The sequence below is a fragment of the Terrapene carolina genome, unplaced genomic scaffold (genome assembly GCF_002925995.2).
Source record: "Terrapene carolina triunguis isolate 2854851 unplaced genomic scaffold, T_m_triunguis-2.0 Scaffold89, whole genome shotgun sequence".
NCBI lineage: Eukaryota > Metazoa > Chordata > Testudines > Emydidae > Terrapene > Terrapene triunguis.
In genome coordinates, this window is record NW_020664440.1 from 32347907 (window position 1) to 32416113 (window position 68207).

Sequence of the window (68207 nt, forward strand, 5' to 3'; positions counted from 1 at the left end):
GAAGGGACCGAGGTGGAGCTGAGTCTGGGTCAAACCAGGTAATTGTTCCCAGCCCTGGGTTTCTTGATTGCCCTCCCAGGCATGGATCCCATGGGTAGGGTTACCATACATCCGGATTTTCCCGGACATGTCCGGCTTTTAGGGCCTCAAAAAAGGGGAGGGGGAGGAGCAGGGGGACGGAGCGTTCAGGGGAGGGGGCAGAGTTGGGACGGGGACTTTGGGGAAGGGGCGGGGAAGGGGCGGAATTGGGGCGGGTCTGGGGGGCGGGGAAGGGGCAGAATTGGGGCGGGGCCGGGGCCCTGTGGAGTGTCCTCCTTTTTTTAAATTAAAATATGGTAACCCTACCCATGGGGCTCCACAGTCCAGCTGCCCTCGACCCCAGAACTGATGCCCCAGGCCTCCTGAACCCCTAGTTGCTTACACACACATCCCACTGGCTGTGGGTGCTCTGGGCTTCTAGTTTAACCTCTTGAGGGACAATACGGCAGGAACGCAGGGAACACAGAGTTAACAAAGGCAGCTCTGAACCACAGTCACTTTACTCTTCAAAAGCGCTCAAGAGTAACGGATCTCTGGAAATAACAAAAGTCCAAAACCCCCACGCTGCTGGATCTCCCCCATCCTGTGCATCCAAGGCCTCTGCTGGTGTTTCAGGCTGTTCAGCTTCCTCCTGTTCTTGCTCTTCTGCTTCCATGTGGCAATGGCTGCCGCCCACTCAGTGTAGCACCCCACTCTCTTCCTTCTTTGGCTGGGTGGTTAGCTGGATAGCTCCCATACCCTCCCCCCAGCCAGGCACCTGTGCAGAAGAGGTCCAGGTGGGTAGCTCACCGCTCAAGAGTCATTTGACCGCGACAGCTGCAGATTATGAGTCCTGGTGGATTCTCCGTGCTGGGCCTTTAGCAAGCTGCCACGCCCCTGGGCTGGGTAGGGAAGCTGGCTGGAGGCATATAAATAGGTTCACCTTCATCAGGGTTACATCATACAAAATGGACTTCACAGTTTGATATAGACATATCCCACTGTGTCACATAGATATCCTAGTAGAGAGCCCCCCCTCAATGGGGCTGGGATTCCCAGTTACCCCAGTACAGACTCCCTTGGGTGGAGCTGGGATTACCAGTTACCCCAGTTAAAACCATTTAATAACACCTTACTAATGCACAAAAAGCTTCAGTCCGAGAACTGAGGAAGAAGACTGCTGGTTAAAAAACTGACCTGGTTTAGAGGGGAAGAGAGGGCAGAGATTAAATATATATATATAGAGAGAGAAACACATGGAAAAAAGGGGATGTTGATTGTAATGAATATATATGAGAAGTTAGGCATTGCAGAAAATTGATAAGGGAAGCAAACAGAAACAAGGAGAAATCTATGACCAGCACAGTTAAGGACAATAAGGAGGAGTTTTTAAAATATATTAGGCACAAATAGAATCCTGACAATGGTATTGGTCCATTACTAGATGGAAATGGTAGAACAATCAATAATAACGCAGAAAAGGCAGAAGCATTAAATCAATATTTCTGTTTTGTATTTGGGGGAAAAACATGATATAGTCTCATCATATGGTAATAATAACCATTCCACTCATATCTTTCCATTCAGCTAGTATCTCTGGAGGATGTTAAACGGCAACTACTGAAGTGGGACATTTTAAAATCAGCAGGTCCAGATGTCTTGCATCCACAAGTTTGAAAAGAGCTGGCTGACAAGCTTTCTGGACTGTTACTGTTGGTTTTCAATAAGTCTTGGAGCATTAGGGAAGTTCTGGAAGACTGGAAAAAGCTAACATTGGGCCGTTTTTTTAAAGGGTAAACGGGATGACCTGGGTAATTATAGTCCTGTCAGCCTGACATTGATCCCAGGCAAGATAACAGAGCAGTTGATTCAGGGCTCATTTAAGAATTAAACGAGGGTAATGTAATGCAAATCAGCAGGGTTTTATGGAAAATAGATCTTGGCAAACTAACTTGATATCTTTTTTGATGAAATTACAAGTTTGGTTGATAAAGGTAATAGTGTTGACGTAATATACTCAGACTTCTGTAAAGTGTTCGACTTGGTACTGCCCAACATTTTGATTAAAAAACTAGACTGATATAAAATTAACATGTCCCACATTAAATGGATTTAAAAACTGGCTTAACTGATAGGTCTCAAAATGTAACTGTAAACAGGGAATCATCATCAAGCATGTGTGTTGTAGTAAGTGAAGGCCCTAATAAAGGCCCAGTATGATGCCTGAGGCCTGAACTAAAGAAATGGTCAAGACTTTGCTAACATAAAGCAAAGTTAAGCTGTGAGCCAGAGGCAGGCCCTGCTCACAGAAGCTGGCAAGGAAAGGGCTGATGTTGCATAAATATATATTCTCCTAGCAAAGTTAAAGTACAAACATGGTACCAAGACACACTCTACTGGAACATTCCACAGATAACATGGAACAGGCCGACCCATCCCAATGACAGGGGCAAAAGGATAAAACGATGGATAGAGTTGTTTTGATCGAACCAATCTGTACAAGGTGAGAGGCGGCACCTTGCTACGTAGAGGGGTTGCACCTCAATACGTCAGGAGTGATGTGTAACTTGTTTGTACCTGTGTATAAGAATGTATCCCTGAGTGGGTGTCTTTGTCCGGCCACGGGGGCAGTGGAAAGTCCTGCCACTGAGCCGGGTCCATTGCCAAGAGGAATCTATTAGTAGTATGCCCGGTAGACTAAGTAATCTATGGGGAACTGCAATTGTGTCCAAGGTCGCAATAAACCTAGTCGACCTGACTTTGCATCTTACTAGACTCTGTGATTATTGGGGGTTTTCTTCGGGTCTGCTGTGTCAGCTATCTGCGCAGAGCTGGGGCAGCACACAGAGGGAACACACGCACGCAGCCGAGTGATATCAACATAGGAGAAAGCTGAGCACCACACCGGTAGCATCTGACAACATGTGTTTCCAGTGGGTCCCCCAAGGATCAGTTCTGGACCCTATATGCTATTGAACTTCCTCATTAATTATACCTCTACCCCAATATAACGCTGTCCTCGGGAGCCAAAAAATCTTACCACGTTATAGGTGAAACCGTGTTATATTGAACTTGCTTTGATCCGCCAGAGTGCGCAGCCCCACCCCCCCGGAGCGCTGCTTTACTGCTTTATATCCGAATTCGTGTTATATCGGGTCGCGTTGTATCGGGATAGAGGTGTACATGGAAGAAATATAAAATCGCCAATGATAAAATTTGCAGATGACACAAAAATTGGGGGAGTGGTAAGTAGTGAAGAGGACAGGTCTCTGATTCAGAGCAAATCTAGATCTCTTGGTAAGCTGGGTGCAAGCAAAGAATATATCTTTTCATATAACTAAATGTAAAGGTATACAGCTAGGAATAAAGAAAGTAGGCCATACAAACAATGGGGGACTATCCTGGGAAGTAGTGACTCTGAAAAAAGATTTGTGGGTTGTGATGGATAATCAGCTGAACATGAGTCCACAGTGCACCTCTGTGGCCCAAAAGGCTAATCCAATCCTGGAATGCATAAACAGGAATCTCAACTAGGGGTACAGAAGATTTCTGTATTTAGCACTGGTGTGACTGCTGCTGGAATACTGTCCCCCGTTCTGGTGCCCACAATTCAAGAATGATGTTGATAAATTGGAGGATTCAGATATGAGCAATGAGAATGATTAAAGAATTAGAAAACATGCCTTATAGTGGTAGAATCAAAGAGCACAATCTATTTAGTTTAACAAAGAGAAGGTTAAGGTGTGACTTGATAATAGTTTGTAAGTACCTACATGGGGAACAAATATTTAATAATGGGCTCTTTGATCTACAAGAGAAAGGTAGAACGCAATCCAATGGCTGGAAATTGAAGCTAGACACATTCAGACTGAAAATAAGGCATAAAGTTTTGACAGTGAGGGTAATTAACCATTGGAACAATGTACCAAGGGTCGTGGTGGATTCTCCATCACTGACAATTTTTAATTCTAGATAGGATATTTTTCTAACACATCTCCTCTAGTTCAATCAGGAATTAATGCAGGGAGGCCTGCATTATACAGGAAGTCAGACTAGATGATCATAGTGATTGATCCCTTCTGGCCTTGAAATCTATGAAGCCTCTGCTGGTGCTGGGAGTCCCAGTTTTCTGCAGTGCTGACTCCCTGGGTAGAGCTGGGATTCCCAGTTTCCCCAGTACATCGGCCCTTGGGGTTCCCATGTCTGAGCTGCCCCATGCGGACCCCAGGAATGGGGGTACCTGCTCACTCCCACCCCAGCTTGCAGAGAGAAGAGGAAACGTCTTCCTGCTGAGTCGAGGGCTGTGAGACTGGGAGCAGCCCATGTGCTGTGCTTGCCAGCTGGTGGTGGGCTGGGCAGGCAGCCACAGGGGGAGGGAGCGAGTGCTGTCCCTTTAAGGAACCCCCAGGGACAACGAGACTGTGTGCACCGGTCACTCCGAGTGCAAACTCCTGGCGACAAGTGCAGAGCAGTGGGGGCAGGGACTAGAGCCCAGAGCCCAGATAGGGAGAAGGCTGCTGGGGCAGGGACAAGGCTGCCAGGAGAGTGGGTTGGGGTAGGGACAGGAGTCCAGAGGCTAGACGAGGACAAGAGCCCATATGGGGGCAGGCACTGCTGGGGTAGGGATGGGGCTGCCCAGGCTGCCGATGCGGACAGGGCACCAGGGCTGGCTGGCAGGGCGAGGGCTGCGGGGGCACCAGGGCTGGCTAACTGCCCAGCTCTGTCTTGCCATCGGCCTGTTCCTGGCAGAGGTGGTGGCCAGCCGGGTCACAGGCTCCCTGCTGGCTCTCTCCTGCTCACTCCAGACGCTGGGGATGGTGCTAGCGCTGGGGGTGGCTCTGCTGGATGGCCAGCTGGCCTGCGGAGCACACCCCGATTGCAGGAACACCTTCGGATGGGTGCGGGCCCGGGTGGCAGGGACCCTGGTGTGTGGCGTGTTCCTGACAGCACTGTGCCTGGCCCTGCTGCCCAGGGCACTGCACAGGGCAGGGCACCCCCAAGTGACAGAGCGGCCCCTGGCACTGGTGGGAGTCGGGGCTGCTGGGCTCCTCATTCATCTTGCCAGGGTGAGGCTGGATGGGCAGCACCATCCCGCTCGAGCAAAGAGTCCCCACAGCGGCCATGCCAGCACCAGCAGAGAGGGCGCAGCCACAGGCAGATCTGCCCAGGAGACACAAGGTGAGTCCTGCTGGGGGGGAGGGGGCGTACCGGGCCAGGCCTGTCTCTCAGCTAGAGGGGAGGGCTGAGCTGGGGAGTGGTACCAGGCCAGGCCTGCTGTGTCAGCGTGGATTGAGATGTTTGGGGAGCGGTGTGGGGGGAAGGGGTACTGGGCCACTCCTTCAGCTTTGGGTGTCGGAGTTTGCTTAAGTAAGAATTGAGCCTGCCCTATGACTCCCATAGTCTTTGCTCCTTTGCCCCCCCCCACCTTGCCCTGTGACTCTTGCCCCCAAGCTGTAGCATGACATGCTGCCCCCATACCATTTTCACACCTCTTCCTTCCCCCCTGCACAGACCTGCTGGGGAACAGGCAGCCTTGGCTAGAGGACGGGTGCTTGCCTGCAGAGGAGTCTGGTGCCTGGCTGGCTCTCTGCCTTCGCCTCCTGGCTGCCTCCCTGGGCCCTGCCACCGTGCTACTATATTCACTTGCCTTCCACCTGCTGTGGCCCCCACGTGTGGAGCAAGTGGCCTGCCTGCCCCCCTGCACTGGGATGCCATGCTGGCCCCTGGGCGGCCCTGCGCCAGCCCTGGCAGAGCTGGGGCCCTGCTGGCTGCTGTACCTGGACCCTGGGCTCTGTGTGGTTGTGGTGCTGGCTTTGATCCTTTTGGGTGCCCCTTCCCTGCGGGGCTCTGCCCTGGTGCTGCTGCAGGCTGTGCCCGACCATCTGGACCTAGGGCGACTTGAGTCGCATCTGAGGAGCACGGAGGGGGTGGCAGCCCTGCATGAGCTCCATGTCTGGCAGCTGGACAGTGCCTACAGCCTGGTGGCCACAGCCCATGTCTGGTGCCTCGACACTGCCTCCTACAAGGCTGTGGCCAGGAGGATCCAGCAGGTGTTCTGGGAGCATGGGATCCACGCAGCCACGGTGCAGCCCGAGTTCGGTGCACTTCAGGGACCGTGCTGCATGGCAGCAGGTGGGGGTGATGGCTGCATGGAGGGGGGTGAGGCCCCCAGGAAGAGGCACCCGTCACTCCCATTCTCCAGCCCCACGGTGATCCTGGAGTACGAGACCACAGTGTGAGCCATGGGAGCTACCTCTGAACCAGCACTTAAAAGGGACATGTCCTGGAGTGAGCGGGGGCCATGGCAGCCACTCCCCATGAGCAGCATCTGCTCCCCACACTCCTCAGGCAGCTCGGGGAGTAGAGAACTGTGCCAGCTCCCCCACCCCTCCGCCATGCGGCTGCTCTTTGCCTGCCCCAGGCCATGTGAGATTCCTGGAGGGAGGAGCCGGGGCGTGTAGGGGAGCAGTGGGGTGTTGGCAGCCCTGAAGACTGAGAATGAAGTGAGGAGCAGAAATCGGCCTCCACGGATCAGCGGCACTGTGGAGATCTGCCCCTGGACTCAGCACAGGCCATGGCACAGGATGGGGCTCCCCACAGGGCTCAGGACAGGGCTGTTGTGGGACCTCTCCTTTTAGAGCGCTGCATTCCCTGTAAATAAAGGGCATGGAGCTGCCTGCCAGGATGTTGCTCTTTATTGCTTGGCAACAGCCACAGGGGTTGGAGCATCAGGGGGAGGTCAGGGACTGGCCTGGGCTGTGACTCCCTTTCAGCTGATCCCGTCATGTGCTGCCCTGGAAACCACAGCACCCTGTGCAGAGAAAGGGGAGATGGGGCAGTGTCAGTTCCTGGCATGTTCCTCCCCCAACCCCACACAGCCAAGGGCGTGTCCTAGAGATATCCTATCTCTTAGAGCTGGAAGGGACCTTGAAAGGTCATCAAGTCCAGCCCCCTGCCTTCATTAGCAGGACCAAGTACTGATTTTGCCCCAGATCCCTAAGTGGCCCCCTCAAGGATTGAACTCACAACCCTGGGTTTAGCAGGCCAATGCTCAAACCACTGAGCTATCCCAATCTCCTGTGACCCCACATGGGCTGGACCATATCCCTCAACCTCCCACAGAGCGCTGACCCCACCCGCGCTGGGACGTGACCCCCTAACCCACTGGGCTCCTAACCCCTCCAACAACCCCTCAGCCAGGGTTCTCTTACCCAATCCCTGCTTGCTACTGTTTCAGGACCTTGCTGATGCCTTCACAGATGCGCTGCACCTTGGCGTTACTGTCCACGTAGCCATCACCGTTCTATGGGACCAGGGGACGGGTCAGTCTGTGCTGCCCATGATACCCTGCCCTTCTGCCCAGGCCCCCCTAAAGCTGGGGATGTGTACCCCTACTCTGCCTCCCAAAGCCAAGGATGTGCCCCCAGCACAGTGCCCCCAAGCACCCCCAAGTCATGGATGTGCCCCCATCACAGTGGTCCCCAGCACTCCCAGAGCTGGGGATGTGCCTCCAGCACAGTGCCCCTGACCAGCCCCTCCAAAACTGAGGATGTGCCCCCCTGCACAGTGCCCCTGTCCAGCCCCCCAGCTGAGGATGTGGCCCCCAGAACTCTCAAAGCCAAGGATGTGTCCCCCGCAGAGTGCCCCCCAGAGCCCTCAAAGCCAATGATGTCCCCCTTGCAGAGTGCCCCCCAGAGCCGGGGATGTGCCCCCAGCACAGTGCCCCTCAGCAGCCCCAGCCAGGAGGTACCAACACACAGTGCCTGCTGGGTACTCACGATCTTGGAGTGCAGGACCTGGCCACTGTCAGGGAGAAGAATCTCGAAGGCCCCAGAGCCGGGGGCCATTTCCCCTGTCTGGAAAGAGAGCGAGTGTGGGGTGAGCAGGTTGGGGGAAGCGTGGGGACTGAACACCAGAGCGGTGGGCCCTATGGAGAGCTGTCCCAGAGTGGGGGTGAAACCTTGAGGAGCCATGGGGCATGTGATCCCCACACAAATCTGGGGGACGCCCTTGGGGGCTCAGGTGAGCGGAGTGGGGCTCCCTGCTCTAACCCTGCCCTGCTGGTGCTGGAACAGCTCCCAACCCTGATTCCCTGTCCCACCAAACCCAGGCCCCCCGCCCCTCCTGCACCTGGTCCCCAAGCCTCAGCCTGACCCCAGTCACTCACAATCTCCAACTGCTTTGGGAAGCGTTTCTCTAGGAACTCCTGCAGCTGCAGGAACTAGGGGGAGCAGAAGGAGAGATGGGGGGGAAGGTCAATGACTTGGAGTGGGGGAGGGCCCCACCACTGCTCCCCTTTCTCCAGCCCCAGGGAGCCTGTTAGGCCCACAAATCCCCCCTGCGTCGTACCCTTTGGCATCACCCAGGGCACCCCACTCCTCAGAGAGGGAGACACCACCAGCCATCGGGCCCAGCTCCTTCTGCAGGAGGGACCCTGGGGGCGGGTCCCTAGGGGGAAGGGCTGGGAACCCCAAGGAACCATCCCCCACATATGAAGGCGTGAAGGCACAGTGAAAGCCAGGGGCACATGGGGGCACTGGGAGGGCACACAGGTGGAATGGGGGGCACACAAGCTGTGTCTCTCACAGTGGGGGTGGGGGACATGTGGGGGGAGGCTCTTTACTCACCCGGCTTCTGTATCCTCAGCTGCCACTACAAGGGAAGCAGAGCCCAGCATCAGTGTGGAGCGGCCCATGCTGAAAGGGAACCAGTGTGGGCAGGAAGGTTGGAGTTTGGGCAGAGGCCCAGTGCCAGGTGTGTCAGAATTGTGGGGGTGAGAAGGGAGGTTGAGGTAGGGACCCAGTGCCTAGGGTGGGCTGTACCCTTAGGGGGACAGTTGTGGGTAGGAGGTGCCCAGGGAAGGGGCAGTCCTAGGTAAGGGGTGCCCATGGGGGTGCAGAGCTGTATGGAGTGTGCCCATGGGGGCAGTGCTGGGTGAGGAGTACCCATGGGGGGGTGGAGCTATATGGGGTGTGCCCATGGGGGGTGGCGCTGTATGGGGGTGTGCCCATGGGGGCATTGCTGGGTGAGGAGTACCCATGGGGCGTGTAGCTGGGTGAGGGGTGCTCATGGGGGTGGAGCTGGGTGAGGGGTGCCCATGGGGGGCAGAGCTGGGTGAGGGGTGCCCTCGGGCGGCAGTGCTGGGTGAGAAATGCCCATGGGGCGGTGCTGGTTGGGGGGTGCCCTGGGTAGGGGGTACCAGTGGGGTATCTCTGCCACTCACCAAAAGATGATCCGCACTGGGAGGCATGGGGCAGCCATGGTGATGCCGGACCCAGCAGGAGAAGAGGGGATAACAGCTCGGAACCAGCCTGGACCAGAGCAGCCCATTCATCCTGCCACGGGGGAAATGTGACCCCAAGGGCAGCTTCCCCACCAGGAACCGACTCCTCCCCCCAGCCTCCCAGCAGCCTTCGCCAGGGCTTGGGGCCAGGGGAATTGGGAGGGGGGGGTCTCAGGTGAAAGCCCCTACCCACCCCGTCTGGATTGGTCTGGGCCAGGTCTGTGGGGTGTCCCAGTTGCTAGGCAACCTCCTGAAAATTCTGTGTGGGGGCAATGCCCATAGGCCCTGTCCCCTGTACCTCTCACAACCCTGCCCTTTACCCCTGCTCTCCATGCCAGATTGCACCCCTCCCCTCAGGTCCCACCCCCAGCATCCCTCCCCACAACCTGCCCCCCTCCCATGCTCCCTCTTCCCCTTCTGCTCCCCCTTTGCCAGCTATTTCCCCTGGATCCTGCTCCCACTGCCCCGCCCAGACCCTCTCCATTTCCCTGGTTCTAGCATCTGCGCGGGGCTAACCCTGCAACTCTTGCAGAATATCTTGTGGGGCTCCTGAGTGACCCCATGTGCAGGGGAGTGGAGGGAGAGGGTAGGGGTTGTCACAGCCTGTTCTTCCCTCTGCCCCTCCTCTGAATGGACACCTGGCCATTGTGAGGGGACCCAGCTGCCAAGCCCCCTGGGTCTGGGTTGAGCCAGGTCACTGTTCCCAGCCCTGGATCTCTAAGTGCCCTCCCAGGTGCAGCCCCCAGGTCTGAGCTCTTCCTAGGGCTATGAAGACCCCACAGTCTGGCTGCCTTACACCTTGGAGCCAGCACCCCAGCCTGCCAAACCCTTGTGCTTGGACAGTCTCCCAGGCCACATGTTCTCCAGACACATCTCCCCAGAGGTCCCTGGGCCGCAGGTGCTCCAGACACATCTCCCCACTTTTGACCTGAGTGGTTGGTCAAAGCCCAGGGCCCTGGGGGTGATTCTAGCTGGGAGGAGCCTGGACGACGGAGTCTGGGCCCTTTGGTACAATCCTGTGTATTTACATGGAATGTACAAAGTCCTGTTCCCCCCAACACAGGCGGCACCAAACAACAGGAGGCAGTGTCCTTGCTCACAGCCCCAGACAGAGCCTCCCCCCCCCCCCCCCGCCCCCCAAAGCACTCTAGGTTTGCTCCTGGCTTGTGCTGCCAGCTGCTTCTTCAGACTGTGTCTGACTCTTGTTTTGACCTGCTTCGCTCTTACCCAAATACCCTGGAGAGCCCTCTGCCCATAGGCCAAATTCCCAGGCGGGCTGGCATACCCCTTGGCTAAGGTGGGGCTGCCTAGCTGTCTCTTACAGCACTCATCAATGAGGAGTGGCAGTCACAACAGTTTAAGGAGATTTAACCCAGCCCGCAACAGAACAGGGGCTTGGCCAAGGCATTTCTGAACCACAGGCACATTGCTCTTAATCAAACTACCTAGAGATCCACACTGAGTCAATGACACAACACAGAGCCCTGACTGCAGCTCCCCGCCGCAGGCTGATCTCACCCATCCTGGGAGGCCTAAGTATGTCCAGCATCCGTAAGCCATACCACCCTGCCTCCTTCTAGCCTTACCGCCAGGCACGGAACAATGGACTGGCCTCACTTAGGGAAGCCCCCCCTTTTAAAATCATCTTGGACCCTCCTTTTCCCATGTGCTTCTGTTGGGGGAGATGCAGGCTCCAGCTGCTTCTGTGGAGAGGGTCAGTCCAAGGTAATGGCCCTAGGGTAGCAAAGGCACTCCCAGCAGGGGAAAGCCAGTCTGTCTTGTTGCCATCAAGTGATCAAGACACATGCCATAGTCTTTCCATTAGGTGTCCAGCCCTCACTGCACAATGGATGCGCCAATTAACTATGGACATGAAACATAACATGAAAGTCACACTCCTCCGGGAAGGTCCCGATACGCAATGGTGCATTCACAGACCCAGGAGGAGGTCACACCGGGATATAGACATTTCTCCCAATCTGCCACAGGAAGTATCATGAATTTACACCTAGGGCTGAGATGGGAGCCAGGACTCCTGGGTTGTATCCCCAGCTCTGAGAGAGGAGTTGGGTCTAGCGAGTGTGATCAGGGCAGGCTGGGAGCCTGGACTCCAGGTTCTTTTCCCAGCTGTGCCCCTGTTTTGTGTCTGTCTTTCATGACTGTAATATTCTCTGAGCTCTCCAGGCAAAGGGAAGTAAGTGTGTGTGTGTGTGTGTGTGTGTAGTGTCAAGTTCTCTCCCCACACCCATAGTCACTGCCCTGGAGAGTGGGCCAGGCTGGGGGTCCCACGGCCAAGGAATGGGGTACCTGAGGCTCAGTGTCTGGGGCCTCGGGACGGGCAGCCCCTTTAACCAGGCTTCAGGGCCAAGCGGTTGGGGGTTCCCATCTCAGCATGGGACACAGCTACCCAGGGGTGGGGGAACTGATCTGTATTGTGGGGGCAGGGTGGATTGTTGCCCTGAATGCCATGAAGCACCTTCCCCAGGGCAGGCCCGTCATGGGAACGGGCTGGGGCTCATGCTTCCCCCTCCCTCCCCATCATGGCTTTTCCTGTCCCATCCTCTGCTCTGCTTCAGCTGGACCCTTTCTTTCCCTTCCCTTCCCACGGCCCCTCCTGACACTACTCCCCCCACTACCTCATGGCTCAGCTAAACTGCCCCCTCCCATGCCTGCTGGGACAGAGCCGGTGGCCTTGGCCCAGGGCCAAGGGCAGCGTGGGGAGGTATGTAGGTCAGACAGGAAACTCTCCAAGCAGGGAATGAAAGAGGCTTTGTCCCGTCCTCCCCTCTCCAGCCCCAATCACTGGTGCCACCCTTAACCCTCTGTGCACTGGGCTGCAGCCAGCATTGCACGGCACCAAGAAGCACACAGCATGTGTCCAGACAGGCCAGGGGCAAATGCACATGCATGGAGGGGGAAGTGGTTACAAAGAGTGTGTCTTTGTGTTTGACGTGGTGTTTGTGTGGAGGGGCGGGGTGTGTGTTACAGTGAATATATGTGTCTGTGTGAGTGTCTGACAGTGAGTGTGGGTGACATGTGTGTAACATGGTGTGTGTGTTTTTCTGTGACCATGTGGATCGGTGTGTGATATGTCAGTGTGAGTGTGTGGTACAGTGAGCGTGTTCCAGTGAATGTGTTGTGTGTGTTTGGTATGTGTGTTACATGGAGTGTGTGTGTGGTACAGTAAGTGTGTGTAAATGTGTGTGTTATAGTGATTGTGTGTTACAGCGAGTGTCAATGAGTGTGAGAGTGTTCCAGTGAGTGAGTGTGTGTGTGTCAATGAGCATGTTTCAGTGTATGTGTGGGGGTGTTATAGTGAGCATATGTTGGTGTGTGGTGTGCATTTATGTTACAGTGAGTGTCAACAAGTGTGTGTTACAGTGAGTGCGTCAGTGAGTGTATTATGTGCTGCAGTGTATGTGTGTTGGTGCATGTGTGAGCATCAGACCCAAGGTGTTCACAGCTTTCAAGGCAGACGATTGTCCCAAAACTCTAAGCTCTTTGTAATCAGGCGCCGCCTGGGAAATCACTGCACCCTCAAAGCGTCTGAGTGCCCAGCAGCGAGAGCCCCAGACACACACACTCCTACCTGACCCATCCCCCAGAGTGCCCTAATGCAGAGAGGCAGGTCCTGGGCTCACGCCCCAGCCTGAGCATTCACACCCCCATGGCAGGGAAGTGCTGGGCTCAGTGTCTGTGGGTGAGTGTCAGGGCGGTGCTGGGAAGCCATGCCAGCTCGGGGGATGCTCAGCGTCTGGCATGCGAGTGACTCAGGACCAGCTTCTGAAAGTGCCCACCATTGACACCCGGCTTCCACAGCACTGCAGCCAGCGTGGTGAGAGCACGGAAAACCTGGCCTGGCAGCGAGCGTGTGAGAGAGTGTGTGTGTGTGTGACACTGTCTGTCGGCGAGGGGCTGGAGGGGAAGGGGCTGGGCTTTGGCTCCCTTAGCACATGCTATGTGTGCATGTCTGTGCGTGTGGCATTCGCAGTGCCTGCGTCTGGATGTCATTACAAGTATCTGCATGTTTCTCTGTGCGTGCGATTCTCTGTGCACACATGTTACTCCACGTGCCTGCATGTCTGTGTGAGCAAGTGCCAGGAAGGGAAGTGGCTGCAATTTGGCCCGTTATTACACTGCGTCCCATACCAGTGGGTTCCTGTGCCAGGGGACGGTGATGTCTCCCCAGATTACACAACTTGCAGCATGAATGGCTGCGTCACAACAATACAGGAGCAACGCCTTCCCCTACTGCCCCATCTCAGTGTCAATCCACTCTCAGGGGTCCCTCTGGCTTCAGCACAGCTGGGGTCAGGACACACACATAGGAGGGCTGGACTAGACAGAGGCATCTCCCCACCTCCATGCCCAGCCAGGCCCCTTGGCACTGGGTGCCCAGCCCTGAATGCGGACGGTATCAAATCCATGCATTCAGCCCTGCTGGCCGGCGCAGTGAGGGTGAGCTCTGCCCCAACACCTCCTTCCCGCCTGTGCCTGGGACTAGGGTGACCAGTTGTCCTGATTTTATAGGGACAGTCCCAATTTTTGGATCTTTTTCTTATATAGGCTCCTATTACCCCCCACCTCCTGTCCCAATTTTTCACATTTGCTGTATGGTCACCCTACCTGGGACCTGCAGAACATCCCCCAACACGCACCATCTGTCCTGGGCTGCCCCTCACATACCTGGGCACCACAGCTTCCCCAGCAGTCAGGGTACAGAGCTGGGCCGTTCCTCAAGAACCCCCAGAGCGAGGAGGGCGGGGGCTGCTCCTCATTCCCACTGCCTTCTGCGCTGGGGCCCTCTCACACACATCTGGGATGGATCATGTTTTCCAGGCAGTGGTTCAAGGGTGACACTGCTGGGTGCGGCTGTGAGCGGAAACCCCAGCAGAGCTGGGTCCAGACAGACTGTCCAGGAAGTGGGGGGAAGAGCCCCGCTGGGGGGTACCGTGATGATTCACTGTTCCATGCAACCGAGAGGAGCTGAAGGAGACGAGGGACAAACCTGCGGCCAGGACATTGCTTCTGGGCTTTATTCAACACAAACAAGTTCACATTGCAGCAGCTCAGAACACCCCCAGCCTCCCCACCTCGGCGACCAGCCCTCTGCCATGGCTCCTCCCCACACCGCGCCATCCCAGCTATGCGGGGGGAAGGTGGTCCCAGGGTGCAGCCCTGAGGCCAGACATGCAACAGCAACTGGGGTGACCTCCCCCCACAACAAGCAGGGGGAGCCCCAGGCAACTCCCCCACCCACTGGAGCCAGCACAGGTGGTCTGGTGCGGGATGGACTCGTTACTCAGAATGATTCATACTGGTTGTCAAGGGCCTCTGCCTATAGGTCCCTCTGCCCCTCCCCCCCCCATGGGGCCTCCCCACAGCCCTTGATGCTTCAGGACCCCCCACCTTTCACTATATACATAAATAAATAAATAAATAAATAAATAAATGGGGGGGGGGGCATCAGGACCTGAGTGGCCTCACCCCATGTGGAGTGGGGGAGGGCATCATGCTCTGGCTGGGTCAGGTGGTGTCCCCCGCTAACTCCACTTCTCCGCCAGCCCTGGTCCCCACTGCACTGGACAGTCCATGGGGGCTGACTCCGATCCAGGCCAGCAGTGTATGTGTCTGGGGGCTGGAGGGTTCAGGTGCCCCTACAGCTGCTCCTCGCCCCTGTATAAGCCATTGGCCACCCCACTTGGCCCCACCTCCCCATCCAGGATGTTGTCCTGGGAGCCGTGGAACTGCCGTCTCCTCGAGCGCAGGGCAAAGTGCCAGGTCAGCGCGGACACCACCACCAGACCGAACATGGCCGCCAGTCCTGCCGCCACATATGCGTAGGGAAGCTGGGGGGCCAGGGTGCGGATGGTGCGGCACGGTCCATGGGCCCGACTCCCATCATCAGTGGGGCTGGCACCAGCCTGGTTGGCTGCCATGACACACACCAGGTAGGAGGTGCTGGGGTGCAGCCCCCCAAGCACTGCCATCCGGAAAGTGCTGTTGAAGATGGGGCCAGCAATGGTGTGGCCCCCATCAGCCTGGTACATCAGTCGGTACTCCCACACTGTGGAGGAGGGGGCACACCAATGCAGGCTGGCCCCCGACTCAGTGACGTGCACTGCCCCCAGCTGGGGTGGCTCCGGGGGCACATCTGGGCCAGTCACCCCAGGGCACAGGCAACCAGTATCCTTGCTCAACTCTGCACAGGCTGTCTGCAGGTGGCGGCAATGGTGATAGACACAAGGCTGATGGGATGGGTTCTGGAAGCCAGGCATCTCTGGGGTATCCGGGGTGGAGAAGTCCTCATAGCTGTAATAGTCTGTCCCCAAGTCGTGCTGGGGGGTGGAGGAGGCAAGGGGGCTGCTCTCCTGTGCATGGAGCCAGGGCCAGTGGCTCTGGCCCTTCGGGGGAAGGGGTAGGGAGCCACCCATGCTCGTTGGAGCCCCCTCTGGGCACAGGATCAGGAGGCAAGCAGCCGTGAGGACTGGAGCCGAGAGTTCCAGGAGGATGGTCATGGTTCCTGGAAGAGAGAGGACAGTGTGAGTGTCTGAGCTGAGATGATGCTACAGGATACTGGGGTAGGTATGATTCCTCCATCAGAGCACTCTGCCCCAGTCCTGCCTCCTTACAAGATCCCAGGGAGCTATACAGCCCTTGGGAGCCAGGGCAAGGTCATTGCCCCCACTTCACAAAAGAGGAAACTGAGGCACAGATGGGAAGGAACTCACACAAACTGCCAGTCAGTGGCAGAGCTGGGGACAGAACTCAGGGGTCCTGATTCCCAACCTGTGCCCCCGCGCACTAGACCCCACTCCCCTCCCAGAGCTGGGGACAGAACCCAGGGGTCCTGATTCCCAACCCGCACTCCCACGCACTAGACCCCACTCCCCTCCCAGAGCTGGGGACAGAACCCAGGGGTCCTGATTCCCAACCCGCACTCCCACACACTAGACCCCACTCCCTCCCAGAGCTGGGGACAGAACCCAGGGGTCCTGACTCCCAGGAGTCCGTTTGTCCCTATTGGGGTCTGGAACTGAAACCACAACTATCAATAGGATAATACTGTCCATGTGCTCCTTGGGGGCTCCATCCCACAGGTTCTTCCGCAGGGGAAGGGGGGGCTGGCTGTCCCCACGCAGCAACCCTCACAAGGAGACACCCCTGGGGCTTTGGGTGGGCCAATTGCCTGCAGGCAGCAGGCAGGTGTCCCAGGACTCTGAGGATGGGGGTTCCCTGCAGCCCCGGTCTCACTCACCCGCCGCTGCCTGTAGCTGGATGGGGACCGGCGTCAGGTCACTGGGGCCACAGGACTCTGGTCTCCAGCGAGACAGGGCTCAGCGCTGGGGATCGGGGTTCTCCTCTCCGGGGCGCTGGGGGATCGGGGCTGGCACCGCTCGACTCTGCTCTCGCGTTGCGTCTGCTTCGCTCCAGCAGCTGCAGCAAGTTTTATCCCGTCGGGGAGCTGAGCTCATCCCCCGCCCCCAGCCTAGCTGGGGCTGCCAGGGGCGGAGCAGCCCGGGGGCTCCTGAATGGGGAGGGGGGGGAGCCGCAGGTGGCCATAAGGAACATAAAACTCTGCCTTATAAGGACATTTCGGTCCCTCCCGGATGATCCCCCCCGCCCGGAGGCCGCAGAGATGGGGCAGGGAGCTCAGCCCTCCTGCCTCCCCCGTCCCAGCCCAGCCCTCGGAGTCACGGGCACTGTCAGGGCCGGCCCCGGGCGGGATGGACAATGGGAAGCTGCCCGGCCACAGGTATCTGTTCCAGACAGACTCTTCCTGCCCTGGCCCAGCCCTGACAGTCAGGAACCAGACAGACCCCAGGGACGAAGCCTGCAGCCAGGGCAAAGCATGGGGAGGGCTGGGAGCCAGGACCTCGGCACTCTAGCCTTAGTTCTAGTAGGGGAGTGGGGGCTAATGCTTAGGGCAGACAACCTGGCAGTCGTGACCTGGGTGCTGTCCGCAGTAGTGGCAGTCTAGGAGGGAAGAGGCCTAGACGCTTGGAGCCAGGACTCCTGGGTTCTATCCCTGACGCTGGTAGGGACTAATGGGTTAGAGCAGGGAGAAGGGGCTGGGCAGTAGGATAGGTTTTATTCTCTGCCACTGACTTACTCTGTGATCTTGTCTCAGAGACTGACATTCACCCTCTTTACAATGGGGACAAGCATTCGGAGAGGCTCCATTCATCCCTGTTTCTAAAACAGACACCAGCCAAGGTATATGACAAGAGGCTGGTGGAGCCAGCCACCCCTTACAGACAATGCTGACCCCATCAGCATGTGTGAGCTCAGGGGAAGGGCAGGAAGTGACAGTCTGTTCCCTGGATCTCAGCCCCTAATTGCACTGTGCACAGTAGCCCTGGTGGGAGCCAGCCCCGCACTGGAGGCATGGGTGACTCATGTGGAGTAAAGGGAGCAGGAGCAGCTGGGGTGGATGGGGGGCTCTGCTCAGACAGACACACATGGCTCATCACTGCTAGGACAGAGCTGCCAAGGGCAGCTTCTCAGCTCCTGGGGAAAGCCTGGATCCTGCTCAGAGCCATGGCTGCTCCAGGAGAGGCCTGGCTTGTAGCAGAGCTGGGGGCTTCCCCACTGGTTCTCAGGGGAACACAGACTAAGAGGGGGGTTATTAGTATCTGAAATGCCATGGATGGGAAGGGAGCAGTGATGCCAATGTCAGAGTCCTGGCTCCTCCCAGCCAGGGGCCTCATCTATACCTGCAACTTGCACTGGCTTAAAAGTGACACACTGCCCTGCATGGATGCTCCAAATCTAATTAAACCCAGGTTACTACAGCTTGGCTTGGGTCTAGGACTCTGCCAAGTCAGCCGGCACCAGCCAACTGTTGTTTAACACAGATTGAGTGAGATGCTGGAAACTCCAAACTGTGACAGACTCATGAGTCAGGCTTCCCAAATCACAAGATTTAAAAAGCACACTAAGTGGTGCAATGTAGGACCCCTGCACGCCTCAGCCCAGAGGCAGCTAGCTGCATCTCAGCACCAGGCAAAGCAGCCTTGCATAAACAATCCCCTTGGGCCATGCTAGAGACAGTTGTGTCTCCATGCTGGGCAAGGGATCTGGATCCCTCTATAAACACCCCCCTCACTCCACTCCAGAGACAGCTGCATCTCAGTGCTGAGAGAAGCAAATTTTGCACCTAACAGAGTTCATTAACGGAGGTCTCTCCAGAGCTTTGTATTCACCTGCTGTGGGCTGGGAGAAGCATCATTAGCACTGTCTGGTGAGTTTTAATGTAAAACCAGGCTGCTTTGGTCTTTACATTGTTTAGGGTAATTAGTTTCTTGGTTTAAGCTGACGCAGCAGGTCCCGATCCTGGACCAGGACCCCACTGTGCTGGTCAGGGATCACTCACTGCTGAAGATGTTTGTAAAAGATCTGTGTCCAGCCCCAACTGCCAGTGCAAAACAAGGAGAGCTTCCCAGCGGCCCGCCCACACAGTTTGGGAAGCTCTTAAAAGGCACAGGCCCTAATACCACAACCACTGTGATAGGTGCTGGATGAACCCAGCAAGGGTGGAGGGGCAGACAAGACAAAAAGGCACTTGTTTAAAACACATGCTGGTGCTGTTAGTGGTGGCTTGCTGCTGCACGGTCCACTGGTGTTTCTGAGTAAGGAGGCTTAGCCCCTGGGTGGTATCCTGGTATAAGGGGGGGGGGGGGGGGGGGGGGAGGAGGTTTTACACTACTATCATTATACCGCTACAAGTGCTCCTATGGCTGTGACTAGCCCAATCCAACCATCTCTAGCTCTAATCCAGCACAGCTCAGAGTGCTTTATGGGAAACTGAGGCACAGAGAGGGCCACCAACTTGCCCAAGGGGACTGTAGCCAAGGTGGGAGCAGAACCCAGGTCTCCCGAGTGCCAGTGCAGTGCTCAGCCCTAACCTTGCCTGGACAGGGATGAGCACCTGCCCCATGGTAGGGAGCAGCACCACTTAAGGACACTAGCAGAGTCAAAGCTGAACTTCATTGGTGCAGAGATAAGGCCTATGTTTCCAACCAACCTGAAGCAGAGGGACTGCAAGTGCTGAGATACAAAAACCTCTGTGGTGGGGCAGGAGAGCAGTTCACTCCCACTGCACCCCCAGGACATCCTTGGATTCCTCCCTTCCCCCTACAAGCTGCCTGGTTGTCACCTTCCCATCCCCCTCCATTACAGGACTCTGCAACCCCCCAACATCCATGCCAGGAGCTGTGTGCCTACACACTGCCCCCTGCCATTCCCCCCGCCCCATGCCAGGAGCTGTATGTGCCCACCCAAGGATAAGCCAGAGTTGGGTACTTAATCCTAGCAAAGATTTGGGAATGGAGGGAAACGCTCCTGTGTCAGGGCTCAAGCTGATCTCAGAGGATGTGACCTAACCTGTGGGGAGGTTACTCTACCTCTGCTACTGGGGGGTTCTTGCACCTTCCTCAGCACCAGCTGGGGCTGTCAGCCAGTGGCTAGGTGGGCACTGGGGATAGAGCCAGCCTGCTCCTTCCCCTAGGTCCCTGCTGTTAACGGGCTGAGCTGGCTGTACCAAAGCGCGTTATTCTGCACAGACTCACCAAGAGCAGCCAGTGGGGCCAGTGGTGACTGCCCAGTCCCATCGATGACTCAACTGGACGGGGGAATATTCCCAGAAGTGCCTCACAGGCTTTGCAGCCCACGTTGCATTTACAAAGAGGCCTTACACTCCCACCAACTCATTGAAAGGGAAAGGGCTTCAGGCTCTTACGTCAGGCAAGAGCTAGAGGGGTGAACGCCCCACAGCAGGACAGGGACTGTGCCTCCCACTCCCTCCACAACTGGCCAACCAGCAGCACCCATGCCTGGGCCACCCACAGGCTGGGCCAGCCCAGAGACAGCAAGGAGGGCTGGGCCATGCACTGGCTGGCAGTCTAGGGACTTTGGCTGGGCAGGGAAGTTCTTGCCATCAAAGTGACAGACTGGAGCAGCAAGGACAAGGATGAGGGAGAGCACAGGGTGCAAGGGGAAGCCATGGCCACAGCAGCCTTCAGCCCCCTTCTGCTAGGCTTGAACTGGGCTGGGCTGATGGCACCAGGCCATGTTCAACTTGACTGCAGGGCAGTGGGGGCTCCTCTACAGTCTTTGTGGAGAGGATGGGCTACCTCCAGGGCAGGGACCCAGAGCTCTTCTTGCCCCCCTGTCCCCTGCCACTCCATCCCCCTCCACTTCTGCCACCTGCAACCCAACTCTCTGCAGGGACAGAAACTTCCCCATGAAGCCCCCAGGCCCACAGGGGGTAGGGGAGGGGCACAGGGAGAGCAGATACCTGCCCTGGTGCGTGGGGCTACTTACCTAGGCTGGCAGGCAGAGCAGTCTCAGGTGGGGCCTACAGGAGGTCAGCCAGAAGTTCATAGCTGGTCCAGAGATAGGAAGTGGGGTAGGAACCGGCTCCCTGCATTGCCCCCAACGTAGAGCTTGGTGGAAGGGGGGGGGTGCAGCTTGAGCTGCCTTGAGGAGCTGCAGGTGGATGTGCCCCCATGGGTGGCAAGCCCACCCCCCAAGCCCTGCAAACAGGGCACAAACAAGTGCAGCTCCCATGCTGGGAAAGCACCATTGCACTCCCCCCTCCCCACCTACTTAGCTCCCAGCCCAAGCCCTGGGAAGCTGGAGTCCAATAAAGGGGAGTTCCTGTACAGCCAGCACCCCTGAACCACTCCCTACAGCGCCCTCTGCTGGAAGAGGCAATCTGGCAGCTACAATGTTCTTCTTCCACCACCCCAGCACGAGGGCAAAGGCTGCAGGGAGTTTGTGGGTGGGTGGGGTGGCAGGATGCATGGGCTGGGCTCAGAAGCCTGGCCCTGAACCATGTATCACAGGGTGGGTGCCCACAGGGCAAGTGCCCACAGGGTGGGTGACAAGTGAAGGCAGCTGCCTGCCAGGAGCAGAGACACCTCCCCTGCCAGGCTTACAGCCCTCTGTGGAATCCAGCCCCCCCCCCCCCCGCCCATTACTGAGCCCTCTGGAATGTAGACATCACACAAGCCAGGCGGGAGAGCTCACGCTGGCTTCCTGGCTGCAGTGAGCTCAGTTCAGGAGGGTGGGGAGATACCCTTCCCATCCAGTTCCGGCCCAGGCTCCAGCCCAGCAGACAGGAAGGGGTGCATCTGTGGCGATAGAATGGGGGAGCTGGGGGACCCCCATTATGCTGCCATGGATGCCCTTCTTGGGAGCAGGGATGCCTGGGGGACCCCAGCCCAGCTCATCCTGAAGGGAGGGATCCCTCTTCTGTTGAGGGGGTAGGAGACTGAGCACAACTCATCTCAGCCCTTCACCACAGGGACTTAGTCCCTCACCTCCATGGAGAGCCCCCCAGTCTTGCTGTGATCTAGAGCCCCACTATCTGCACCTGCCCACACCCCACCCCCAGGCCAGCAGCCTGGCTCCGTTAGCAGGTGGTTTATTAAAATTACTGCAGTTCCAAGTGAGGGGCCGGGAGGCTGGAATGTAAACATGAGCTGGGAGCCTGGGGAACAAGGCCAGTGTTTTGAGTTTTTTTTTTTGGGGGGGGGGGGGGGAAGATGCCATGGTGCACTCAGGAGCTGGAGCAGACGTGTCTCTGACGGATCTCAGCCCCTGGGATGGGCTCAGCCCCCTCTCCCAGCTGTGGTAGTGTTAGGAGTGTCCCTGCAGGGGGTGGGTAGTTGGCATCTGTGAACAGGGAGGACTCCACCGACTCGAACTCAGTCTCTGCAGGAGGAGGGGGGAGAGACAGTTAGTGACTACAGAAGAGCAACAAGATGTGGGTGGGGGGGAAGCAGAGTGATAGGTAGAGACCCTGGGGGAGGGGCTCTCATAGGCTCCAGCAGGAGGAAGCTGCAGGGGTCCTGCAGACACATCCCTTCCTTCAGGGGCTGGACCATCTGTCTACCCCCAAGGGGCACATGGACAGCCCACAGGAGACAAAGCCCATCCCCCATAAAGGCAAGGGGCAGGGGACAGCCCACTCCCCCCTACAAAGCTGTTCCCAGCTGCACACCTCACCCTCAGCCCTACTGCACAGTGCAGTTCTAGGTTCCTGCTTGGGTACAGAGGGGCTCCAGGTGCCCTGACGGATGCTGGAGCCTTGGATCACAGCTTGGTGGGTAAGGAGTGGAAGCTAATGGGTTGGGGGAGGAGGGGGGGCTGCGAGTCAGGACACCTGGGTTCTATCCCCTGCTCTGGTGCACAGGGGTTGGGTTATGAGGAGCCTGGAGCCCCTAGGGGGAGGAGCTGGGGAACTGCGTTACCCACCTTCACTCAGATCCAGCTCCTTAGCCTGGGCTGTGTCCCCTATTGGGCCAATTGTCTCCAGAACCTCACCTGGTAGCTGTGGGGGGGAAGCTGCGGGGGAAGGGGAGAAGCACAGGTCAGAGGCAGGGCCAGGTCCTGCCCCCTTGCATAGCAACTGGGATGAAGCATCAAGATAGGCCAGGTCACAGGGCCTTGTCCCCTCCTCCACTCCTAGTGTAGCCAACAGGCCACACTGCTCAAGGCTCGATTCCCTCCCTGATGGGCTCATGGGGTCCCGCAGTAATGACTGGGCCTTCAAACATACACTCATTGGAAAAGTAAATAGAAACTGTCCCCCTAATCAGTAGCAGTAACCAGGCATGGGAAAGGGGCACCAGCAATAAGACTCAACGAGTCTCAGAGACCTACTGATGTGACTCAAGATCAGCATGAAAATCATGCCTGAAACCAAAGTGTGGAAACAAGAATTAACCAATCCAAATTGGTGTGGCAGAAATTAGGGCTAATGGGTAAACAAAACGTAAGGGGATGGGATGTGCCACCCCCCACTGCCTTTCAGGGTCCTCAGGAAGAGACTCTAGGGGGAAAACGGGTGGAGAGGGACGCTGGCTGACTAAGACAGAAGAGCCATGGTGAAGCTCCCTCCTTCCTGCTGCCACCCCCACTGTTTGCTGGGACCCCCAGATCCATTGCTGGGCCTTTGACCTCCTGATCCTGAGACACCCTTATCAGCCTGGGCCAGACAGAGGGATCTAGACAACGTCACCACCTCAGCTGGCTTTGACTGAATCCGAACCCCTACCCCTTCACAGGTCCTTTTCCTCCCTTCTCTCTCTCCTATCCCTCTCCTTTTGCCTTAGTTGGCCAAGACTGCATATTTTGCAACACTGCTGTAAGCATGTGACTAGCGAGGCAGCAACAAGCACTGCCCCGAACAGCCCAACCCTGGTACGAGTTTGCCAGGTGTGGGTGGCTGTGGCTGTTTACCAGCAGTAGATGCAGGTGAGGAGCAGCACCAGAGGCAGAAGCTGCATTTGCTGTCCCTTTCTTTCCCCATTGGTTTTTCTTCTAGGAAACAGGATTGGACTTTAAACAGCAACAGCAGCTCCAGCCCATCTCAACTAATGTTCTCTCTGTTCCTGGAGGACAGTTACTGCCATTTATCGCTGGTGCAAAGATTGAGAAGTGTGTGTGGGGGGTGGGAGGGGGGGAAAAGAAGAGAACAAGGGATGTTGTTACAACGCAAGCCTGACTTAACCCTTCACAGTCCAAATCCTTTCCCTTGCTCTGTATGGTTAACGAAGGGTTCCCAGGGGACTGTAATGGTGTTTGGGGCTAAGCAGGCTGAGGGCTCTCTACTCCAGCCCCCAAGTCTTGGTTAACACTATTCAGTGGCAAGCAGCAATAGGGCCACGTTAACACCTTCGCCTCTAGGGTCCATCAAAATTAATACAACAGCCCTGCCTCCCTGTCCCAGCCCCACCTCAGTGGGAAGGGAACAGTCCAGCCTCAGGTTCCTGCATCGCCCCAGCTGGAAGGGAATCATCAGTACCTGTGCCCTGGGGAACCCTCTCCTGGTCATTCTTGCCCAGCCCCATGGCCTCAGGCTGCAGTGTTGTCAGCTCCTCTTGGTCTTCTGCTTCAGGACAGAGAGCATCAGGGCAGGGGTGGGGCAAAGACTGGACCTGGTCAGCGCCACCCCTCCCAGGTGAGAGTAATAGGACCCCCCCCCACCCAGCCACAGATAAATGGGAACCCCCCCCCAACCCCACACATTAAAGGGAGAGCCCCCACCCCCCAAACCTGCTTTACCTGGCCTGGGGGTAGCCAGGCGCCGTCGTGCCTCCTCTCGCCGTTGCTGCAGGCTGGCCCCGTCCCGCGTGTTCACCTAGTGGGGAAGACCGGACAGTGGGGGGAACCAGGCAACACCAGTCCCCCTTAATGCTGCCCCCGCCCCACCAGGGCCCCATACCCCCTACGGTATAGTTGGGCATAGCCTCCTGCCCCAACTCCCCCAGGCACTATTCCCTCACCCTGCTGCACAGACCCCCACTACTTGCCCTCTTATTCGCATGGGGTACATCCCCTGGTCCACACTGCACCTTCCCTTTCCCCCCTCCCCCCAATTTCCTCACCCCTCTGCCCCACACTCAATGCCCCACCCCATACTTCTGCTCCTCTAGCCACGGAGCCCCATAGAGCCACCCTCTCACCTGTACCGAGAGGGGCTCCCGGGGCCACACGCTGCCCCAGATCCACTGCAGGTAGCTGAAGAGGACGATGACGCTGAGGAAGGTGAAGTTACTGGCCACGCCCAGGATGGCCGAGGTCACTGGGAAATTATAGAGCAGGTACCTGGGGCAAGAGGGGGTGGAGCCTGAGCATTAGGGTGCTGCAGCCTGGATCCAGTCTTCCCCCTCCCAGACACAGGCCCCTCCCCCAGGCCATGGGCCCTCCCCCTAACCCACAGGCCCCCCAGCATCATCCATGGGGGGGGGGCAGATTACAGGGATCAGCTTTGTGGGGCTGCTGAATTGAGTGCACTGCAGTCTCCTAGCACTAGGAACTGCCCCCAGTGCTGCACAGTCCCATCCCTCCCGCCCTCTCTCCCCACCAGTGGTACCCCCCAATCCTCACCGCAGGCCCGTGAAGTGGGCATGGATCCGCAGCTGTGCCCCATAGATCTGGATCCGCTTGGTCTGGATTTCTATCACGGCTCCAACAGTCGGGACATACTGGGACACACATACACACACACACACCAGGCAGGCTCAGAGCTGCAGGTGGGGCCATCGCAAGATCCCCAACCCTGATAGCAGGGCATGCACCTGCCTCAAGCCCCGCTGCCCAACTCAGACAGCCAGGGTACGTGACCCTCCCCACCAACCCAGACAGAGCTGTAATCACCCACACCCCCAGCTACCAAACTCAGATAGTCGAGCATATGCCTGCCCCCTGCTCTCCCTCAGCCCAACCCAGGCAGTGGGGCACATATGCCCCCTCCATGCTCCCAACCCATTACTTGCGGGGGAAAAGGGAGGGTCTCTGCGCCAGGCACCCAGGGCACTCCTGGCAATCAGCTCCCGTGCTGGGGGTGGGGAGCAGAGGCTCTGGCCAGCTCAGGCCCGGCCAGCCAGCCCAGGCACAGCAATCCAGACAGCTAATGCAGAAGAGCCCCCCACCCCCCTCACCGAGTCCTCCCTGTAGTCCGAGTACAGCTCCACCTCGACCATCTGCTTCTGCTCAGCAAAGCCCAAGAAGAAGAGCCCAGCAAAGACCAGGGTATCCAGGGTCTGGAGCAGGCCTGAGCGGTAATGTAGCATGGTCTGGGGGGAGAAGAGCCAATGTTAGCATTGAACCCAGCCCAGCCCCTCCCTCCCAACATCTCCCACCAGCTCCCCGGGGCCATTAGGGGCACTGCCAGCAGGGAGCTGCTTCTTGCCCAAGGATCTCCCAGGGTTTCCGAGAGGAGTCCAGGGCTTCAGTCGCACTGCAGAGAGAGGAAGGGAATTACCAAGAGAGTGCAGGGGCAGAGCACAGAATAGAACCCCAGTGTCCTGGCTCCCAGCCCTCCCTGCCTAATCCACGAGACCCCCACTCCCTCCTAGAGCCGGGGATAGAACCCAGGAGTCCTGACTGCCAGCTCTCTTTGCTCTACTACCCCAAGAGTCACTGTAGCCCCTGGCTAAGGGTGGAATAGCTGCCATGGGCAGGGCCGGCTCTGGCTTTTTTGCCGCCCAAGGCAAAAAAGCCTCCGGCCGCCCCCCCCCGCGGGCGCCGGGGAGGAGGGCAGCTGGAGCCCTGGGAGGAGGGCGGTGAGCCCCGGCGGGGGCTCAGCTCACCCCCCGGCGGCCAGAGCGCAGGGGGCAGGGCGGCGAGAGGGCGGCGAGCCCCGGCTGGGGCTCGGCTCTCCCCCCGGCGGCCAGAGCGCAGGGGCTCGCCGCTCTCCCCCGGCGGCCGGGGGGAGGGCGCGGGGGGGAGGGCGGCCAGAGCGCCGGGGGGAGGGCGGCGAGCCCGGCTGTGGCCCCGCTCTCCCCGGCGGCCGGAGCGCCGCGCCGCCCCCCTCCAGGTGCCGCCCCAAGCACCAGCTTGGGTGCTTGGTGCCTGGAGCCGGCCCTGGCCATGGGGAGCCCTGCCTCAGCCTCCCTGGAGCCTCTACCTGAGGCAGCAAGGCCAGAAATGTAGGTGTGTGTGGTGCTGAAATGGTGGAGTGGATGGCTCAGAGAGGGGGCTGAGATGGGCCCCAGACTCACCGATCTGGCTGTGGAGGAGACGATGCGCCCACCCTTGGTGTAGCAGGACATCACCACCATGAACATGCCCAGCTCCTGGTTCACAGGCGACTCAGGCAGCTCCAGTTCCAGGGAGATGCGGTAAGGCTGCCCATACATCAGCACCTACAGGACAGCAGGGGGCATCAGAGAGAGGGGGTGCTGCTTGCCCCTCCTGAACCACCCTAGAGGCCCCACAGCCTCCCAAGACCCTACAGCTGGGGGGAAAGTGCATCAGAGATGGAGCGGGGAGCCTGCCCCCCCAACTCTCATAGAGTCTCTTGCTGTGGGAAGAGTACATCAGATAGAGTAGGGAACCTGCCCCCAAACCCTTCCAGAGCCCCCTGCTGCAGGGAGAGAGCATCAGAGATGGAGTGGGCAGCCTCTCCCCACAGCCTCCCAGAGCCCCCTGCTATGGGGAAAGTGCATCAGAGATGGAGCGGAGAGACTACTAACTGTAATCTGTAACCTATCATTTAAATCAGCTTCTGTACCAAATGACTGGAGGATATCTAATGTGATACCAATTTTTAAAAAGGGCTCCAGAGGTGATCCTGGCAATTACAGGTCACCTGACTTCAGTACCAGGCAAACTGGTTGAAACGATAGTAAAGAACAAAATTGACAGACACATAGATGAACATAATTTGTTGGGGAAGAGTCAACATGGTTTTTGTGAAGGGAAATCATGCCTCACCAATCTACTAGAATTCTTTGAGGGGGGGGTCAACAAGTATGTGGACAAGGGGGATCCAGTGGATATAGTTACTTAGTGTGACATCCTATACCTTGGGGGAGAATCCTGGTAATCCCCATATTCCTCATTTATATATAATTTTGATATTGCATATAGAGCATGCCACGTAAGGTATCAGGGTAAAGGTTATGATCTGCTGAACGTCACTGTTCTATCTAAATATGTATATCATTAGTGCATATGAAGTTATGAGATGGTGTTTTATGGTTGTCAGTAAAACATGCTGTAAATTGGGGAATCGGCCAGATATTAGATCCCCAGAGACAACAGCAAGGAAAATAACCAACACCCAGGCAGGTGTCAAACAACAATGAACAGCCATTGTCCAGCAAGGGAGCTACAATGCAATGACTCACCCGCATAAGGTCACACCAGGGGAATTGATCAACCTTGCCTGGGGATTCAACAATACCCACCAGATGTGCCTGGACTTGTGTTCTCCAAGCACATCATGGACTAAGGGTATAGAACAGAACACAGTGGCCACATGCTGGGCCTTTCTCCTGCCCCCACCTATGCTGCAAGCAACAAGGGCACTCGAAGGCTTCAGTCTAACATGAGACTGGCCCAAAGTTTAAGGGACAAACCTGTATATTATGAACTGCAGTATCCAGTGGGGTGAGAAAAATTGCTTGGTCTAGATGTTACCCAATCTAATAGGGTTGAGAGTTTACACTGCGTGCTTACATTTTATTTCGGTAACTAACTCTGACTTTTTGTCTATCACTTAAAAATCTATCTTTTGTAGTCAATAAACTTGTTTTACTGTTTATCTTTATCAGTGAGTTTGCCTGAAATGTTTGGTAGATCTGCTCAGGTTTGCAAAGGCTGGTGTGTATCCACTTTCCATTGATGAAGTGGTGAACCAAGTAATAAACCTGCACTGCTTATCTTGAACAGTGGAAGACGGTATATTCCTGAGACGCCAGGCTGGGAGCTGGGGGGATTGGGCTGGTGCCTTTTTCTGTGATTTATGAGTGGCTCTGGGAGCATTCATGCAATCTGGCTGGGTGTGGGGCTCCACATCCAGTTGGGCTGAGTGAGAACAGCTCCTGGAGGGGTTTGCTGCTTGTTGTCTCTCACAATGCTTTGCTAGTGACAGACAACCCAGGCTGGAGAGTTAAGGGGGTACAGCAGTCCCAGGCTGTACCCCGGGGATCCCGCCGCACTTTTCAGAAAGCCTGTGACAAGGTCCCTCAACAAAGGCTCTTAAGCAAAGTGAGCTGTCATGGGATAAGGGGGAAGGTCCTCTCATGGATCGGTAACTGGTTAAAAGATAGGAAACAAAGGGTAGGAATAAATGGTCAGTTTTCAGAATGGAGAGAGGTAAATAGTGCTATCCACCAGGGGTCTGTACTGGGCCCAGTCTTATTCAACACATTCATAAATGATCTGGAAAAAGGGGTAAACAGGGAGGTGGCAAAATTTTGAGTAGTTTTGTATCATCTGCAGACAGTTAAATCCCAGGAAGACTGTGAAGAGCTACAAAAGGATCCCTCAAAACTGGGTGACTGGGCCACAGAATGGCAGATGAAATTCAGTGTTGATAAATGCAAAGTAATGCACATTGGAAAACACAATCCCAACTATACATACAAAGTGATGGGGTCTAAATTAGCTGTTACCACTCAAGAAAAAGACCTTGGAGTCAGTGTGGATAGTTCTCTGAAAACAGCCGCTCAATGTGCAGTGGCAGTCAAAAAAGTGAACAGAATGTTGGGAATCATTAGGAAAGGGATAGATAATAAGACAGAAAATAGCATATTGCCCAAGTCTATATAAATCCATGGTACGCCCATAGCTTGAATACTGCGTGCAGATATGGTCAATCACCCCATCTCAAGAGAGATATATTGGAATTGGAAAAGGTTCAGAAAAGGGCAACAAAAATTATTAGGGGTATGGAATGGCTGTTGTATGAGGAGAGATTAATAATGATGGGACTTTTCAGCTTGGAAAAGAGACGGCTAAGGGGGGGGGATAGGATTGAGGTCTATAAAATCATGACTGGTGTGGAGAAAGTAAATAAAGAAGTGTTATTTACTTCTCATAACACAAGAACTAGGGGGCACCAAATGAAATTAATAGGCAGCAAGTTTAAAACAAACAAAAGGGAATATTTTTTCACACGACGCAATGTCAGTCTCTGGAACTCTTTGCCAGAGGATGTTGTGAAGGCCGAGACTATAACAGGGTTAAAAAAAGAACTAGATAAGTTCATGGAGGATAGGTCCATCAACGGCTATTAGCCAGGATGGCCAGAGATGGTGTCCCTAGCATCTGTTTGCCAGAAGCTGGGAATGTGCGACAGGGGATGGATCACTTGATGATTACCTGTTCTGTTCATTCCCTCTGGGGCACCTGGCATTGGCCACTGTCGGAAGACAGGATACTGGGCTAGATGGACCTTTGGTCTGACCCAGTATGGCCATTCTCATGTAACCCTCCCAGAGCCCCCCGCTGCAGGGAGAGTGCATCAGAAATAGAGCAGGGAGCCTGCTCCCTAACCTCACCACTGCAGGGAAAGCTGTCACCCCCCCAGTGCTGCTGCCAGCTGGCCCCAGATAAAAGCATCACACCCATTGGGTGCCCGGGGGGCAGAACCCCAATGAGCTGACAGCCAGTGGTCTGCTTCACGCCCACTGGCACTTACCCTGTCCCGGTTGTTTTTGACCAGCGAGATGTTGGCAATGGGGAAGGAGCAGAGATCAGGGCCTGGCAAGCCACAGTCTGTCCTGTGAGACACAAGGCAGTGGGTCATGTTCAGGGGCCACCAGCTCCCCCAGACCTCTTCAACCTCCCCCCTCCCGCTTCCACTGCTACTGCAGGAGTTCAGACCCTTACACTTGGGAACAAGTCTCAGCTCAGAGGCACCCACAACCCCAAAAAGTGTGTGTGGGCTGGGGAGGTGCCCAGGAGAGCCCTGTCTCAGGAGATATGGCCCAGAGCAGTGGTCAGGTGGTGCACAGAATCCTAGAACCACAGGTTAGAAGGGACTGCAAGGGTCATCTTGTCTAACTCCCTGCCAAGATACAGCATTTGTTGGTTCTAATCCATCCAAGACAGATGGTTTTCCAGCCTCTTTTTGAAAACCGCCAGCGAAGGAGCTTCTACAGCCTTCCTAAGTAGTCTGTCCCATCCCAGGAAGCAGGGGGGGTCTGGGCCATCCCAGGGGTGCCCCACTCACCTGAAGCCGTAGTGCACAGGGCTGACATAGCTGACGGTGGGCATGTAGGAGTAGTAGAAGCTGCCATAGAGGAAGACAGCGATCCAGAGCAGCAGCAACAGCACGCAGAGCAGGATAGCTGTCTGCAGCACCGTGCGCCGCACCCGCAGCAGCAGCAGTGCGGCCACCTCCTGGGCCCATTGCAGAAAAGGCCCCGTACTACTCATCATGGCACAGGGGCCTTGAGAGGCCACACACTGGTGTCTGGGGAGAGCCAAGCCCCCAGCTTCTGTATTGAGGAAGGGGGAAATGGAGCGGCAGTGCCTACTCGAGTGCTTGCGAAACGGCTCAGGCTGCTGGAGAGTTCTCTTGGCCAAACTGGAAAGGGCCCAGGCTCAGTGGTTCCTTTATAGGGAAAGGGCTCTGGCTTAGGGCACGCTGGCTGGCCCGTCTGCGCCGCTTAGCCTTCCAGTAATTGTCTCTAGCCATGGAAGAAGGTACCACGGGAGTCACTGGCACCAGGACATGGTGAGCAGGGCCATGCCAACAGGCTTGGCATAGGCCTGCCCTGGGATTAGTCACACGCTGGAGTCTTGCCTCAGGGGCCAAAGACTGGAGCCAATCTGAGGAAGAAAGGACACAAAAAACAGGATCAGCATGGAAACCACATGGGTGAGTCTAGACTAGGATTGCATGACTAGAAGCCCGGACTCCTGGGTTCTGTGCCAGCCTAGGGGGAAAGGGATGTGTTAGGAGTCTGGATGCTTGGGCCTATTAGTAGCTTGGAAAGGGGGAGGGGAGCAGGACTAGATGTCTGGGTACTAGTCTCAGCTAGACAGGAGGGCTTGGGAGTGGAGCTGGGAGTTTAGACTCCCGGTTCTACCTGTGAGAAATGCTATCCAAGAACTCGGGGGAGGTCTAGTGGTTAGAGCAGGGGGCACTTACAGCCTGGACTCACCAGCTCCGGGAGGGCGCTAGGAGCCAGGACTCCTGGGTTCTATCCCAGCCCTGGGTGGGGGAGGGGTCTAATGGTTAGAGGGGGCGGGGGGGAGCTAGGACTCCAAGGTTCTGTCCTAGACCGGTGCGGGGTGGGGCCCGGAGGTCAGGGCAGGAACCACGGAGCCCCGAGTTCTAGGCCTGGGCAGGGTACACCAGGAGCCGGTCCCAGGGTCCCAGCACGTCTCTTACTGACCCGTGCAGCTCCGTCCTGGATCAGCTGCTCCTGCTCCGCCCCTTCCGGGAGCGAGCGGGAGCCGGCAAAGACGGCGGGGCGGGGCGGGGCCGGGAAAAGCTCCTCCCACTGCAGGCACCGTCGGTCACATCATTCAAGACGCGCCTCTCCCTGTTTCCATGGTGACACGATCCCCGAGCGAGCCCGAACAGACCCCCCCAAAGCTCCCTTCCCCCGTGACACCCTGCCGCTCCAGTCCCCTCCACCTCCCACCGAGAGACCCCTCCCACTCCAGGGACAGCCCCTCTCAGAGGGATCCCCCAGTCCAGTGTCCCTGTCCCCGTCCTCCCAGAGCAGCCCCCCTGAGAGACAGCAAGACCAGACCCATCCCAGACAGACCCACCCCCCAGGGCTGATGGGCTCCCAGCCAACTCTGCCCCCAGCCCGGAGAGAGACCCCCCTCTCACGTCCATGCCATGTCCTCCACAGCAAGATCCGCCCCGGGAGCCTGCCCCCCTTCTTCACCGAGTATATTTGCTCTTCCCCCCAGGGACCCCTCCAACTCTGGGGACCTCCCTCAGAGAGACCCCCTCCTCAAGGCCTCCCCCCAGACAATGCTCTAAAGTAAGGGGGAGCAGGGGAGAGGGCAGCAGGACTTGTATTGGGGCCCAGCCACACAGAGCTGGGCCAGTCCTAGGTGCCTGCTTGACACCCCAGGTAGCTGGGAGTCAGGACTCCTGGGTTCTGTTCCCAGCTCTGGGGGAATGGATTGGTGTCTGGCGGTGAGAACTGGGGGGCTGGGAGCCAGGACTCCTGGGTTCTATCCCTGGCCCTGGCCGAGACATGCTGGGTTGCTCCAGATGTGTCTGTTCCCCTCTCCGTTCCTCAGTTTCCCTCTCTCTGGACTGGGGCTAACCTTGGGCTCTTAGGTGTGAAACCAGCCAGTCCCCAGCAGGGCTGAACGCCGCTGCCTGTTCCCCACCCCCTCACACTCCAGGCACTCGCCCAGCCCCAGGCCCCCTGGGGAGGGGCTCAGAACCAGGCAGGGTAGCAGCCCCCATGCCCGGCGTAGCTCCTGATGTCAGATTTCCAAATGAGTATGGTGGGGAGACAGCATCCTCACTGCAGCTACTGCGGGCCTGTACCACCAGCAGCTGTGCAGGGGTGCCCGGAGCCCAGCCACTGCCTTGGCCCCCTCCTGGGGCGCTCTGCCTCCCCAGCGCCCGCTCCCTTTCTCCTGCCCTGCCAGGGGCTGTGCACCAGGGGGCCCTGGGGCCTGGGCAAGGAGCCAGAGCTCAGCCGGGCTCCGCTGGGCGTGCGCTCCTCCCCCCGGAGCGGGCATGGTCCGCTCCCAGCATCAAGCGGCTCGGAGCATCCTCAAGGTACCACGGGCGCATTGAATTAGCTGCATCCCGGAGGAGGCACAGGGAGCGGAGCCGTCTGCAGGACGCCCGGGGCACCTGGGCACACAGGGGAGCCCATCCCAGAGTCTCTCCAGCTCTGGCAGCGACCGTCGAAGGTCAGTGCCCAGGGGTGCCCTGACTGGCCACTGGGGCGTGCCTGGGTACCCAGAGGGGCAGCCAGCCTTGATGGGGGGGAGGGGGGAGGGGGCAGCTGGTATCATCTCTGTACCGTCATGGCCAATGTGGGGCTGGATGGTGGATGAGGCCCCAGCCATGCCACTGCTTCGGGAAAGGGGGGATGGAGGCAGGGTTCTCCCCCATCTGCACCCAAAGCATATTGCAGAGAGAGAGGACAGGATCGAAAAGACGCTGCATTTAGGGGCTCGGGCAGATGGACTGGGGGGTGCAGCTGGGGAGTGGGCTGCTGAAGCTGTTAGAAGCAGAGCACAGCAAGCAGCAGCCCCTTTGTCTGCACACAGGGCTGGGCTAGTCATCCTGTATCCGCGCCCAGCACTGTACCGGGGGACACGGGTGCTGCTCCAGAGACAGCAGTGAGGGGCTGGAGGCTGTGACTCAGCTGGGTAAAAAGGGGCTCAAAGACGGGCTAGAGCTGGGAGGGGGCACTCAGCTCCTGCCTCCCAGCCTGGTGCTCAGGCCAGTCTGGGATTTTGGGGTCCAGGGGTCTTAGTCCCACCAAGAGACAATCCTGCTGGGCAGCACAGGGCCCACTGTGCCAGAGGCTGGGGATAGAAGGGGGATGGGGGGCTCAGGGATGGTCCCCTCAGCTCCCCTCTCCCTGGGACTGAGCCCTGGGCAGGCACAATCCCCCCTTCAGCCTGGGTAGGCGGCCGTCAGCGTTGAGTGACCATAGGGGCATGACAGTCCATTCTGCATCTACTGCCTCCCACAATCTCAAGAGGAGCAGTTAATGTACGTAGAACGATGCTCCTAGCCATAAAGCACTCCTGGCCATCGGATGGTACCTTGCTACCCATGGGCAATGACCCCCCCCCACACACACACATGGGCAATGACTCTCCCCCGAATCTCTCCAGGGCAGGAGTAGCCATACTGGAGCAAATTGGGGCTATCATTCTGGAGCAAACCCCTGCCATGCCCTCCCCCACAATCCCCTCCCCAAGGGGATTGGGCTCCGACTAGGGGTCCAGGGACTGTCAGGACACCATCTAACCATGGGCCAGGTGGTCCTGGGCAGCCAAGATTGGGGATACAGGTGCCCCAGCAGCTGGGAGGTCTGGGTTATAGGGGAAACACTGGACGGTCAGGGATATAAAGCCCAGGCCAGGAGAGAGTGGGGCAGACGGGGAAGCTGGTGGGGAGGAGCTGAGCCCAGTCAGGATTGGAGCCCTCTCTAACCCACAGACAGCTGGGGACAGTGCTGAGGGGCTAGGAGTGACACAAAGCTGAGGGCAGGGGCAGTTGTCCAGGGCTCTGTGCCCACCCCATTGGTCAGGAGGCTCCAGGATACAGGCCCCCAGGTGCCCCATGACCCTTGTCCATGCTGAGCCCAACCTATGCTCTCCTTCTACAGGGTCCCCATGAAGGGCGAAACCCCCGTCAACAGTACCATGAGCATCGGGCAGGCCCGCAAGATGGTGGAGCAGCTCAAGATTGAGGCCAGCATGTGCCGGATAAAGGTGGGGACTGGGGTGGCATCTTGACTGTGGCAGAAAAGGGCCCCACTCACTCACCCACCTCCAGAACTGGATTAGCGAGGAGTTCCCCCCACAGCCAATGCTCCTGCCCCACTCCCTGCAGCATCCTCTGTGGGGAGGCCAGAGCTGGAGTAGCCAGGAACTCCACCACACCCCCACAGCCAGTGCTCCTCCCCCACTCCCTGCAGTGTTCGGTTAGGAGAGGCCAAGGCTGGAGTAGCTGGGAGCTCCCCCTGCTCCTTACAGCGCCTCCTGCTGGGCCCACCCTGCAGAGTTCTCACCCCTCCCCTCCCTGCAGGTATCCAAGGCAGCAGCTGATCTGATGACATACTGTGATGCCCACGCCTGCGAAGACCCACTCATCACCCCGGTGCCCACCTCCGAGAACCCGTTTCGTGAGAAGAAGTTCTTCTGTGCCCTGCTCTGAGCCTTGCCTGCCCCACCCCTCAGCTACAGCCACCGTGTAATGCCCACTCTTAGCCTCTCCTCCCACTCTGCCCGGGTGATTGGGCAGGACTTCCCAGGTAGGGCCTGACCCACCGCCAAAGTCTCAGGCCTCTCCACCACCCAAACTTCCACAGACAGGGCACCTGCCCGGAGCACAAGCCCCCAAAGCCCCTCCCCTTCAGGGGGAACCCATCCCACCCCTACCCCACACACATCAAAGCAGGAGGGGGTATCACACCTCACCCAGGCAGGAGTCACAACAAGTCCTGCTCCCCTCTCCAGGCCTGGGGCAGCTGAAGCTGCAGGCCCATCCCCAGCAGCATCACACTGACCCCGAATCATCCCATTTCCATTAGGGGGGAGGGTGTTAGCTCCCAGCCTGCTGCTCCTGGGTGCCAAAGGGGGAAAGAGGCTCATCCCCTTCCCCCAGGGCTGGAGGGGCAGCGCCCAGATTGCAGGGCTCAGCCGCTCCACACAATATAAACGGAGACCTTGAGAATAAAGTAACAGGAGGCACAGTGCCTGGGGTGGCATCAGTGTTATTGCGGCACCAGGAGCAGTGCTGGAGGTGATGCTGGCACTAGAGGGCCTGGGTTGGGGGGATGGGGTGGGCATGGGCAGTGCCATTAGAAGAGGCTGGCTGGGGGTGGATAGGAACACTGGCTGGGGCTTGTTTGTGGGGTGGGCAGGGGGCACTTTTGGGACTAGGGGCCTAGCTTGAGCAGTGAGTGGGGGCCAGGGGCAATGCCAGGAGCTTTGCTGACATGTATGGGGAGTGGGCAGCCTCCAGCAATGGGGCCCGATGGTGGGAGCGATGCCCAGGATATAGTCCCCAGAGCCAGTCACCATCCCAGTGGAGATTGGCTCAGGGACCCCAGGAGGGAAGGGAGCAGCCCAGACACCCCCTACTCCCCTCCTGCCCAATTCCCAGCCCTTGGGGAAGCTCAGTGGCTTCCTACACACACAATAATCCACCCACCCCCAAAAACAGCACCTGGCACCCCTCCCCTCCCGCCCCAGTGCTGGGGCACACATGGCCCCTCTCAACTGACAGGGCCAGACAGCACCCACCCCAGTCCTATCGCACCCCCCACTGACACATCACTGGGTTCATGGGGAAAATAAATCATGGCTCTTTATAGCTATTTCTATACAGTGAAAAAGCAGCTGTGAGACTGCCCACAGTGGGGGGCACAGCAGGGAGATCCAGGCATGGGGGGAGAGGAGACAGGGGTGCCCAGTGGGGAAGGGCAGGGTGATCTTTGCCCCCATGGGGGGCAGGAGTGACAGGTAGAACAGGAGCCAGGTTTGGGCTGGGGCCCCCCCACGTGGAGCGAGCACAGCCCGCCTGGCACAGTCCTGGAGTGAGGGGGAGGGGAGCCGCACAGTCCAGCCTCCAGCATGGGGGAGCAGAATGTGGCAGGCAGCCTGTAAACCGCAGGCCAGGACTCCCCAGCATGGGCAGCACTGGGGGAGGGGGGCAAAGGGGGGGGCGGAGTGAAATTACAATTCACTCTCTCCCAGGAGGGGTGGAGCCCCCCACAGCGCAGGGGGTGCAGGGCAGAGTGAGAGGCACGTGGTCCCTGTGATCCTTTGCTGAGGGTCTGTGTGTCAGGGGTTGTCCTGGGGCAGAGCCCCTGCGACTGACAGACGGCCAGGGAGGCTCAGAAAATCTTGATGATGGATTCGCGGAACTTCCCGACACCGACCCACTTCACTGTGAGAGGAGAAAGGGGGGTGAGAACTGGGAACTCCCAGCCCTGTGGGGCAGATCCCTCCCCCACACAGAGCAGATTCCCCCTCCTCTCTTCCCGCCACACATGCAAGGCCGATCTCCTCCACCCCCCAGACAGAACCCAAGTGACAGCCTGGGTGGAGGGGGAGGCTCCAAAAACCTTGATGAAGGATTTGTGGAACTTTCTGACACACAGACCCACTTCACCGTGGGAGGAGCGAGGCAGATCCCATGCCCCATGGCATTCCCAATCCAGGGAACTACGCAGCACCCCAAAGAGGGCGCCCAGCATGCCCATCCCCAGGCCCTGATGCTGGGGCTGTGAGCCAGGCCAGCAGGCAGCTCAGTAGGGCTGTGGACGTACCTGGCACCCCGAGGTAGCGCTCGATGAAGTGGACATAGCTCTGGGCCTGCGGAGGCAAGTCAGCAAAGCTGCGGGCCTGCTCTGTGCTGCACTGCCAGCCTGGCAGCGTCTCATAGCCCACCGACACCTTGTTCAGCAGCTCCTGGTTCGCTGCGGGGAGCAGAGGCGCTTACTGGCTGCTGCAGGCCCAAGAGGGCCCCTATCCCCCCACCCCCAAGGTGGTTCAGCCCCTACTACCCACGGAACCCCTATCCCCCCTCCCAGGAAGCTCCCCCCCCACACACACACTCCTCGGACAGCTCTGCCCCCTGCACTTCCTGAGGGATGCCTGTCCCGACCCAGGGATAGCTCAGTCCCTCCCCTCTCTCTCCTGGAGCCCTGCACCACTCCCCGCACAGAAGCCTCTCCCGCCCCCAAGCTCAGGGGATACAAGGCCTGAGGCCCAGAGGCCACTGCCCTCTCATTGTGGGAAAGGCAGAAGAAAGGGCAATACCTCCCCTTCACAGGGTAACCCAGCCACTGGCTCACCTGGGAAGTAGGCGATGGGTTTCCCCTCCAGCTGGTATTCCACGCCCACCTTAATCTCCGGGAAGGTGTCCAGGATATCCAGCTTGGTGAGCGCCAGGCTGCAGGGAGAGCAGGGGAAGAGGGTTGAGACCAGAGTGTGTGGGAGCCAGTGACTGACAGTAGGGGAGTGCATGAGGTGAGAAAGGTTAGTGAGACTGTAGGAAGGGAGGGACAATGGGGGGGCGAAGATTGGAGGGGGGGGTTAGTGAGGCTGTGGGTAATGGGGGAGGAGATGGCAGGGTGGGTGTAGAGGGGGTTACTGAGGCTGTGAGGTGGGGGCAATGGGGGAGGGGATGTAGTCCTTACGCGCTGAATCCGTTGATCATATGGGCGTATCTCACCAGCATCAGGTCCAGCCACCCACAGCGGCGTTTGCGGCCTGTGGTGACACCGAATTCTTGGCCCTGTGACTGCAGCAGTTCCCCAATCTCCTGTGGGGCCAGAGGGGAAGGGATAGGCCGTTACTCCTGGGATCCCAGAGGGCCAGGATCTTCCCTGCTCCCTGGGGCGGGGGGACCAGGGTGCTCCCTGTCCCTTCAGAGGGAAAGCCTATGAATCCCACTTCCCTCTCTCTGGGACTGCCCATAAGCATCAGGGGACGTCCCCCCACTCCGCAACTGGCCATTCAGACCCACCCCCCACACTCACGTTGTCCTGCTCGGTGGGGAAGGTTCCAACACCCACCCGGGTGGCGTAAGCCTTCACCACCCCATACACCTTCCCAATGTGGCAAGGTGGGACGCCCAGGCCTGTGCAGACGCCCCCCACTGTGCAGTTCGAGGATGTCACAAACGGGTATGTCCCTGGGGAGAGATGAGAGACCAGAGTGAGCTAAGCAGGGGGTGGCAGCAAATGGGGCCTTCAGAAATGGGACTCAGGTCCCCCCATTCCCAGCCCATACACCACTATCCCAGCCCCAGACTCCAGTTGTGATGAGGACTCTCTCTTCCCAGCCTGCACTGCGGTAATCAGAACGTGTTCTCTTTGGCTCCCACTGCTTTTGCTGTGCGGAGCCCCGTGGAGCAGGGAGTGGTGCAAAATGTGGGAATTTTGGTGCTATTTTGATTAACAATGTGTGTGACTCAGTTTCCCTACTCACTTTGTGTTGCTCCCTGCTGGGGGTGAGGGTTAATTTCTCCTCTGAGAAGGGTGAGAAGGGATGGCTGGGTGCCACACAACCGTATTGGTTCCAGCCCAGATAGCTTATCCAGAGCTGAGCGCAGTCAGCCCAGATGAACGGAGGGCCCTGCAGAGACAATGGAAACCCAAAGCAAAGCACGACAGCGAAAGCAGCAGGGCTGGAGTTAGGAACAAAGGAGCAGGAGTAGTGAGGAGAGAGGGCAATCTTGGCAGCCCCAGGCAGAGCACACACAGGGTCAGACAGACACAGGCTCCAGGAGGCCATGGAGAAAGTGGGGCAGTTGCTTCTGCCAATACTGGCTCAGATTTAAGTCCTGCTTTCACGGCTAACCCAAGTCTTGAAGCCTTGCAGCTGCCCTGGGAAAAGCTAAGCCCAGGGCCTGGTGCTCCCTAGAGACTGCACAGAGGCAGGGGGGCCTCAGCTGCCATACACTGGGCACGAGGGCAGTGCGCCGCACTTACCGAAGTCGATATCCAGCAGTGCAGCATTGGCTCCTTCCACCAGGATCTTCTTGGGGGGCCCGTGCAGGGCCTGGTGCATGAAATAGACACCATCCTTCACCAGGGGCCGGATCCTTTCAGCATAGACCTGGGGAGAGATGCTGGGATCAGATGGGGGAGGTGCAACCACTCAGTCTCTGGGGCTACTCAGGGACACTGGGTGTTCTCAGCCAGCTGGGGGATCAGGGTGTATTTCCAGGGGAAGGGGAGGGCAGTTCCTGGGAGGCTGGTTCATACCCAGGTGGGGGACCCTGGAGGCAAGGAGAAATTGTGGGTGGTTCTCAGGGAGGTAGGGATCCCCAGAGGGGAAGGTGGTGTTTCTGGGGGGCAGGTTGGGGACTCCTGGGGGGAAGGGTTATTCCTGGGGCAGAGGGGAGGGTGGTTCACAGCTGGGGGGCATCACTGGGGCCCCACCCACCTTCAGCTGTTGCAGCTCGACCTCTGTGTTGATGGTGAGAGCCGGGTACGTGGCCTTGTACTGCTGGGCTAGCACCCTGAACCTGTGAGAGAGAGATAGGGACCAGTGATCCCACAAGGGCACCCCTAAACACCGCTGCACTGCCCGGGGTCACAGACGCCCAAGCTCTGCACTGCCACGTGGGGTGTGATGTGTGAACAGATTCCATGGGCAGGGCATCCTGAGAAGGCCCCAGGGCTGGGGGGCATGAATGGATCCCCGGGGGCCCCTGGACATCTTTGTGAAAGGATTCCTTCCCTCCTTTCCCTCCCCCTCAACTCACTTCTTGGAGAACTCATGGAAGTCGGCCAGCAGGTCACAGATGCGCAGGCCGGTGCGGGAAGCCTTGCAGGCATAGACGGGGCCGATGCCCTTCTTGGTGGTGCCCAGACTGCCAGGGAAGCAGAGTCAAAGCTGGGTGGTGGTGGGAGCTCCTCCTACCCGCCAGGCTGCAGCCAGACTGGATGCTCCCCACACTGGCCCAGGCTGCAGGGAGATGAGCTGCCCTGTCACCAGAGGATGGGAATCCCACAGAAACAACCTCCTCTCCCCTCAACCCCAGCCCAGCCATTGGTGACCAAGGGGAACCCCTAAGAAAATGCCCCGCTCCAGGGGACCCAGCTATAATCCTCCCCAGGCCCAGGCCCAGGCCCAGCTCCATCCCTCCTGCCCCTCCCAAATGGGGACCCAGCTGTTAAGCCCCTCACTTCTTGCCATCTTGCTGCTGCCGCTGCTGCTCCTGGATCCTATCCACGGCCTGGTGGAAATCGAACACTGTGGCAAGAGAGAATGGGAGATGAGGTAAGAGGGAAGGGACACTCCTACCCTCTGCTACCACTGCCCCCACCAGCCCCCTCCCCATCTGCTGACACAGCCCGCTCAACTCCCCCTCCCCCCCCTCCACTGTTCAGCTGCCTGGTCATCCTCTTCCAGTGAGCCCAGTGCCCCCGGGGTCTTGATAGGAGACGGAGGAGAGGTCCCAGAGGCTGCAGACAGCGCCCCCTGCTATCTGCTCTGGATTTACCAATGTGAGCTCTATCTGAGATCACCGTGCGGGACTCCCAGCCCTCCAAACCTGCGGGGAAGGAAAACACATCACTGTGAGAAGGTCACCCATGGGACCCCCCAGAGCCTAGCCTACCCTATATGCCAGGCCTGAGCCTCCCATCCCCATGTAGGGGGCCAGCGACAGCCCTGCTATAAAGAGTGGGAACTGGGATTTATTTACTGTGCCTTTATGTAACTGGGGGAAAGAATAGAACCCAGGAGTCCTGACTCCCACCCCTGCTCTAACTCACTAGACCCCCACTGCCCTCCCAGAGTTGGGCAGCGAACCCAGGAGTCCTGCCCCTCCGCTCCCCTCCCAACCACTAGACCCTCTCTCTGAGGGAGGGAGCAGCAGGGTGGCTGGGGTCGGTCACTCACCAGGCCCTTTCTTAAGGTTCTTCTCAGCTTCTTCAAAGAGTCCAGGCAGATGGATGACCACTCCATTTCCTGGAAAGACACCCAGCAGCAGGGTCACAGGCTGGAGTGCAAGGGGCTGAGTGAGGGGCAAAGGGCTTAGCAGAGATGTGGAGTGCGGAGGTGGTACTGCAGGTCAAGACTCTGCCGACTATTGGGGGTGGAGGGGTGTTGGGGGTCAGGACGGGGATGCAGAGGGGTACTGGGAGATGGGGTATATGCAGGTGGGGGATGTCACTAAGGAGGTGGCATGGCAATTCAGGCCCCCATAGGACAATGGGGAAGCTGGGGGTGTAGGGAGGTCTTCCACGGATAAGGGAGGCGGCATGGCGGTTCGGGCCCCTGCTGGGTGCCAGGTGGGGAATATTGGGGTTGGAATAGTGGGGTACATGGGGTGGAGGGAGGGCTCTCACTGATGAAAGAGGTGGCATGGTGGCTCACGAGGCAGCTGAGCACTGGGGGTGGGGAGGCAGGAAGATACTAGAGTACATGGGGGGGTGGTCAGGGTGGGGATGTAGCGCGATATTGGGGTGTACGGGGGTCACTCACCAAGGAAGGAGGTGGGGTGTCAAGGTGGGGATGCAGGGGGATATTGGGGTACACAGGGATTACTCACCCAGGAAGGAGGTGGGGTGTCAGGGTGGGGATGCAAGGAGATATTGGGGTGCACGGGAGTCACTCCCCGAGAAAGGAGGGGGTGTCGGGGTGGGGATGCAGGGGGATATTGGTGTGCACCAGGGTCACTCACCCAGAAAGGAGGTGGGGTGTCAGGGTGGGGATGCAGGGGGATATTGGGGTGCACGGGGTCACTCACCCAGGAAGGTGGGGTGTCAGGGTGGGGATGCAGGGGGATATTGGGATGCACGGGGGTCACTCACCCAGGAAGAAGGTACAGTGTCGGGGTGGGGAGGCAGGGGGATATTGGGGTGCACGGGGGTCACTCACCCAGGAAGGAGGTGGCATGGCGGTTCAAGACCCCGCTAGGCAGCAGGTGGAAATTGTACTCGACCAGCCCCACCACCACGGTGTGGCCCGCGTTGTTCCCCCCCTGTGGGGACAGGCCGGTCAGGAGGACGGCGCGTTGGGGTCTCAGGAGCTACCCCCATCCTAATCCCGCCCTGCTGGTTAGCCCCTTCCCCGCCCCCGGCTCACCCGGTACCGCAGAGAACTCCCCGCTCTCACCTGGCACCTGCACACCAGGTCGGCGTCCATGGCCAGCAGATCCACCACCTTCCCCTTCCCCTCGTCCCCCCAGCACCACGGTCACCCGGTTCCCCCGGTCCGGCTCCGCCGCCAGCCGGGGCCGCTTCCCCCCTGCTCCATCCCCATTCTGCTGGCCCCGGCCCGACCCCGCACCCTCTGCCCCAGCCATGTGCAACCTCTCGCCTGCCAGACGCAGGGGAACGTGGCGGCGCCCAGGCCGGCTTCAGCGCCCGCAGCCAACATGGCGGCGCACAGGGTTGTATCACTTGCGGGAAGCGGCACGGAGGATGGGTGCGCGCGCATGCACGCATGTATTCCTACCCTGCAAGCTGCACTTCAAGCATCCTCCATTCCAGGACTCAAGATGGCGGCTCCTTGGATAGCTTCCAATCCAGAATCCAAGGTGGCGACGCCTTAGGTAGCTTCTATTACACGTTCTAAAATGGCGGCCGCATGGGCAGCTTCCGTTCCGGTAACCAAGATCGCAGCATCCAGAACAGGTTCTGTCCCAGAAACTAAGATGGCAGCATCCTGCATCAATGCCTGGCCGCGAATAACATGGTGGTCTTCAGCCAACTTCAGTTCCACAAACTAAAATAGCTGTACCCAGGGAAGCTTCAACCCCATGGCAGTAGTTGTGTTATGGCAGCACCCAGAGGCTCCAGTGGAAGGACTGGGGGCACTGCAGGCCTCAGACTAATCCTCTCTGTCTGCCATAGCTCAGGCTCTGACTAGACAGAACCATGCACAGTCTAGGCCACATGTTACACAATCCCAGTCCCAACCCCACATGACCCTCTCTCTGAACCTCCTCCCCAAGCCACTGGTATCTGAACACATGGGCATACATGAGGCTGACCCAGCAGGGATTGAATCAGGGCCTCCACAGTTTAAAGCATAAACTGCTACTGCTTGAGCTAAAGAGGCAGGCTCCGTAGCTGGGCCTGTAAGAGACTCACAGGCTGTGGGGTTGGGGACATGTAACACACCAACCAGTCAAAATACACAGACAAAATATCAGTGACTCCAGCACCCAGAAATGGGGCCTACCCTCTGCTCCACCCACAACACTCACCACCTCTCCCAGCTCTGGAATCCACTCTCCAAGAAGGCCTCCATTCCCCTTCTGATCCCATGAGCTCATGGCAGGGCCCTTGCACACCCAGTGGCTTTGGTTCTAGTAACCAGGAAGATGACCCCTCCACCCCAAGGGAAAGGGGTGTTAGTGGTGTTGGGAGAGGCATTATTTCCTTGCTCCCAATACCACAATAGGAAACAAGATGAGGATGCCCACACTGCTCTGGACCAATGTGATGGCACCTGTGTTTTGACCATCCCACAGCCAACATGGCAGCACCCAGGGGAGGCAGATGGTGCGGTGGGAGTCACACATTCAAAGACAAGCTGGATGTCAGGGATCATGTCTCATGTTTATTATCTGTGAGAACAAAGAGGGACTGGAAAATGTCCAAGTGTCATGGGGCAAAACTGCCACCCAGTATCCAAAGGTGTTCCTAGTGTCCTCAAGAAGGCAGCATTTCCAGCTGGCAACAAGCCAGGATGTCCTTGAGCAGCTTGGGTCCCACTCTCTGATATGGGGCCCCAGCACGTCTCTTGGAAGCAGAAGGCTGTGGTTGCGGTTCTCTCTGGGATGATCCCATAGCTACTTTGATTCAAAGCTCTTCTGGAAGAGAGGGCTGAGGGTAAGTGAAGGACAGAGCCAAGCACCTGGTGGGGCTCCTTCCAGAAGTCTCTTCCCACACCCCCACCTTCCCATCATCATCCCACCCCAGCCTACGTCTGCAGCAGATAGGACATGGCTCCCCGACCCACCCTCATGGAACCATACACCACACAGACTGCAACCCCACCGGGAATGGACGCTCTGCCAATGCAACAGGGAGCCTGGGATCTCATTGTGTTGTGGTACCTGGGAGCACCCTGGGAGAGGGAGCCCCAGCATGGGGCACCGACTCCTGCTCTCACCCATTCCCTGGGGCAGTTAGGGGTGTTAGCACTCATCTGGTGCTGCACAGAAACTGTTAGCCCAGGTCCCCCTCCCTTGACACACCAGCATTTGGTTCAGCTCCTCCACAGTCGCTTTATCCTCCAGAATCCTGAGCAAAGGGGAGAAGAGCTTCCATTACTGATGTGGCCCTTGACCCCCGCATCCCCACACCCAGAAGTCCTCCCTGCCCAGCACAGGGGGTCACTAAGGCTAGATGGATAATGCACCTGGCAAAGGAGCAATGCTGAGATGGGGAAGATAGATGCTGCCTGTGCCCATCCCACTGCCACTACCTGATGTCCGCAACTACTGCCCTTGCTCTCCATGTCTTGTATCCTTTCTTCACCCACACCTGTACTACCCCCCTATACAGTATCCAACATCCTATGGCCACCCCTCCCAAGAATTAGCAACAATATAAACTCTACAGTCCCCAGGGGAAGCTGCCTCAGATACAGCGACTCGGGGAATTAACGGGTCTGAGGCTGGGACAATTTGGGGTGGGGGTATTGCCCACTTCAGAGGCGGTCCCTGTCCGACGCTACGAGCAGTCCCCACACACGTCTCCAAGGGAAGGATCCCAAGAAGGGAAGTGGGACCCGCGGGGGATACCGGTTGCTCCATCTCCAGCCCCCCAGAGGATCCAGGCGGGGCAGGGCTTGCCCTCTCTCCAGCGCCCTGGGGAAGAGGGATCCGTCCCAGGCGGCGTCCCCCGGCTCATTACCTCTCCAGCGCCCCATTGATCCGCCGCACGTTGGCCGTGATAGCCGCAGTGGCCCCGCTCAGCCGGCCGAGCGCATCGTCCAGCACCTGGGCATCACTCCGCGCCCGGCCCGACCCGGCCAGCAGCAGCCCAGAGCTCCGGCTGCGCCGAGCCCCACCCGGGAGCGGAGCCGCCGCCTCCATGTCCAGACAGGGAGCGCGGGCAGCGTCGCCTCACGTGTCTGGAAACGTCCACGTGGGGTTGCGAGGGGCAGCCCAGCCTCCTAAGGAGCAGCCCACGGTCCCTCCGGCTCTGGGGCTAGGCCTGCCCCCAGAACCGCTGGGGGCGAAGGAGGTGCCGAGCCTCCATTCCCCGACCCAGCCTCCGCCTGGGCCACTACCCCCCCCTCCCCAAAAAAGAGCACATTAGGGCGCGTGCACGCTGCAGAGGTGACAGATGTGGAGGGAAGCGAAGCAGGGAGGTACGGCGCCAAATAGGGCTGATCAGACAGTCGCAAAGGGGCTTTTAGGTTCTAAGAGACCCTTCCCCACATGGAGCACAAGCCCCGCCCCCCCGTTAGGCTCAGATTACACCCCAGCACACGGTTCCCAGGGACCAAACCGCAGCAGCCACTCTCACAGGGCCTGCTCTTGGGAAGAAGGGGTATCCCTTGCACAGCTAGAGGGAAAGCACTGGAGTGCTTAACAGTGCGCTGACACTGGGCATCACCACCAAGTGCTAGGCTGCTCCATGCTAGGGCCCACGGCGAGCTGCATGGGTACTAAGACTTCCATTATACAGCATAGAGCAGGCAGGGTGAATGCAGGGGATCTGAATAAAGGAGCCTTATGAAAAGAGCAAAATTAGTCTGGTCTTTTGAGTTTTCTTTTTATTGGAGAGGGGAAGAAGAGCCGAAGTATAGAGACACCTACAAAGTCAGTGCAGCAACATAAGGATGTTAAGTCAAGCCAATGGTTATTTATTCTAAAAATGGAAGCTATTGCCTACATTTGCCAGAATCTGAAGGAAAGTTACAGATGTAAACAACCACACAGTTACATGTTCAATGGTAAAACCCTTTTACTGGCCACTTCAAAACGTTTTACAGTTTGTAAAAACATTTACAGCCTTCATGTTCTCTCAAGCTTTCCATCTACAGCAACTAAGACGTACAATCATGAAACACTAACAGATCTAAAACAGGCTGCATTTCCTTGTTTACCATTTAATTTTTCTTTTTTTTCTCTTTTTTTTAACAAAAATGTGCAGAAAAAGACATCTACTGAAGTCGCTAAGATCTCTTGGTCTTACGGACAAGGATGTGGCAGTTCTAGTCATCCCCAGAAAAACAGGTTTTATTTAAAAAGGACTATAGCTTCAAAAGTTATTCTGTTAACGATGACAGTGCCTCCTGAAGTGATTTAAGCTTTCCTGGCTCCAGTGCCAGTTACTCCATGTCCCCCAAACTCAATGAAGCTGTGGAGGATCTGCACACTGGAGGCTGCCTGTGCCCCACCGATTGGAAAGCACACCCCAAGAAGGAACTTTTTAAAAATACCAAAGCATCGAACACCCTTGCCAGCACACAGCTACTGCAGGCTCCTGCTTTCTCCCCTTTACCCCTTTCCCAAGAGTATTTTCTAGTGGCCTGAAGCATCATTTAAAATACCAGTTGCTTTGTTATAAAAACGGTCGTCACACAGTCACACGTTCAGATACACACATGCGGCACCACAGTTGGAGACAGTAGAACTCTGCTTCTCACTAGTTCTTGCATTGGGAAGTGGCACAGGGCTGGGAGATCCCAGCAACCTGTTACCTGTGCTCTCTGGTGCTGGCAGAGCCATGTCTCACCATGTCCTGGTCTGGATGGAGGGGTTTAGTCTGGGCTGGGATGTGACAATGGGCATTGGAGACAGGGCAGCTTGCAATGGTAGGCAGAGAATAAAAAAATTCAATTTTTAAAACAAATTAAAATGTTTGTATTTCAAACAGCAAATCACAGAGAGTAGAAGAATCTTCAAGCGGGGAAGGAAAGGAACAGGGGGACTGGACATAATTAGCTCCCTAGCCAAATCCAAGGCTATAGGACCAGAACCAAGAGTATTTACAATTCACTTCCTAAGAGGGTATCCTGTCCTCACTGGGAAAGAAGGATGGGGGAAGAATCGCAGGGTGGGAGTCAAACTGATGAGAATGAAACAAAAGTAAAGATCAATGCTAAATTTCATAATGGGAAAATAAATCCCCCACCCCCCGCCCAAAAAATACAAGCCAGCCACATCCACTTCTGCCATGAATGCACTCCCTACACCCTACAGAAGTAGCTGCCCCCCTTCCTCCCCCCAACACATATAACTATTTGCCTGGGAAAGGAGTAGTTTCTGAAATTATGCCCCCTCCTCCCACCCAATCTTACAGAAATTCTGAAGACTGAGGACAACCCAAATTTTATACTGAAGCACGCTCTAAGCACTGAAGGGATCCTCCTTCACACAGTGTCCTCAGGAACCCCCCTCCCCTCTTGTGGGACTAGACTTCACAGCTAAAGAGTGTATCAAAGTCAAAACCCTATTGTTTTCAAGCCATGGGGAGAGGAGGGCAGGACACACACACACACACACACACACTCACCCACCCACTTCAGGCTGGTTCACTACTGCACTCAATCGCCTTCCCTAGTTTCCTATATACACGCTCTACCAGTTTATCAAAACCACAGGAGCACTTTAACAACTGTGCCCTCTTCTTACGGTATAAAATTGTTGCTATTCTCAGCACTATCTCCTCACAGGTGAAGGTTACACACTGCATGGGTTGCCTATATACACACACATTACGCTCTAATGAAGAAAAGATCCAGCAGAAACCCTGAGAAATGTTCCTTCTCTTCCACTAAAGAGGACAGACACTATACAGAGATGATTCAGCACCTGGCCAAGCCTGCTAGCCTCGGGGCGGGGGGGGGGGGGAGAGGGAGAGAGGGGAAGAGAACAGAGTCTCACCAAGACAGTCTGCTTTGGCCAGGGAAGACCGAGAATTTAGGGACTGGCATACTAAATTCCTGTGCTTCCTTCTGCCAAAAAACAGCTCATGATTCCACTTACAAGCTTTCAGGGAAATTTAATAGCCAGGGGGGTGAAGCAAATTGCTCGGCTAAAAAGCACAGCCTTTGGCCAGGGATACGTTACATCCAGCCAGCACAGCACTGCCAGACGAGACAACAACAGGAACGTGGAACTCTGCCAGATTTTCCAAGGTGGAAACGATCCCTTCTCCACCAGTCATTGAAGAGCACTAGACTCCAGAATCACTGTGGGCAGAGCCCCACACATCACCCCAAAGCTAGATCAGCAAATGATAATCTGGAAGGAAATTAGTTTTGCAAGTGAATGATCAGTCAATAATTAATATTGCCTGCCCTCCCAACCCTCCCTCTGCCCCCAGGGGATGCTGGCCCCTCTATTCTCACTCATCTGTACCTCCAGGTTCTTACATGTTCAGTTCCCATCACTGAGCGCGTCTTGCAAACCCCTGCACCTCCCTGCCCGGCTGCCAGTCCAGCTGCTCTAGAAAGTTGTTAAAGGGTACGTGGTTTTCCTGCCCAATCACAGGGTACAGGCCAGGCAGCGCTAAGTGCTGCACTCTCTGCGCAAACATTTTGATTACAAATATCTAACTAGGTTTGAAATGTTTTATAGAATAAGACAATATTCTTTTCAACAAACTTTTTAAAAAAAAATTTACAGTTTTTTTCCTCCTCCCACCCCTCCCCCCGCCGCCGCTCTCCCCCCAACAGCCCTGTTTCCATTGGTTGTGTTTTGGGAAGTGGCAGACACCTCCGCAGATTCAGCTTCTTGGCTGAAGGGTGAAGACGGCTGGGATTTCACCGATATCCTTGGTATCCGTAGTAGTTCCTGTAGTATCGGTCTCTGTCTTGGTAGTAGTTCTGCCACTGGAAGGAAAACAGAAGCAGTTTGTATCCAGGGGCACTGTGCTGGAAAGGCCATGTTCCCCCTATCACCATACAGCTATAGCGTCTACCCAGCCCCCTGTCCTCCTTCATAAATGTCCTAAGACAGCAGCTCTCGACTATGAGTATGCTACTCTGGCTTAACCTGCTTGCTTCCACACTGCTCCTACAGGTGACCAGGCTCTTCATTGCAATGAAAACTCAAGAGACCTCTAAAAGTGATTGGAACAAGAAGGAGCTGTCAAGGCTTGTTGCCAATACATAAGAGAAGCAGTAACAGGAACTGTGTTCAATAGGACAGGTAAAAACAACCAAACACTTTCTTAATACCACTCTTCCACGTGGAAAGTTGCTATAGTTGCTACAGGGATGCTGGGATGATACTTGTACAGGTGGACCATGGCAACAGGAAATGGGAGTGAGGTGTTCACAAGACATCTACTCTTAAGGTTGAAAAGCCCCTCCTAGAATTATTACTGCCCCGTGGTGTGTGGCCACTCACCTCCCGGTTGTACTGCCTGTAGTAATCTCGGTATCTGTTGTAATCATACTCGCGTCCGTAGAATCGATCATAGTCCCCTCTGTACCGGTCATAGAAGTTACGGTAACCCTGTGAAAACAGAGGTGGTTACCTAAGCACACCAAACAATGTGCTCTGTAGGAAGATATGGTCCTGTGGGAAGCAGAACCCCACGCTATGGCAGCACCCCATAGCCTCCTATAATTGGGTTCTATAGTCTCTTCTACCCAAACACCTCAAAGCATTTAATACAGAGGTGGGTGCATATCCCTGTTTTAGAGATGGGGAAACAGCAAATCAGTGGCAGCCAGGACTAGAACACCTAGGTTCAGGCAGCCACCAAGATGCAGCACGTGACGGCTGCCAATACTCTGAGCACAAGATGTGGCTTAAAGGTAAGGCATGGTGCAAAGGATCCCAAAGGCTACCAGGAAGGACTCTATCAGTACAGAAGTTACATTTTTTAAAGTCTCCTTCTCATGGGAGGAAGTGTGGCCTAGAGGCTAAAACACTGGACTGAGACTCAGAACATCTGGGTTCCATTCTTGGCTCTACAACTGGCATGCTCAGAGTCCTTGGGCAAGTCACTTTCCTCTCTGTGCTTCTGGCCTCCTTTGTAAAGTACTCTGAGGTCTATGGATAAGAATCACCACACAAGAACTAGGTATTATCATCTCCTCCTCCTCTTGGGAAGAAAATGGAGCAAGAATCACCCCAAAACTCCCTCTTTCCCTGTAGAGGAAAAATCAACAACAGTCGCCATACCCCCTGCCTGTATTTGGTACGAAGTAGTCAGAACTATTGCACTCACTCCTCTGTTTCCAGGCTGCCCCCAGTACTGCTGCTGTCCATAAGATCGATTGTCATAACCTCGGCGCTGTCCACCAACTAGAAAGGAAACAGGTAAGGTCTCAGACAAAGCTACAGATGCAGTACCTCGTAAACATCAGCAAGAGTCAAACTGTTCCTGAGCTGCCCCATGACTTGCAATCCCCTGATGGCAGAAGGCAAAACAGGGTGTCGGACTTTCTAATCACAGGTCAGCACAGTAACTTCCTACAGGTTGCATGTTTCCCCTTTGGGGAGTGAGAGCAGCAAACATTCAGTACAGAAGAAACCAGGACTCTACAGGGAGAAGGTTAGACTAGGTTTAACTTTTCTGTTAAAACAGCTAGAGCCAGGAGGAGAGAAATGAAACCACAGATTAAGAAGAAACAAAAATTCTGTCAGGAGAAACTAGCAAAGATTCCTGTATAACTGACAATACCAGATTTTACGCCCTCCAATAAAGTTACAGGACAGAAAAATCCAGCAGCAGCCCCACTTATCCCAATCTCAGTAGCTCCCAAGCAAAGTGAAAGAATGGTGTTTGGATAGGAAAAGCATAGCATGAGACAGGCAACACACCATAAGCAGAGGATAAACATTAATGGAACAACATCCCACTAGGGAGAGATGTCCAGTAATGCTCTGCTGCAGTCTATAGAATGACTAGGACTAATTCATACAGATATTGACAACCTACAGGAAGTAAAACATACACTGGGTGTTGTTTGTCAGGGATACTGAACAAGTTAGAATTGTCGGCAGTGGAAAGCAGAGGGAGAGAGAAACTGCAGGATGTTCTGGAAAGGTGAGAGAGATGGGGCAATGGGAAGAAACTCAATTCAGATAAATAAGGCAGCAGGGGGAAGCTGTCTCCAAGCAGGAGACTGGAGAGTTGAGACAAGCAAGAGCTTACATCATTGTGATGCTGCAGCAGAATAATGCACATTTAAGACTAGTAACAAAGTCTTGGGGTAGAAAGGACACATGCAAATTAAGAAAATTTTTTGTCACCAGTGAATGTTACAAAAGCTTATGGGAACAGAGCACTCTATAATACAGATTTAAGATGGTTACTTCTGCCATGACGGTAAGAATTAAGGACATGGAGGGAGCCCAAGTTTCACTGAAAGGCAAATGCTTTTGAAAATCTCAGCCCTCATAGTCATCAGTTAACACAAAACAAGAACAATTTAGGCTCTGAATAAGGAAGAGGAAGTTAAACCATGAGGGCAACTGGGCAAGGGAGATGCTTGAGAAAAGAACTAGAAGCTGGAGTGATGAGAAAGTTCTGTTCTCTTGCTGAGGCCTGCACTGAGTGACCCAAGTCCCTTCTTCAAAACCTAGGGAGCAGAATCCTTACAGTTTGCCTTGACATCAAGAGAATACGGCAAAAGGAGCCTTTAGATACAAAAGAGACCAGAGAGGCAGTGCTGCCCAGCCCCTACAGAGCCTCACCATATCCCTGGCCACGGTTGCGGTTCTGACGGTTGCGCTTGTTGCGATTATTGCGACGGTTTGCCCGTTTCTCAGATGGAGGGAGCAGTTTTCTGGCCTCCTCCTTGTATTTGGTGACCAGTGGCTGGGCCTCCTCCTTCACCAGCTCTTCATACATCACCTCATCTAAGTAATCACTCTTCTCCGGAAGTGAGAAGTTAGCTGCGTTAAAATGGAAACAGCAAGAGAGTTCACAAGATCAAGGCAGCTTTCAGTGGCTCAAGACCCTATTTCCCAGCAGAGAAGAGATTCAGGAGGTTAATAGACTTCCTACCCCATCACCCCAAAGGGGCACCTGGGCTCCTACCACTGCCCAGGACTGTCTGGAACTAGCTAGTTTCTCTGAATTATTTAAAGATTGTTAGAGATGCTGCAGCACAATGCAACAGGCTTGGTTGAGCCTGTCTACCTTTCATTTCCAGCATCACCGATTCAGGCACATCCTCCCCCTCAACCTCCTTCCTCAGCTCCAGCCTCTTCTTCCAGTCTTCCTCATTGGGGACAATCACAACCACCTTGCGAGAGAAACCCTTGAAGGCAAGCAGCTTCCGTCGCTGGCCGGAGTTATACACATTACACTGAGGGGGGAAAAGAAACGGGTTTCAGAAATTCATCTGCCACTAACTCAGCCCAGTCTGGATCCCCTCCAATCAGAATGGGACATGAGCTGAGGAGCATGCTCAGCATGCCCTGAAGTCAAAGTTGCTCAGGTCAGGAAGTCACTGGGATTTAGTAACAATACCTGATCAAGAATGTAGTTTCTCTTTGCCCTGGGAGCAATCTGGACCAGCTTGCTAAGGCACTGGGCAGCTTGCTGGATTAACAGGTCTCGGCTCTTGGGATCCATCTCTTCATCCTCAAGGCCCTTTGTCTGGCAAGAGGAAAAGGGGCATCAATAAGAGATTCTTCAGATACACACAGTATTCTACCAGCCCTGTGGTTACCCATCTCTAGCACAGGTGTCAGACACAAGCTATTGGTGCAGAGATAACCCATAATGCAATTCCCATAGCTCGGCCACTAGTTCTGCCCTCTGGAGCTGAAGCCTTCTTCAGCCTGGAGTCATGTACAGATTGACCTTAAAAGAGGGGAAAACCCACCCCTTTCTGCTGTTATCAGAGGAGTCCCCTCCCCTTACTACTCCACTAAGCAATTTTCTGCAATGCCATAGTTATAGCAGAACATTGGCAAGGGGATATAAACACACTATACTTTCTAGGATTGTCCAGCCAGCCCAGCCCAGTGAAGGCTCTAAGTGATACCACTCTACCCAAGGGAAGGGCTTACCCTCATCTGGTAGAGAACAGTCTCTGTTCCCAAGATGTTGTATCGTTTCTCTTGATTTTCCTGGGTGTACTTCTGTGCCCACTGGGTCTTCCCAGACCCTGGCAGTCCAACCATCAGCAGTACCTGCAGGAAGCACCACACAGAGGTTAGAGGAGAAAGAGCTGAAATGATTAAATATCTGAGTAGAAACAGTAACAGTCAACACCATGCCTTGCAGGGAATGGCTCTTTCCATATGTACGTCAAGTTTTCCTTTAAAAAAAAACAGACCAATATGCCACGCAACACAGCCACTAACTCACAGCCATGCTGACTCCTTACAAGCAATAACTAGGCCTGTCTGGAACAAACCCCATTACCTCACACTCCTCTGTAGTTTTGGGCGGAAGAGGTGTGCGCACTCGGTCCTCAACCGGGATGGCGTGGATGAACACATATTCCTCAGGAATTGGGAAGAAGGGCTCCTCCTTCTGACCGAAGTTCAATTCAACCACACAGTTTTTGCACAGCACGTGTGGCAGGAGGGCTCTGTCAGCGAGAGATTCTTTACTGATCCGGAAGGCCACTCCCAGTTCCTCCCCATTCTTGGAGAAGGACAGCTCCACCTCTTCACTCTCAAAGTTCTAGGACAACAAAGAACACAAGAATCCTATGACCAGCAAGTTTTGAGGGGTGGCCACTATTTCTCCCTTCATTGTCTTTCCTCCAAATCCATCTCTCAGCAGGTTCCTGCACGAACAGGAGGAAAGACACTTCACATATATTTTGGATGCAAGGATAGAAGTCTTCCTTCTCCCCCGAGATGGCAACCACGGGCCTTAGCTACAGCAGGGGTTCTCAACCTTTTTCTTTCGGAGACAACCCCCCCCCCCAACATGCTATAAAAACTCCACGGCCCACCTGTGCCACAATAACTGGTTTTCTGCATATAAAAGCCAGGGTTGGAGTTAGGGACTAGCAAGCAGGGCAAATGCGTGAGGCCCCATGCCACAGGGGCTCCCACAAAGCTATATTGCTTAGGCTTTGGCTTCAGCCCTGGGTGGTAGGGTTCAGGGGCCAGACTTCAGCCCCAGGGTGCTGGGATGTCAGCTTTCTGCCCTGGGCCCCAGCAAGTCTAATGCTGGCCTTGCTTGGTGGCCCCCCAAAACTTGCTCGTGGCCCCCCCAGAGGGCCCCAGACTCCTGGTTGAGAACCACTGATCTACAGCACTTACCGCAAAGCAACTAATCACATCATTCTCCCCAAAGGGCTGACCAAACTCTTCAAACTGCCCATTTTCAGCCTTCAACCCTCGTCCATCATAGCCATAAGAAAACTCATCCTCACCTGGAAAAGAGCAGCAGCTATTACACACGTTTTCCCAAACTGTGTCACTGCTGAGCCAAACTGGAAAAGAGTTTTCCACTGCAGCGCTTAGAAAATCCCAGCCCAGGCTGCAGCAGCAGCTCAACAGCTCTGTAACCTGCCCCAGCTCATAGCTAACATAACAGAAAAATGAGCTCAGTTACCTAGCTGGGAACGAGAGAAATCCACAGACCATCCAACCCGAAGAAGCGGGACCTCCGTACTGCCTTCCTTCACTGGGAGATTCTGTGTTACCTAGACAAATAAAAGAGAAGGAGTCATTTAGCATGTTGTGTGCAAAGCTAGAGTTAGGCCTCTCCGAGACTATAATCTTCCTTCAGGTGCTAGTCACATCTGGATTTACATAAGCTGGAGGCATGCGCAGGTCACAGGTCTCTGTACCAAAGCCAGAGGTAATGGGGTATTTCCCCTACTTTCTCTGTAGCCTATTCAAATACAGATCTCATCTGCTTCCAGCAGACAGGCATTCATGTCAGATACCCTAACAGTCACTACATAGCAGCAGCACCAAATCACCTCAGCCATTTAGAAGTTGATTCCCCAAGGCTTAGAACAAACAATATTTCTATAGTCTATTCCTTTGGTGCAGAGCCTAGTGAGAGACCTGACCAAGGTATGCTCCCCCAGCCAATCCTTGCGTGGCAGGGCTATTGCTTGGATTAGAGACTGCACTGGTAGGACTATACTCACTTGCTTCCCTTTACAAGGCTCTACAGTCTCCATCCACCCATTATCTCACAAGATCAGAGACAGTAGCAGGAGTGGAAGACAGCACTGGGAACCTGCACCACATAGAAACTTGTGTTGCAATTTTGAGTGAGAGATTTTGGCAGCCTGTCTCAGAATTGGGATGAATAGATTTATGTTCTGAAACCCATTTAACAAGACTGCCAAATTCTGAGCCTCAACCAGCATCCTCATGATTATTCCCATCAGAGAGGAGATCCACCAACTAGAAATTCTCTCAAATGGGAGACTGAAGTGATAAGGGTAAACCTAAGGAAGAATGTATTCTATGCAAAACTGATTCCTGTCAGCGTATGGGTACACCAATACCCAAGGCAGAGCAGCTATCGGTGAAACAGTGGGGAATTTTTTTTTTCCCAAAATAAAACAATTGCTTTATATGGGAAATTCCACCACAAAGAGATATGTTGTGACATACGCTCACAAAAACTCAGCATTTAAATGTAAGTGTTGTGCTCTTTTCATTTTCCCCAGGCAGGATGAAAGCAGCCTGAAAGGTGTTTTAAGAAAAGCTTTTATACATCCGAAGAAGTGAGGTTTTTACCCACGAAAGCTTATGCCCAAATAAATCTGTTAGTCTTTAAGGTGTCACCAGACTCCTTGTTGTTTTTGTAGATACAGACTAACACGGCTACCCCCTGATACTTTTATACATTAGATATCTACGACTAGGTTAGACAGAGGCTGCTGTGAATGAAGAGCTAGTGGAGTTAGTATCATAAAAGACTGACAGCTGAGCAATAAAGAGATAAAGGGAGTTTTATCTAGACTGATTACAACTCTGCTTTGAGAACACCTGTATGATTGGGATGCATAATTAACACTTCGAAGAAAGGAAATCTTTGCTAAAGACTAAACCCTCCATAACCCTTCAATTAAGGACAGAAGGCTCACAAAAACAACCAACCCCCTCCCCGTCCCATCCCCCTCTCCCCTCTAGATGCCCTCCAGCAAACTAGGGGAGCCCAGACTTGATAATCCTGATATTTCAAAGCAGGAAAAAAAAACCTTAAGAATTTGCAGGCCTTCTCTATATTCAAAGCAGCAAAAGGGTACAATCAAATAATTTTAATCAGAAATTTGGCTCTAACTGCCACAAAAAGTAGGTCTACATTTGCATTTTTAAACAGAGCCAAGGCCAAAGAGTTAATTCTGACAGATTGCCTCTCTCAACACTCTGGGCAGGATCTTCTCATCACCACAGCACCTTATCCAGACCTTGTTACACCCCGCCCCCCATGAACTGCTCTACATTTCAATCCGTTAAATTAAATACACTACATTCCTGATTAAATTAGACTAGCACAGACCCAACATCTCATTCAGTGTTGAAAGTGCCAGTTACCCAACAGAACACACATGCCACTTCCCAACATACAGACTCAGCACATCCATCTAGCAAGTGCCCCACCTTTGCCTCAAAGCAGACTTTCCCCTTTGTCACTCCATGGGTGCTCCTTGCCCCAGACCAAAGGGAGGGGAACTTCTCTGAGAAGAGAGGTTGTCCTCCATAGCGGTCCTTGCTTGCTTTGAAGTGGAGATCAGATGTATCTGTCAGAAAGAAGAGATCAGTTTACTCTAAGTTCCTTTTTCAGATTTACTCAAAAAGCATTAGACCCCACAAGCACCAGTAATAGTCGGGCTCATATCCAGATAGAAACTGACATGTTCGAAGGCAGTTTTCTACCATTCCACTGTTCCAACGCTAGGCAGGCCCAAAGGTTGCTCTAGTGTAGTGGTTTTCAACCTTTTTTCATTTGCGGATTCCTAAAAAATGTTGAATGGTGGTGCGGACACCTTTGGAAATCTTAGACATAGTCTTCAAACCCCCAAGAGTCCGCAGACCACAGGCTGAAAACCACTGCTCTAGTGCTACTGCATTAATGCTGCACTTACCCAAGTACCCCCATATATCGCCCAAAAGATCAAAAAGAATTAGAAATGTTCCAGCTGGAGAGTTCCACTTACACAATCTCCTGTAAATCCTATGGCGGCAGAAGGAGTAGAGTGGCCTCTGTTATTCTGACACACACCCCATTAGCTATGATGCTTGGTTTCTCAAATTATATACCCAATAATTAAATCTCTGAACTTTAAATTTACTATACATCAAATAACTACCACATGGCCTATACATACATGTGTCCAGGATCACAACAGTTTCATCATCTTCCTCTCTCGGTTCCTCTTCTGGTGGTGGTGGAGACTTAGACCTAGGCAGGAGTGAGAGAAGAAACAAGCAATCAGATATCAAAGAACATCCAGGAATAAGAACAATTTAGAATAGGGAAAACAACAGAATATAAAACAAGAACACACATTCTGTCTTATAGTCCCAAACCAAATTCTATCCTTTTCCCTGCATCCACATGCAATGTCTGTCTAACCCCAGAACTAGCTGATCAAATCTAGTTTCATTCATTGCCTGGGAAGTGACTTGGATTGCCAGTAAAACCAGGACCAAAGATTCCCTTCTGCTCACCGGCTATTGTAAGCCTCCTCTCGGAATTCATAATAAGCACGGCCATGTTCTTCTTTTTCTTCACGTTGTCTCTTAACCCCTCGCCGCTCTCCATCTGAGCCTGTTGGCTTTGATTTATCTTCATCCTCTTCGTCCGCTGTAAGGGACAGAAGAAAAAGTCAGCAAGCCTTACTGAAAGTGACACAAAACCTAAAGAATGCAACACCAAAGCCATGTCCTCCTGGCAATAAGATGACACCTATAAAATGCTTCTGTCTCATGGACATTCTATAAAAAATCTGGTCATTTCATTAAACTTAAAAAACCCCAAAACTGTTAATGGGACACCATCAGCTTAACAATTACACTTCTGCCTGACTTTCGCCGATTGTAAAGTGACATCCAAGATCACTAAAATCAGAAGATTCTGAATTTCAGTATGTTTAATTTGTGCATTTTACAGTAATTTTATTAGAGCCAGTTTTGCTATTTCCCATTTTGTTCGTGTGCATCTTTCACACAGCAGCTTGGGAGAATACAAAATTTCAGAAACAAAATAGGATTTTATAAAAACAAAAATTTACAGATGTACTCAGGGGTATGATTAGTACCAGAAACTATTTTTAACGTTTTAAAACTGACTAGACTTGAAGTTGAATCAGTAACACAGATGTGCATTGAAGAACTAAAGTGTTCTTAGAAGCAAAACATTTTGAATTCAGTTTCTCCCTAACTTACATACCAAAACCTGGGTTCAATGTTCATTAGTTAATTAGTAACATCTGTAATTGTCTGAGGATGAAGAGAGCCGTATAAGCACTAAGTATCAGTATTAATATCCCATGTTTCACCTACAAATAGCTGAGAACATGGATATGCCCTAAAGAGTGCAGGTAAAGCTCCCACCAGAGAAACAACCCTCTTCAGTCTGGTGTTGCCATGAGAATCCAGGAGAAGATTTGTTTTTAATGTATTCTAATTTTTTTAATTTTGCATTTTTATATTTTTCCTACTTTGGGGCTTTAAGGTTTTTCCCCCCCAGGTTTGGATCCTGCAAATATTTATGCACGTGCTTATCTTTGAGTCCCCCTAATTCAAGAGGAGGCAGGGGGGAAACGGGATGGGACAGGATGGTCCTGGTAGTAAAATTAAATGTGTGTTTGAAAGATCAAGGTCTCTGTTTGTAGCCACATGCATATATTTTATAGAGGAAATGAAGCTGTACTTGTAATAGTAATATAAATCTAAGCAAACCAGAACCCAGAAAAAAAAATCCAACTTATTTATTTATTTTTTAATGGTCAGATGGGCTTCCCCCTCCTCCAAACATCTTAGAAACCAAAATAAGGGAACAGAAAAGAGGGGGTGATGCCAAAATGAGGCTCAGCTTTTTATTAATCAATACTTTCTATCACGTATTGTTTTCATTTGCTATTTTACAAATTCATACCAATTAATGACAAACAGCTAGTAATTAACCTGGAAAGTCTCTCAAATATAAAACTTTGCACTGAACTCCCCCTCCCCCCAATATTTTATTGTGGGAAATAGCAAAGATGACTATAAGTTTAGAAAAATTAGAGACAAAATGTGGGCAAGATCGTATCTTTTATTAGATTAACTTCTGTTGGTGAGACAAGCTTTCGAGCTTATATAGACCTGAAGAACTCTCTAATAAAAGATATTACTTTGGATCTTGTCTCTCTAATATCCTGAGACCAGCACCACTACAACTACCCTGCAACAACAAGGTTTAGCAAAATTGTTTGTTTGCTATGGACCTTTGACAATGGTTTGTTTATAGTCGGTTTCCCTCCCTCTTTCTGTATTTTTTTCTTTAGATTTCATGGGGAGACAGAAAAAAATGTTACAGTGTGTTTAGGTACCAACACTCATCACTAAAATTGACAACAGACTTAGTGACAAGTGCTGGCACCTGGAACTACTTTCAATTTAAAACAGATTAAGATTTTATTCCAAAACGACACCAATAAAGAGAACTGTCAAGCCATTCCATCGGCGCTGATAGGACTTTCCCTTTACACCCTGTAACCCCCTTCTGGAGTTTATAGCCCATGCACAAGACATAGGATTTCTGAATCAAAAGCCAGTGCAAAGAGATGTTTAGAACAAGTGCAATAGTGAATTATATACAGGGATGTTATCACTGAGCCTGGAAATACCCTTTCAGGAGGCAGGGCAGTTTGTGCCTTCCAAATTGTAAAGTTATATGGATTTCCTCTGATCCTGCATATGTACCACGAATTGTATAAATGAACTTGGAATATTTAAAATATTATGCCACAGGTTTACAGACACCCATTTATCTAACATGTCAGAAACTAGAACCTCCCAATGTTCTGGTCTGCTCCTCCAAATACCTGCTGCAGTGATACTGGAGAAAAAGAATTGGGGAAATAGGAGTAAAGAGCTGGGGGAAAGTGGACCAGGATGCGTGGGGTAACGTGAGGTATCCTGTAGGATGTTTAGATATGAGGTAAGGGAACGGTCCCAGATACGCAGGATAAAGAGAAACTGGTGGGGGTAAGAGATCCCCATGAGAGATGTGGGAAGGGGCCTGGATGTGTAGGATAAAGGGAACGAATGTGCAGGGTAAGGTAATTCCATGGAAGATGTGGGATAGGACCCGGATGTGCAGGGAAAGGGGGTTGCGAGGACCTATGGGGTTCCCCGCGGGTGGGTGGGAGAGAGTAACAGGATGTTCGGGAGATGACCAAGATGTGCGGGGCATGACCTATGGCGGTCCCCGTGGTGGGGAGGAGGAATCGGCGGGAGTCACCTACGGTGGATGTTCCCCCCACCCCATCTGGGGCCTCACCGGGCTCCTCGCCCCCCTCTTTGCTCTCAGCCTCGGCCGCCGCCGCCTCGTCCCCGCTGGGCCCCTCCTCCTGCGGCTGCTCGGCTCCATTCATGCCGCCCCCGTCGCTCCCCTCGGGCTGGGACTGCGCCTGGGCTTGGGCCGCCTCTTCCTGGGGCCCGGGCTGAGGCTGGGCCTCCCCGCCCAAGGCCGGCGTAGACTCCTCGTCAGCCAACAGCGCCTCCTCGTCCTCCTCCTCTTCTTCTTCTTCCTCCTCCTCCTCTTCGTCCTCGTCGTCGTCGCCCTCCCCACGCGGATGGGCTCCGACCGGGCCCCCCGCAGGCCCCGGCTCCACCCCAGAGCAGGCCCCAGCAGCGCCGCCCTCCTCGGGCCCGGCCGCCAGCATCTCGGCGTCCAGGGCCTCCTGTAGCCGCTGGGCAAGCTCCACCTTCAGCCCACGGGAGTCGAGACCACGGCGACCCAGCTCAGCGCGCAGCTCAGTCACCTTCAAACGCTTCACGTCCATGGCAAGGGGGGGACAAGGCAGCGAGCGAAAGACTCCGACCGACCCAGCGCCTCGGCCGCCCGCGCCGTTACTGCGCATGCGCCGAACCCCACCGCCGCCTCGCAACACCACAGCGCAAGCGCGTCCACCGCACGGGTGGACCACCGCGCAAGCGCGGGAGGCTAGTCCCATCAAGGCGCACGCGCAGCCTCCAAGCGTCGCTTCGGCCGCTCACTGCGCAAGCGCGGGCTCGAGGCCGCCCACGCCGTCGCGCAGGCGCAGAGTCCAACGGGCCCCTCGGCTCACCAATATGCAGGCGGGGCTCCCCAACGGCCGCCGAAATCGGACATGGCGCACGCGCATTCTCCCCACAACCCACGCAACTGCACATGCGCACATCGCCTGGGCACGAAAAGGCGCACGCGCCCCTCCCACTCGTTGACGCTGTGCGCAGACTCCAATTGTTTTTCCTCAGCCGCCGTAAAAACCGCATGCAGCGTCTTCGAGCTAACCATTTAGCTGCGCACGCGCAGTCTCCCCCTGAGTACCTGCCGCCCTCGCGCTGCCTACGTACATAGCGATCGGTTTAGGCGGGTGTTTGAGGCCTCTGGGGCCCAACCATACGGGGGGGCTGCTGAATTTTTTGTTTGGCTAGTTCTCTCCAATCCCAAAGAGCCGAGATCTCTAAGCTGCCTAGCAACTGCAAGGCTTGCTTTTGATTGGGTGGTCGCCGATGAGTTCTCAAATGCCCCGCACCCTGCTTCAGCCGATACAGTCGCCATTTTGTGTCTTAGTACCTGAGTCTGAGAGGAAAGGGCTGGGAGAAATGAACCCGGCTCCCCCTAGGATAGCACCCCCCCCCCACCCCAGCGTACCTGACCCCCAATGTACTGGGGGCAATTACCTCACCCCAGTGTACCTGTTCCCCATATATATATATACACATACACACACACATACTTTCTCCAGGATATCTGCCCCCCAAATAATGGGAGCAATTACCCCCACCCCAGGATAACTACCCCCAAAGATGGGAGGCAGTTCCCTCCCCCGCCAGCGTATCTGCTTCCCCTCCCATACATGAGCAAATGGCCTGCTCTGCAAAGCTGCCGTCGTTTAACTTAGATGGGGTGTGTGAAAAATCCAAACGCAGGGGCTTTGGGAGTTGCTTTTTTGGGTTTAGTAAACTAGTTGGGAAGAGGTTTAAAATAAACCCAGATCAACTGGTCTTAATCCCAACTAAGAGCATCCACACAGGATTTTGCATCCAGTGAAGTCAAATGGTTTAAAAAACAATTTAACCCAGAGCAACTTTCCCATGTAGGCAAAGCCATGTGCATAACTAGTGCCTGTAAGTACCAACATAGATTCATAGCCAGGCAGGACCACGGTCATCTAGTCTGACCTCCAGCATCAGGGCCGGCTTTAGGCCAATTCAGGTGATTCCCCTGAATCGGACCCCGTGCCTAAGCAGGCCGCGCGCCCTCGCTGCCGCCGGTATGCTGTACCGGGGCGGGCGGCTTCCCCAGAGGGCAATGTAAAGGGCCTGGGGCTCCCAGCAGGGGCTGGAGCCCCAGGCCCTTTAAATTGCCACCAGAGCCCCACTTCTGGAGACCTGGGGTAGGGCTGTGGGGCTCTGGGGGCTATTTAAAAAGTCCGGGGCTCCCCTTGCTTCTACCGCCCCAGCCCTTTAAATAGCCACTGGAGGCCCGCCGCTTCCCCAGGGCTCCCTCGGCTATTTAAAGGGCCGGGGTGGTAGAAGCAGAGGGTTTTTTTGTGTGTGTGTGTTTTTTTTTTTAGACATCCCTGCCGGGGCCCCGCCAAAAATGTTCGAATTGGGCCCTGCACTTCCTAAAGCCGGCCCTGTCCAGCATAACAGGCCAGAGAACTTCCCTGAATTCATTGCCATTTAAACAAGAGCATACGTTTTAGAGAAAAGATTGGGAAGAGATATTTGATGGCAGAAGGCTCTTTAATCTCATGGACAAAGGCAGAACGAGATTCAGTGGCTGTGTTGCTGAAGCTGGACAAATTCAGACAAGAAATACTGTGCACAGTGTTAACAGGGAGGGGAATTAAATTTCACTAGGGATGTAGTGGGGTCTCCATCACTTGAAGCCTTTAAAGTCTTTTTCTAAAAGATACACTTTAGCTTAACCATAAAATATGGACTGGTTCAGGAACCAATGGGTGACAAAAGCTTGGAAATGTGTCCCAGATGTAGTCAGAATGTGAAAGGGGAAAAAAATATTTTGTAATATAAAATACAAAAAATCAGATTTTTAACCCCAGAAGGGAACATTAGAGCTTCTGGTCTGCCCTCCTGTATAGCACAAGCCAGAATATTTCACACACTTACCTCTGCATTGAGCCCAATAATTTGTGTTTGCTTACCATCTTCCTGAAAGGCAGACAACCTGGACTGGAAGCCATCAAGAGATGGGGAATCAACCCCTTACCTTGGGAGTTTGTTCCAGTGGTTAATCACCTTCCTGGGGAAAACGGTTGCCTTGTTTCTAATTTGAGTTTGTCTGGCTTTAACTTCCACCATTGGGTTCTTCTTCTGCCTTTCTCCACAAGATTAAAGAGCCCTTTAGTATTTTCTCACTATGAAGGTATTTATACACTGCAGTCAAGTCACCTCTCAACCTCCTTTTTGAGAAGCTAAACAGATTGAACTCTTAAATCTCTCACTGTAAGTCATATTCTCTGGTCCTTGCATAATTTTTGTGGCTCTTTTCTTCATCCTCTCCCATTTTCCAACATCCTTTTTACATCATGGACCCTTTTACATTATCCCTCTTTAACCCATGAACTATCTCCAGCCTCTGCATTTATGACCTTCAAATACAAATGTAGGGTTTCCAACCCCAGGGTTTAAAAATAATGATTCAGCCTTCAAAAATATTAAATTGTCTTAAAAATAACAAGATACTGGATGCAGTTTTCCAGTATCAATCTCATTATTTTAAGACAATTTAATGAGTTTTTCAAGGGCTGAATCATTATTTATAAACCATGGAGATTGGCCACACTGGCAACCCTACATTTGCATTTGAAGGTCATAAATGCAGAGGACGGAGATTGTTCTGGGTAAAAGGGGCATAACAAGAAGTAACAGGATGGGATGGTGCAAAGGAAAATAAGCTGAATATCAGGACAAATTTAGAGACAGTGAGAAGACTGAGGCTCAGGCCTAGTCTTCCAAGACAAGAAATGGGAGCCCTATTGCTGTGATCTGACCTTAAGCATTCGTGAATATAGTGAAGGAAATAATTTTGCACTGGTCCCTATTGTGGATAGACAAGAGAGACTTTAAGAGCTATTGGTCCTTTGAAATCTCAGTTTCAGACAAGTAATTACAAGAGTTTTAGGTGCTCTACGGACCCAAGTGTCCCCCGCCAATTTGTGTGGTTTCACAACCACATTTTGTTATTTTACTGTCATACCGAGAAGTTAGATAAAAACATAAATACTCTTTCTGGAAGGTTGTAATGTCACACTACATTATTTCTTAGAATTCAGAATGGTAACACACAAGAACCCCAAATATTGTGAGACAAAGCAGGCTGCTTCCTAAAACAGAAAGGCAAAACTCACCCCACCTTACTCTAGGGTTTCTGTCGGCAAACTGGCTGCTGCTAGGCCCAGATCACTTCTCTAACAGAGCCCCCTAGCCTGTGTGCAGCACAGGAAAACCCCATGAACATTTCAAGGTATTTCAATACAGTTTTCAATATACCACATCACACATTTACCTTTTTTGCCAGCTCCCAAGATTTCATCTCTCTTTGTTGTTTTATGAAATACAAACAAACCCGAAAACTGATTATAGGGAAAGAGATCACACATGAAACAAATGCTAGGCAGTTGGTGTGCTGATGCCACAGACTACCAGTATTGTCTCATTGTTTCCTCATGTTCTCTCATCTGTCTGTATCCAATTCTTGTCTCTTGCTTTATACTTAGATTGCAAGCTCTTTGTGGCAGGGACCGTCTCTATTCTGTATTTGTATAGCACCTATCACAATGGGGTCCTGGTTCATGATTGTAGCTCCTAACTGCTATGATAATACAAAATAAATAATAATCATCAAATGTACAAAGCAAACATATTTTTCAATGGACAAATTTCCCCCTTCCATACTTAGGTGTTGCTTGTAACAACAGCAACAAAACATCAATGTGATATGTAAGTTGATAGTGTCACTTTGCAGAAGGAAAAACATTTTCTAACCCAATCTGGCAACTCATGCAATAGTTGGTGTTATTTAAGCCTCTGCTCCAGGAGTCATGAGAATCTCTGCTTTCATTTAAAAACAAGAGTAAGTTTCTAGCCCAATTTAGGCTTGAATAGAGACTGGGAATGGCTGAGCCATTACACACATTGAATCTATTTCCCCATGTTAAGTATCCTCACACCTTCTTGTCATTATCACTACAATTTTTGTTTCTCCTGCTGATAATTGCTCATCTTAATTAATTAGCCTATTTGAGTTGGTAGGGCAACTCCCACCTTTTCATGTTCTCTGTATGTGTATATATATCTCCTTAATATATGTTCCATTCTATGCATCCAATGAAGTGGGCTGTAGCCCACGAAAAGTTATGCTCAAATAAATTTGTTAGTCTCTAAGGGCACGTCTTCACTACCCGCCAGATCGGCGGGTAGCAATCGGTCTATCGGGGATCGACTTACCGCGTCTAGTGAAGACGCGATAAAATCGATCCCTGATGGCTCTACCGTCGACTCCGGAAATCCACCGCGGCAAGAGGCAGTAGCAGAGTCGACGGCGGCGCGGCAGCGGTCGACTTGCCGCCGTCCTCACAGCCAGGTAAGTCGACCTAAAATACGCCACTTCTGCTACGCTATTCACGTAGCTGAAGTTGCATATCTTAGGTCGACCCCCCGCTGTAGTGTAGACCTAGCCTAAGGTGCCACAAGGACTCCTGTTCTTTTCTAGCCCATGTGGCTGCAGAGAAAAGCTGGAGAACATGACCTCCAAATGCTCAAAAAGCAGAAAGTCAATAACAACATTTATTGTTTTTTAAAATCTCCTGGTTTTGTGTGGCCTGCCTCGTGATATTTGAGTGCTTGAGGTTGGTGATGCTGCCAACCTATGTGCTGGAATATTGAGTCATAAGGTTACACGGAAATTTTTTTCATGTTTTTAGTACTATATGAAGGAAGAAATTGAGACATGAGAATATTGATGGGATTAACGGGCTAATTCAGGCCTGTGTTTAACTTTACACTGAGGAGTAGACCCATTAACATTGGCTGAATAGTTTCTATGTTTGTAAGATCAGGGCCTTAATGTTATGGCATCAGAAACACATGTATTTGATTTACCTCTACCAGTTAAGTAGGGATTTGGAATTCCAAGCTCACCCCCAACCCAGTTGCAAAAAATATTTGAAATTAACACTTTAATAAATTGTTTGCAGTGTCCTTGTAGCCGTGTTGATCCCAGGATATTAGAGAAACAAGGTGAGGTAACATCCTTTACTGGACCAATTTCTCTTGGTGAAAGAGATAAGCTTTTGAGCTCTTCTTCAGTCTGGGAAAAGTATTCAGGCCAGGTCTACGGAACAGAACTATATTTGTATAACTGTCACTCAGGGGTGTGAAAAATCCACACCCCCGAGCAATATACTTATACTGACCTAACTCCCCATGTAGATTAAGGAGTGAAAACATTAGCGCTATGATAGGAGCGTCTTCATAAAGCACTACAGCGGCGCAGCTGCACCACTGTAGTGCTGCACATGAAGACAAGCTCCCCAGTGTCACAGCTAAATACAAAGTGGAACAGATTGTTTAGCATAAGGAGTTAACCTGGTGTAAAATACCATTCAAGGTGAAGTGAGCACTCAACACCTCTGCAGTCATAGAACAAAGGAGGATTAGTGGGTTATAGACTGTTGTAATGAGCCATAAATCCAACGTCTTTATTAAGTCTGTGATTTTTAGTGTTGAACAAAGTTATGAATGTGAGCTCCCAGGCTTGTCTTTTGAAGATGTTGTACAGGTTTCCTTTGAGGGTGAGGACTGGAGTGATTGTTTTGGGGAAAGTGTTCACTGACAGATAATGTGGTGTTTTTGTCTTTACCATTTTTCTGCGTGAGTTCATCTCAGAGCATAGTGATTGTCTCGTTTCACTCACATAGTTGTTATTGTGGCATTTAATGCACTGGATGAGGTACGCCACATGTTGTGACCAGCAGGTGTAGGACCCATGGATCTTGAAGGTGTGTGGGGGGGTTATTGATCATTGTAGCAGGGGAGATATGTCTTCAGGTTGTTATGGCAGGGTCTGATGGCGCTTTGAGAGGGTGGGTCCTGGTCCATGGGGAGCTTATTTCTCATATTGAGCCTAGTGAGATTGTGGGCTTGTTTGAAGGCCTGAAGAGAGGTTTCAGGAAAGATATCTTTCAGGATGTGGGCCTCATTGAGTACGGATTGTAATTATTTAATGATCCCCAGTACGGTTCCAGTACGGGATGATACATGATAACTAGTTTATGTGCTCAGAGGGGTGTTTTTCTTGTCCTTATTGAAGCAAGTTCTCTTGGGGCAGGGCCGGCTTTAGCAGGTGCGGGGCCGCACGCCGGG

The 68207-nt window shown here is 54.2% G+C and overlaps 5 protein-coding genes, 1 long non-coding RNA gene and 1 pseudogene across 7 annotated transcripts; 2 read left to right on the forward strand and 5 right to left on the reverse strand.

Annotated features, from left to right (window-relative positions):
* The first annotated feature begins 4643 nt into the window (after positions 1-4643).
* LOC115271190 (zinc transporter 1-like) lies at positions 4644-6257 on the forward strand. The gene is made up of 2 exons (XM_029911199.1): positions 4644-5196; positions 5530-6257. Exons 1-2 carry the CDS (start codon positions 4644-4646, stop codon positions 6255-6257), a joined length of 1281 nt encoding a protein of 426 aa, XP_029767059.1.
* A 492-nt stretch (positions 6258-6749) lies between these two features.
* LOC112109639 lies at positions 6750-8670 on the reverse strand. Its single transcript, XR_002908331.2, has 4 exons — positions 8646-8670; positions 7797-7874; positions 7230-7321; positions 6750-6829 (listed from the first exon to the last, which is right to left on the reverse strand). It is a non-coding gene; the product is annotated as an uncharacterized LOC112109639 (long non-coding RNA).
* A 5658-nt stretch (positions 8671-14328) lies between these two features.
* Positions 14329-16833, reverse strand: LRRN4CL (LRRN4 C-terminal like). The gene is made up of 2 exons (XM_024204235.1): positions 16560-16833; positions 14329-15824 (listed from the first exon to the last, which is right to left on the reverse strand). Exon 2 carries the CDS (start codon positions 15817-15819, stop codon positions 14959-14961), a length of 861 nt encoding a protein of 286 aa, XP_024060003.1. The 5' UTR covers positions 15820-15824; positions 16560-16833; the 3' UTR covers positions 14329-14958.
* A 5004-nt stretch (positions 16834-21837) lies between these two features.
* BSCL2 (BSCL2 lipid droplet biogenesis associated, seipin) lies at positions 21838-31376 on the reverse strand. 2 transcript variants are annotated; one of them, XM_029911183.1, is made up of 10 exons: positions 30780-31376; positions 30246-30327; positions 26818-26961; positions 25756-25890; positions 25202-25299; positions 24778-24919; positions 24377-24452; positions 24117-24200; positions 22565-22654; positions 21838-22021 (listed from the first exon to the last, which is right to left on the reverse strand). In XM_029911183.1, the coding sequence occupies exons 1-10, from the start codon at positions 30986-30988 to the stop codon at positions 21867-21869; spliced, it is 1215 nt and encodes a 404-aa protein (XP_029767043.1). In that variant the 5' UTR covers positions 30989-31376; the 3' UTR covers positions 21838-21866. The 2 variants fall into 2 exon arrangements, with proteins under 2 accessions (XP_029767043.1, XP_029767044.1); XM_029911184.1 differs by lacking the exon at positions 24117-24200.
* Positions 31377-33339: 1963 nt separating this feature from the next.
* GNG3 (G protein subunit gamma 3) lies at positions 33340-35939 on the forward strand. Its single transcript, XM_024204240.1, has 3 exons — positions 33340-33448; positions 34885-34990; positions 35307-35939. The coding sequence occupies exons 2-3, from the start codon at positions 34892-34894 to the stop codon at positions 35433-35435; spliced, it is 228 nt and encodes a 75-aa protein (XP_024060008.1). The 5' UTR covers positions 33340-33448; positions 34885-34891; the 3' UTR covers positions 35436-35939.
* A 1008-nt stretch (positions 35940-36947) lies between these two features.
* On the reverse strand, positions 36948-43052 carry LOC112109642 (annotated as a pseudogene).
* Positions 43053-48700: 5648 nt separating this feature from the next.
* On the reverse strand, positions 48701-61693 carry HNRNPUL2 (heterogeneous nuclear ribonucleoprotein U like 2). Its single transcript, XM_024204221.3, has 14 exons — positions 61108-61693; positions 58290-58425; positions 57947-58020; positions 57219-57358; positions 55204-55294; positions 54909-55021; positions 54055-54318; positions 53697-53819; positions 53152-53280; positions 52819-52987; positions 52371-52571; positions 50899-50975; positions 50070-50177; positions 48701-49549 (listed from the first exon to the last, which is right to left on the reverse strand). The coding sequence occupies exons 1-14, from the start codon at positions 61688-61690 to the stop codon at positions 49481-49483; spliced, it is 2277 nt and encodes a 758-aa protein (XP_024059989.1). The 5' UTR covers positions 61691-61693; the 3' UTR covers positions 48701-49480.
* Between the last annotated feature and the right edge of the window lie 6514 nt (positions 61694-68207).

What these genes read in the sequence shown, in the direction of transcription:
- HNRNPUL2 (XM_024204221.3), bottom strand. Translation starts at nt 61,690, where the DNA reads ATGCGCAGTAACGGCGCGGGCGGCCGAGGCGCTGGGTCGGTCGGAGTC. An exon ending in AGAGGGGGGCGAGGAGCCCG is followed by an intron (nt 58,426 to 61,107) that starts GTGAGGCCCCAG and finishes TGTCCCTTACAG; the next exon opens with CGGACGAAGAGGATGAAGAT. An exon ending in TTTCTCTCGTTCCCAGCTAG is followed by an intron (nt 55,022 to 55,203) that starts GTAACTGAGCTC and finishes GCTCTTTTCCAG; the next exon opens with GTGAGGATGAGTTTTCTTAT.
- LRRN4CL (XM_024204235.1), bottom strand. Translation starts at nt 15,819, where the DNA reads ATGACCATCCTCCTGGAACTCTCGGCTCCAGTCCTCACGGCTGCTTGC.
- GNG3 (XM_024204240.1), top strand. Translation starts at nt 34,892, where the DNA reads ATGAAGGGCGAAACCCCCGTCAACAGTACCATGAGCATCGGGCAGGCC. An exon ending in CCAGCATGTGCCGGATAAAG is followed by an intron (nt 34,991 to 35,306) that starts GTGGGGACTGGG and finishes CCCTCCCTGCAG; the next exon opens with GTATCCAAGGCAGCAGCTGA.
- BSCL2 (XM_029911183.1), bottom strand. Translation starts at nt 30,988, where the DNA reads ATGATGAGTAGTACGGGGCCTTTTCTGCAATGGGCCCAGGAGGTGGCC. An exon ending in TCAAAAACAACCGGGACAGG is followed by an intron (nt 26,962 to 30,245) that starts GTAAGTGCCAGT and finishes GCTGTCCTGTAG; the next exon opens with GTGCTGATGTATGGGCAGCC. An exon ending in GAGGGTTCCCCAGGGCACAG is followed by an intron (nt 22,655 to 24,116) that starts GTACTGATGATT and finishes CTTCCCCCGCAG; the next exon opens with CTTCCCCCCCACAGCTACCA.
- LOC115271190 (XM_029911199.1), top strand. Translation starts at nt 4,644, where the DNA reads ATGGGGCTGCCCAGGCTGCCGATGCGGACAGGGCACCAGGGCTGGCTG. An exon ending in ATCTGCCCAGGAGACACAAG is followed by an intron (nt 5,197 to 5,529) that starts GTGAGTCCTGCT and finishes CCCCCTGCACAG; the next exon opens with ACCTGCTGGGGAACAGGCAG.